Source organism: Clupea harengus, unplaced genomic scaffold (genome assembly GCF_900700415.2).
Source record: "Clupea harengus unplaced genomic scaffold, Ch_v2.0.2, whole genome shotgun sequence".
Lineage (NCBI taxonomy): Eukaryota > Metazoa > Chordata > Actinopteri > Clupeiformes > Clupeidae > Clupea > Clupea harengus.
The window spans coordinates 1-67,257 of NW_024879816.1; the positions used below are offsets into that span (position 1 = coordinate 1).

Below are 67,257 nucleotides of genomic sequence, written 5' to 3' on the forward strand. Positions count from 1 at the left end.
TAACCCCCATCCCACTCCACTCAACCTCCCAGTAGCAGCGTCCAGACACACCCTCTCTACACAGCACCTGACACCACCCATCAAATCTCTCTGGATGATCAGGATATGACTGGAGCTCAGCTCTCCATTCCACCCTCCTGTTCCCCTCAGACAGATGGAGCTTTCTTTGTGCTGTGCTTGGATCCAGTGTGAAGTGACAGGAGTCTGACGGAGGAGAAGACAGGACACACTTAGGTATTTACATGGATGTGTGTCTGTGTGTGTGTGTGTTGTTGTTATTTTATAATATGATTCTTTGCGTGTGGGGAATACAATTTATTTATGTGATTTCTTCTGTGAGGGAATGTTTCACATATAAGTGAGATTTGTTTTTGTGTGTGTGATTCTGTACATGTTTGTGCAGGTGTACATGTGTGAATGTCAAAGTTCAAAAGTGAGTATGGTTATGCCTGAGTGTGTGTGTGTGTGTGTGTGTGTGTGTGTGTGTGTGTGTGTGTGTATGAGAGAGAGAAAGACAGTGTGTGTGAGTATTTGGGTTTGTTTCATTTGATTCCTTTTGTGTGAGATGTGTGAAAGTGTTCCAGTGTCTTTGTATGTGAAAGTCCGTAGGTGTGATTGGTTGTATGGGTGTGTGTGAGAGACAGACAGAGAGAGGGAGAGAGAGAGAGAGAAATACAAATGTCTCTTTCTTCCTCTCCTAGTCTAGACTATCTTTGCTGTGGGATGCTGCTGTAGTCTCTCCACCTGATCTACTTGTAGAATCCCTCAGCCTACACCTACTCACCCCAACCACACTGTCATGCATTTGTGCTATCGTGTGAGATTCTCTACATGTTTGCATGGATGTTTGTCTACATTTGTGTGTATGTATGTGTGTGTTTGTGTGTGTATGTATGCGTATGCATGCGTGTGTGTTTGTGTGACTCGTTGATCTGATAGCTTTACAGATCCCACATTCATAGGACAAGTGCATATTTTATATCAGCTGGATATCAATGCCAGTTTATTGTCATCATTTTTGGCAGTTCATGACTCATGTTCCAAATGTGCCTAAGAGATGCACGCAGAAGAGTGTGTCTGGCCTGGTCTTTGGCCAAGACCTCAAACGCCTTGCAGAGTCAACTATGCTGACAGGAGTCATGTAGAATCCGTGCCTGCACCCCCCATTCTATACCAAGGGGAGACAGGTGGTGTAAGGGGATACAGGTGGTGTAAGGAGAGACAGGTGGTGTGAGGGGAGACAGGTGGTGTAAGGGGAGACAGGTGGTGTAAGGGGAGACAGGTGGTGTGAGGGGAGACAGGTGGTGTGAGGGGAGACAGGTGGTGTAAGGAGAGAGGTGGTGTGAGGGGAGACAGGTGGTGTGAGGGGAGACAGGTGGTGTGAGGGGAGACAGGTGGTGTAAGGGGAGACAGGTGGTGTGAGGGGAGACAGGTGGTGTAAGGAGAGACAGGTGGTGTAAGGGGAGACAGGTGGTGTAAGGGGAGGTGGTGGGTTGAGAGCGAGTGCCAAAGCAAGTGCTGCAGCTGATGAGGAGAACTGAGTTCAAATGAGGTGTGTGTGTATGTATGTGTGTGTTCGTGTGTGTGTGTGTGTGTGTGTGTGTGTGTGTGTGTGTGTGTGTGTGTGTGTGTGTGTTGATGAGGAGAACTGAGTTTAAATGCAGAGTGGGTGATTGAAGTGAGAGGGGTGTTGCAAATTTGTTACATTTCCTCCCGCACTTCCGTTTAGAACGCCATTTTGGGAAAATGGAAAAACACACTGGAAAAGACACTGTTTCCTCTACCCATGAACTATAACAGCCATAATGAAATGTTGAACTGCTGAATCATGTAGGACCATGTGATTGCTACTGAAACTTGACTTGTGATTTAGAATAAAGTAAACTGAATAAAATGTGTTTGTGTCAAACTCACATTGTAGGAAATCCTCTCTGGTTGTAGGTTCAGGAAGCAAAATAGCCTGGACTTCAGTCACTATTGAGAGACAAAGAATCATATTAGAAATAACACTGACGGGTGTAAATGTCAACATTGCATCAACCTTCTGTTTTTATGATGGCAGTACATTTGTGTTCTCTTGTTGAGGGACATTATGAGTCTCCAGCTTCTTCAACCTTAAAGACCCTCTTAAAGACAAGTAAACATGGAGACACCTGTAGAGTATCTCAGCTTCACCGACATACAAAGGATATGTTACAAATATGTGATATTGAGAAATACAGGTTCCTGAAGTTCACCATCACATTTAGCTTATTAGTACAATCCAGAGGGAAAGTATAGTAAGTCATTACATGTAAACATATGTGAGTAATGTGATTAACCTGATGCAGATATCTTCATGACTTCCTCCTTGCAGAAATTCTCCAGCTGTGTCTTTAGTGAGGAGACAGATTTCTTCACAGCCTCAAAAGAGAGGCCTTGGTTCACAGAGATGCAGGATAAGTCTTTAGAATCAGGTGTCTCACTGACTGACTGGAAAGTCTAAATAAATACACACAGAGATAAAGAGAACGAGAGAGGAGGAAGAGATGACAGAGAGAGAATAGCTACATTCTTAAAATAAATCATCCACGTATAAGTAAGTTGTAAGTTTAAATGTACAATCTGTATTTGATGATAAGTAAATTCAGTTGATACAGTTGAAATGGAAACATTTTTGTTAACTATAACTAGAAGCTTCAACTATTAGAGTGCACACGAGACTCTTAAGTTAGATATTATCTTCTGATGTTTGAGATGTGAACTAAATGTAACATTATGAGTATCTGGGTGCAGCCTAAGCCTAACCTGGATGTCATCCTTTGATGTGTGTGTGCAGCATCTGGATGTGGCTTCCAAATGTTTTTGTTACCAAGGAGAGTCTTGACAGCTAAGATGCGTTGTCTAGGGGTTAGTCTGATGATAGCTGTGTCCCTCCTCACAAAGTAAACTAAAGCAAAGCCTCACTTACGTACTACACACTATCCCTACATGATGTAAATTCATGATAGTGGGATCCTACCTTGTGTGAATGAGTGTGTGTGTGTGTGTGTGTGTATATGTTTGAGTGTGTGTGTGTCTGTGAGCACTTCCTGCCATGCAGCTCTCTCAATCTGGCTAACTGCTAGCGGGGTAAGCCCATGTGGTGATTCCTTAAGTTCAAGTTTTTTGGTTGATGTTAAGAATCCCAAATTAATTCAACACAAATGGTTGTCCAAATGCCATTGGTTTGCCTTGACTTACATGTGGCCTGACCAAAGAGGCAGAGTGGCAGGCACCTGTGCACCTCAAGTGCCTCCAAACAAACTGTGAGCCATGATGTCAGGGCAGATGTGCTTTTATCAATTAACCACAGGTAGTGACATCACTCAAGCCCCGCCTGTCAGTCAGTGTTCTTCCTACCATGTGACCTTACCTGTCCTAACAATTGCCATAATGATTTTGAGTAGTTTTCTGAAGAATGAAATTGTCTTGATCATGTTAAAATGTTTTGGTTGATGACAGTTTTGGTTGATGAACCCCTAATTGCTCCTGATGTGCAGTGTGCCATCAGTGTAAATGTAAAATGTGTATACATTGTAAGTCGCACATATGTAAGTTGCTTTGGATAAAAGCGTCTGCTAAATGAGTAAATGTAAATGTGAATACTAAAAAGTCTTTAAAGACAATAAAACTGCATGGGTTAAGGTATCTGTTCAAAGTGCTATAGACTTTATTATGATCAGGAGAAAAAGGATCAATCTGAATGTGTAGAGATCCTCGAAGGAAATTCAACAATATCTAAATTGAATTAAACAATTTCCACGTAGGAATATATTCAACATAAAACAGTGCCCTCCAACATTCTGTGCACTAATAATCCATCATCAACAGTTACCTTGAGGAAATGGATGTCATCCTCTGTGTGTGAAAGCTGCTCCAGCTCAGCATCTCTCCTCTTCAGCTCAGCAATCTCCTGCTCCAGTCGCTTCAGGAGTCCTTCAGCCTGACTCACCTCAGCCTTCTCCTGAGCTCTGATCAGCTCTTTCACTTCAGAGCACCTTCTCTCAATGGAGCGGATCATCTCAGTAAAGATCCTCTCACTGTCCTCCACTGCTGTCTGTGCAGAGCTCTGTTAGGAGACACACAAAGAGGAGGGGTCCATCTAAAGCAGCCCACTCACTCAGCTCCTCCACACAGCCTGGTACCCACAGTGTGGCTCAGAGGAGCTGGAAAGTGGCTCAGCATTACAGACTCCTGTCTGGCTGACTGGAGGAGAGCCCTGATTGAGCCTGAAATGGCTCCTCCAGCAGCCAGCTGTTGTCCTCCTCTCCTCTGGTCAGTACTCACCTTGAGAGTCTCAACAGCCTTCTTCAGCTCCTGCAGCTCCTTCTCTCTCTCCTGGATTCTCTGCTGGATTTGATTCTGGGTCTCCCCGAAGTGTGTCTATGTTGAAGGAATACATCACATCCACAACAAACAGTGGCATCATAATAGTATTATTGTCTGATAGCATTCCTGAAAGAACAAGTTGTTTAAGCTACTGACGCTGACTGAGAGGTGATCTGTAGTGTTGCTGAATAGCCTATTGGTGAGACGCTGTTTCATTACAAGGCTTGAGAAAAACACAACATAAGTTTTGTCTTTGGGGAGCAAAACCGTGAACCATACATGAAGTAAATATTCATTTAATTGATAGTTTCTCTTGTGGAGTTGATAAAAAATGTCCAACACTATACCCTCACTGAGTGACCTGTGACCTCTAGGCAGTTGATAACCATGTAATGTCATTTAGTCATAGTGTCAACCACCCAGGACCCTACAAAATGCCATTTCTGCCCCCTAATCACTGGGCTCATCTGAGAGGACTGTGCAGCAATATTGCAGGCAGAAAGCATGATGTGCCCATCTTAATATAAATGACTGTAAAATAAGAAAAGTATTACAAAATGCCCACAAAAATATTACATTAAATGGTAATTTAGGCTTTTCATGTTTATTATTTACAGTTCGTATGTAACTGGAGGGTACATTGTTATTCTGTCTCTGTCTTACTCTATAATAACCTAAAGAGGATGAGTCTATAGTCTGCCTTCCAGTTGGAAACCCAATAGCCATGTCCAACCACACAAGTCCAATCTATCACCAAGAGAACTCCTGCCCTTACCTGTTTCTCTCTCCTCCCTGCAGAGGCTGACACAGTGTCATGGCCTTTGTGTTCATCCACCAGACAGAGCCAACAAACACAACTTTGGTCCGTACGACAAAATATCTCCAGAGGCTTCTCATGTTGGGTGCAGATCCTCTCTTGTAGCTGGCCGGTGGCATCAGTCACCTTGTGTTTTCGCCCAGGATTAAGTTCATTGTGAGCTTTGTAGTGAGTTTCACAGTATGAAACCAGACATTCCAGACAGGACTTCACAGCTTTGAGTTTTCTCCCAGTGCAGACATCACACTCCACATCTCCAGGTCCAGCAGTACACGGAACAGGAGCAGCAGCTTGGATTCTGGTCTTCTTGATCTGTTCCACCAGCTCAGCAAAAATATGATTTTTGCTTAAAACGGGTCTTGGGGTGAACGTCTGTCTGCACTGGGGGCAGCTGTAGACTCCCTTCTGATATTCCTGATCCCAAAAGCTCGTAATGCAGCCCATACAGTAACTGTGTCCACAATTAGTAGTCACTGGATCCCTAAGAAGATCCAAACAAATCGAACATGTAATAAGTTCGTGGTTACTTGGAGCTGCTTCTGCCATTCTTCGTTTGTGCTGTGTAACGCCTCACAGGTTTTCACGTAGTTTCGTTTCGCCTGAAATCGCTGCAACTTTGAAACGTCTTCCTGGTTGGGTGGGCGTGTTCGTGTAAACAGCCTCCTGTCATTGATAAGGACAAGGCCTTTGAGTCAGTTAAGAACAAAGTTCTTTGCAAACGCTGACATGTAGAGAATACTGTAATTCATTTTTCACCATTCATGAACTGAATAAACCGCCAAAAAGCAGCTTACTGTCACTTTACAAAAACTGAATATCCGCAACAGAAATTAAAAGGAAATTGTACTAAAGCTTTGCTTGCAGCAAGAATGTCGCCATCTGGTGGACATTTCAAGTCATATGAAAGAAAATAAGGCCAGGAGATAATGATGCCATATGTGGGCGGCCGGGGAGCTGTGTTGAATCTAGTGACACTCAGGAATCTCAAATGCTGCAAGAAGTGTTACTCAAATCATTGATGTTACCTGGAGGAAATATATGTGATCCTCTGTGTGTGAAAGCTGCTCCATCTCAGCCTCTTTCACAAACACCCTCACAGTCACAAATACTGGTCTCAGAAACTACTGCTCTATCCCTCTTCATACCTGGTCCCTGACTCTCTGTTGCAGCTGATTCTATCACATGGTCTTAGTGTCCTTCTATAGAGTGTTCCAGCTACAAGTTTGTTCCAACTGAGAGTGTTTTAGCTTTGAGAGAGTTCTAACTGTGAGAGTGTTCCAGCTCTGAGTATTAATGTAACAGCTATAAATGTGTTCTCACTATGATATTGTTCTAGCTGTTAGTGTTCTAGTTCCAAGGCGGTCTCGGAGTGAAGGTGTGCACCTAACCATTGCAGTAACTGCAACGCATGGCGTCATAGTCGCTGGATCCCTTAGCAGATCAAGAGAAACTGCACAGCTGCAGAGAGTGTGTGAGAGAGAGGGGGGTGGGGGAGAGAGAGAGGGAAAGAGATAAGGGCTGACTCAGTGCTGAATTAGGTGAACTTCACTGATAATTTAATGTACTGACTGACTTATTATAACTTTTTATTCACCTTTCTTCAAGAGAAACATTTTGAAACATACTGGTCTCATGATAATGGCATTAATAAAGAAATACAGAAACACATTTCATTGGGTGTCAATTGTTTGGATGAATACTCTCAATAAGATTTACTGCCATAGTACATAATATTGTGGTTGTCATAAAACCAGGTATCAGAACATGTATGCAATAACAGAGGGACTAAACACTTGGGAGTGTGAGGTTATGCAACACAGAGTTCATAACATCTTTCACACACAATGGCTTATTTCTGCTGTGGTGACACTGCATGTGTTACAGCAGAGGTCTAGAGGTACAGATATTGTAATAGCTGGGGTCCAGAGATGGGGGAATGGCTTCAGTCTGTGGTTGTCCAAAGATTCTCAGGCCCAGCTGCTAGATCCTTACGTGTCAGTAATGTGTTAAATGATGTGATGTGTAAGATGTATGTGCTAACAGCATCTAGATATGTCAGTCACAGCAGCTTCACTGATGATCCAGTATCTAGCCCAAACCCAAGGTAGAGCGTGTGAGTGAATGTGGTCTGGACTCTGTGCAGGAGGGTCATTGTGTCAGAGATGCTGTAGAAGGCCAGAGTTCCTGCCCTGTGATCCACATACACTCCTATTCTGGAGCTGGCCCCTAGAGGGAGTTTAGTCTCTTTATTATTGTGCCAGAAAGAGGAGCTGGTGCGGTTGATGGTCAGTCTCCAGGATTGATCATTACGTCCAAACCAACAGTCATTAACCTGTCCTCTCCTGCTGATGCTTTTATATGAGACTGATATATTAACCCACTCCCCACTCCACTCAACCTCCCAGTAGCAGCGTCCAGACACACCCTCTCTACACAGCACCTGATAACACCACTCATCAAATCTCTCTGGATGATCAGAATATGACTGGACCTTATTTTTTCTCTTCACCCTCCTGTTCCCCGTAGACAGATGGAAGTTTCTGTTTGCTGTGTTTGGATCCAGTGTGAAATGACAGGAGTCTGATGGAGGAGAAGACGGGACAAACTTATATGTGTTAGGTATGTGTGTGTGGTTGTTGCTATTTTATATGATTCTTTGCGTGAGGGGGATGAAAATGTGATTTCTACTGAAACTTGACTTGTGATTTGGAATAAAGTAAACTGTATAAAATGTGAGAGTGTCAAACTCACATTGTAGGAAATCCTCTCTTGTTGTCAGTTCAGGAGGCATAATGGCCTGGACTTTAGTCACTATTGAGAGAGAAAGAATCATATTAGAAACAAGACTTACAGGTGTAAATGTCAACATTGCATCAACCTTCTGTTTTTATGATGGCAGTACATTTGTGTTCTCTTGTTGAGGGACATTATGAGTCTCCAGCTTCTTCAACCTTAAAGACCCTCTTAAGACAAATAAACATGGAGACACCTGTAGAGTATCTCAGCTTCACTGACATACAAAGGATATGTTACAAATATGTGATATTGAAAAAATACAGGTTCCTGAAGTTCACCATCACATTTAGCTTATTAGTGCAATCCAGAGGGAAAATATAGTAAGTCATTACATGTAATATATGTGAGTAATGTGATTAACCTGATGCAGATATCTTCATGACTTCCTCCTTGCAGAAATTCTCCAGCTGTGTCTTTAGTGAGGAGACAGATTTCTTCACAGCCTCATAAGAGAAGCCTTGGTTCACAGAGATGCAGGATAAGTCTTTAGACTCAGGTGTCTCACTGACCGACTGGAAAGTCTAAATAAAGAAACACAGAGATAGAGAGAAAAAGAGAGAGAGAGAAAGAGCATCTAGATGTGTGAGCACTCCCTGCTAGGCAGCTCTCTCAATCTGGTTAACTGCTAGCAGGGTAAGCCCATGTGGTGATTCCTTAAGTTCAAGTTTTTTGGTTGATGTTATGAATCCCAAATGAATTCAATGCAAATTGTTGTCCAAATGCCACTGGTTTGCCTTGACCTACATGTGGCCTGACCAAAGAGGCAGAGTGGCAGGCACCTCAAGTGCCTCCAAACAAACTGTGAGCCATGATGTCAGGGCAGATGTGCTTTTATCAATTAACCACAGGTAGTGACATCACTCAAGCCCCGCCTTTTTCCTACCATGTGACCTTGCCTGTCCTAACAATTGACATAATCATTTTTGGCAGTTTTCTGAAGAATGTTATTGTCTTCATCATACTCAAATGTTTTCATTGATAAATACAAAAACTTTCTTCACAGGCACTGAAACTGCATGGGGTAAGGTATCAGTTCAAAGTACTGTGGAGTGTATTATAATATGAAGAATGAGGATCTATCAGGAAATGTAGAGATCCTTGAAGGAAATTCAACCATATCTAAATTGAATTATTAGTTTTCCACCTAGGAATATATTCAACATAAATCAGTGCCCTCAAACATTCTGTGCACTAACAATCCATCATCAACAATTACCTTGAGGAAATGGATGTCATCCTCTGTGTGTGAAAGCTGCTCCATCTTAGCATCTCTCCTCTTCAGCTCAGCAATCTCCTGCTCCAGTCGCTTCAGGAGTCCTTCAGCCCGACTCACCTCAGCCTTCTCCTGAGCTCTGATCTGCTCTTTCACCTCAGAGCGCCTTCTCTCAATGGAGCGGATCATCTCAGTAAAGATCCTCTCACTGTCCTCCACTGATGTCTGTGCAGAGCTCTGTTAGGAGACACACAAAGAGGAGGGGTCCATCTAAAGCAGCCCACTCACTCAGCTCCTCCACACAGCCTGGTACCCACAGTGTGGATCAGAGGAGCTGGAAAGTGGCTCAGCATTACAGACTCCTGTCTGGCTGACTGGAGGAGAGCCCTGATTGAGCCTGAAATGGCTCCTCCAGCATCGAGCTGTTGTCCTCCTCTCCTCTGGTCAGTACTCACCTTGAGAGTCTTCACAGCCTTCCTCAGCTCCTTCAGCTCCTCCTCTCTCTCCTGGATTCTCTGCTGGGATCTCCTCTGGGTCTGCCCCAACTGCCTCTGTTTAAAAATGATTGTTATAATTATAATCGGATGGATTGTTTACAACAATGAGGATCAAAGCTTACACAAGACAACGGAACACTCATAAGCAAAAACCTTTAAGTACATTTTAGTCTTTTCAAGAGATTTAATGACACATTGAAGCAGTCGCTATCATCTTCAAGTGAAAATCATGATAAAGCCATTAGCTAAGTTCAAGAGGAGCTCTGGTATTTAACAGCAAAAACACCTGTGGCAAAGCTGTCTCACAACATTTAGAAAACAACAGAACAGAATATTATTTTGCGAGGTAAGATTATGTTCACTTTGATGCCAACAGGTTAATGTTTCACTGTTTTTACTCAACACTGGACCTTGCACCTGATAATCATTTCCTGATTCTTCCTTTCTCTAATGGGCAAAGTCATTGCGGAAAAAGCCAGACTTAAAGACTGGTGAGATAGTATTCTTGTAGATATAGTATTCTTGTAGATACAGTATTACATTCACAGTTAAGAGCCCTCATATAAATTTTGGACACACGTGTAGCTCCAGTACTGACCTGTTTGTTTGTCCGTTCTGCTGCAGCAGTGACTGTGTCATGGCCTTTATGTTTGTCCATCGTGCACAGATAGCAGATACAACTCTGATCGGTTCGACAAAATATTTCAAAAACCTTCTTATGACGAGAGCAGATCCTCTCCTGTAGATAGCCTGTGGCATCAATCACTGAGTGTTTTCGTCCAGGATTAAGTTCATTGTGAACTTTGTAGTGCGTTTCACAGTACGACACCAGACATTCCAGACAGGACTTCACAGCTTTGAGTTTTCTCCCAGTGCAGACGTCACACTCCACATCTCCAGGTCCAGCAGAATAGTGAGCAGGAACATCAGTTTGGATTCTGGTCTTCCTAAATTCCTCCACCATTTCGGCAATCAGAATGTTTCTACCGAGAATAGGTCTTGGCCTAAATGTCTGTCTGCACTGGGGGCAGCTGTAGATGCCTTTACCATCTTCCTGATCCCAGCAACCTTTAATACAGACCAGACAATAAGTGTGCCCACATGGAACGGTAACTGGATCCTTTATCAGATCCAGACAAACTGGACAAGTGAAAGAATCCTGTCTTTGGGTCGAAGATTCTGCCATTTCTCAGAGCCACGATCACACACAGGGAGATAACAGTGTGAGAGTTCAGTTTCTGTTTCATGTGTTTTATTCTAAGGAGGAGTGGCAGAGATGTTGTTGCCACACTGTTGAGGAGGAGTCAGTCAGATTATTTGAGAAGGTGTCTCTGTGTGTGTTTGTGTGAGTGTGTGTGCGTGTATGTGTGAGAGAGAGAGAGAGAGAGAGAGAGAGCGAGAGAGGTAGAAGGAGAGAGAGGAAGGACAAAGAGAGAAAGGACAGGAGAGGGAGAAGGAGAGAGAGAAGGAGAGAGAGGAATGACAAAGGGAGAGTGAGGGAGAAGGAGAGAGAGAGGGAGAGAACAATTGAAATGGAGTCTGATGGGAGAGTGTGTAGCTGGTATACCTGAGGAATCAACACAGTGCTTGGTGTGACATGGTGTTCATGAGAGAACTTCATCTGCATTGGGCCTGAGAACTGGCTGTTTGGATGTATGTGCAGTTGTATCTTTAAATCCTTTAACAGCTTGCTAGTTTTAGACAAACTATGAGATGGGTTAATCAGGAATAAGGAAAATGTGCTCTTCATTAAATAAAGTCCACTGAAGTACCTGTTGTTTGCCATTATTGTGTGGTGAACATCACTCTGCCCAGGCTTGTTTACTTTGTCTCTTCACCTCAATGGCAAATCTGACAGATTTTTAAAGGCTTCTCACGACAAATTGATATATGCAATTAATTTAGATCAATTAATCACAAAGCATGTAATGTATTGGGTTTTTTTTTATCGCTTGGCTGCACTTATCTAAACCAAACGTTGTTTTCAGACATCACAGAAAAGCCATCAAGTACACATACACTACAGAGTAGCCAATACACTCTGGTGAGATCAATTCAAAACACTCCTGTAAGAACCTGTTACTGCAATGAGTAATGGCGCTTATGGTTTCCCCCCAGAACAACCTCTTCACATGATGAACACAATATAAAGACACAACACATAGATACATTTTCAGAAGTTTTAATTTCTAAATGTACTGTAGTAAAATAAATTGAAATTCAGAGAAAGTGTAAATGTACTATAAATATACTACAGATATTTACAGTTTTTCTCGATTGATTACATTCAAAAACCGGAACTTATGGCACAATGACCACAACCTGTAACTCATGTGCCAACTCCCTAAACCAATTCTGCTAAACTATAAGCACAATTATGTGTTTTAGACACAGATTTCAATTGTTAACCGCACTTTCTTCAACTCACAACACACAATTATCTGCTTTAGACACAAATTTCAATTGTTAACCACACTTTCTTCAAACCACTAAACACCATCCTCTCTACTTTGCACACTTCATCAATGCCAAAACCTCCTTGTGTTCAGACAGAACACACTGCTATTCAATTGGCAAAACTTCCATTTCCAAGGCTGTTGTGCAATTTGAAATCAAAGCTTTAGCAATATGATGGCCACAGGTTAGCTCCTGGTTTGGAGAACAATTGATGGCAACATTGAAGTGAGAGGTGATCAGAAAGGCAGAGGAGTGAGAGTAAGAGGAGGAGGAGGAGGAGGAAGAGGATGAAGAGAAAGAGCAAGAAGGAGAGCCATTATCTCTGATGAGATTCGGGCCACTGTGGTCAACCCTGTGGTCAACCATGGTTTGACCATGCAGGAGGCTGGCCAGAGGGTTCAACCAAATATAAGCCGCTTCTCAGTTGCATCCATTCTCTGGACATTCAGAAGAGGGAATAGGTAAGAAACACTACTATGACAGGAAAACACTAGTTTGAATGCCTTATCAGGAGCATAGTATTCTTGTATTTTCCATTGTACTGTATCTGTAAAATTACGTAAACAAATACAAAGTGCAACCATTGATGACCAAGACTAATTCCTAAACATCAATACAGTGAGCCTAGCCACAGTGGACTGTGTTCTAAGGCGGAACACCTTGAGAATAAAGCAGGTGTACAGGGTGCCTTTTGTCAGAAACTCCGACAGTCAAACAGTTATGCTATGACTATGTGCAAGTCATATACATTTCCACAACTGATTGCGTCCTATCAGCACTGACACATTACTCTACTGTATTGCAATCCAATCCAATGTTACAGTTTTTCTCGATTGCTTACACACATGAAGCATGCCTCGTTTTCTCAAAACTCTAAACACAAATCCCTAAACCACTCACACAAAATGCAACAACATTCACAACACTGTGTAGGTATATTTCTGATAGCACATTGTCAATATTGTCTTGAGCTAGAACAGGATGCAGTAGTTTTTTGTCCTTTTTTATTTTACATTTTTCTTTCTTTTTTTTTTTGACTGTACTGGCCTATATCCTATTGTTTGTTCTGTGCAAATCATTTACACATTCATTTGTGTTTGCTGTGATGTATAGGCTACAGCACTTTTGGAAAAAATAAAGAAATATTTTAGTTGTTACTGTATATTTGTGTGTTGTTTTATATTTGCGTAAAAACATTATACAGTTATATTTTACTACAGGAGTAAGCGTATAGTAACATAATGTTCCTGATAAGGCCTTCATACTGGTGTTTTCCCATTTCATAGTAGTGTTTTCCATTGAGCACATCAGTGTTCAATCGATGCTTAGAATGTCTACTCATATAATGGGCTGTGTTTGTCATTAGAAAACAAAGTACCCTTTTGAGGTGACATAACACTGTTTTGAAAGCAAAGTTGCCTTTTGCAGGATGTATAAAGGGTTTTGCATTTTGTGTGAGTGGTTTTGGGATTTGTGTTTAGAGTTTTGAGGAAACGAGGCATGCTTTCAAAAAATGTGTGTTAGCAATTGAGAAAAACTGTAAAGAATATTGAATACAGGAAATCATTTTCATGTATTTACCAATATAAACCAATGGAAAACAGTTTGTACTTTGTGGTCTTTGTGGATCTATTGTTCCAACACAAGTAAAGTGACCCATGGCCCATTAATCTACCTACCCTGAGGTTCTGATTGGTGTACGACCACTTTTGACTCTTAGTGTTTCCACCTGGGGAATTGTGTGATAGTTGGGTTTGAGCTGTGATGACTTCAGTTAATTAAATTGAATGCCAGTGCTTACTATATGAGCACATGGTGCAGCCAGTGATATATGAAGGGATTTGTGTGTAGAGTTTTGCACAAAAAGTTCAACAAATCTGAATCATGTGTGAAAACAGGGTGATAGTGTTTATAGTTTTGGGAAATTAGTCTGTCTTTTGGTAGATGGCATCATGGTTTGGGATGTTTAGTTGAGAGGCCCAGTTATAGTGTGTAAGCTATCGCGAAAAACTGTAATCAAGATAATCTAATACAAAAAAGGTAATTTAACAAATAGTTTCTTTCTGTTTTTATTTGCATTTTATTCATCGTGGGTTGTAATAAATTCTAAGTTTGGCCTCCGATGTCATCTGCAAAGCATTGTTTTCTTCCCAGACTACGACCACACCAGTGCGGTACACCTGCCAATACGTGGGGTCACCACAGCGCTCCACCCCAGAGTCACAACAGCTTCACTGGTGATCTAATGTCTAACCCTAAACCCAGGTTAGAGAGGCTGGGTGAATGTAGTCTGGATTCAGCATCTGTACATCTCAGTGACAACAGCTTCACTGATGATCCAGAACTCCAACACATAAACCCAGGGTAGAGTGTGTGAGTGAAAGTGGTCTGGACTCTGTGCAGGAGGGTCATTGTGTCAGAGATGCTGTAGAAGGCCAGAGTTCCTGCCCTGTGATCCACATACACTCCTATTCTGGAGCTGACCACTAGAGGGAGTTTAGTCTCTTTATCATTGTGCCTGAAAAGGGAGCTGCTGGGGGAGAGGAACAGACTCCAGGACTGATGATTACGTCCAAACTCACACTCATCACCTCTCCTGCTGATGCTTTTATATGAAACTGATATATTAACCAACCCCCCACTCCACTCAACCTCCCAGTAGCAGCGTCCAGACACACCCTCTCTACACAGCACCTGATAAGACCACTCATCAAATCTCTCTGGATGATCAGGATATGACTGGACCTTAATACTCCTTTCCACCCTCCTGTTCCCCTCAGACAGATGGAGCTTTCTGTGTGTTGTTTTTGGATCCAGTGTGAAGTGACAGGAGTCTGATGGAGGAGAAGACAGGACAAACTTAGGTATTTATATGCGTCAGGTGTGTGTGTTAGGTTTGTGTGTGTGTGTGGTCATTGTTGTTATTTTTTTTATGATTATTTCTTATTGGGAATGAGATTAATTTCTGTGAAGGAATGTTTCACATATAAGTGAGATTTGTCTGTGTGTGTGATTCTGCACATGTTTGTGCAGGTGTATATGTGTGAGTGTCTGTATTCAAAAGTGTGTGTGTGTGTGTGTGTGTGTGTGTGTGTGTGTGTGTGTGTGTTGATGCGGAGAACTGAGTTTAAATTAAGTGTGGGTGATTGATATGACGGGGGTGTGGCACATTTGTTACATCTCATACCGTTTAGAACGCTATTTTAGGAAAATGGAAAAAGACACTGGAAAATACACTCTTTCCTCTACCCATGAACAATAACAGCCATAAAGAAATGTTGAACTGCTTAAACATGATTTTGAATAAAGTAAACTGTATAAAATGTGTTTGTGTCAAACTCACAGTGTAGGAAATCCTCTCTGGTTGTAGGTTCAGGAGGCAAAACAGCCTGGACTTTAGTCACTATTGAGAGAGAAAGAAAGAAAACACTGACTGGTGTAAATGTCAACATTGCATCAACCTTCTGTTTTTATGATGGCAGTAAATTTGTGGTTTCTTGTTGAGGGACATTATGAGTCCCCAGCTTCTTTAATCTTAAAGACCCTCTTAAGACAAGTAAACATGGAGACACCTGTAGAGTATCTCAGCTTCACTGACATACAAAGGATATGTTACAAATATGTGATATTGAAAAAATACAGGTTCCTGAAGTTCACCATCACATTTAGCTTATTAGTACAATCCAGAGGGAAAATATAGTAAGTCATTACATGTAAACATATGTGAGTAATGTGATTAACCTGTGTGTGTGAGTCCTTTGTATGAATGACTGATGTTGAGTGGTTGTAAGTATTTGGGTTTCTTTGAATATAGGAGTGTGAAAGTGTTCCAGTGTCTTTGTATGTGAAAGTCCGTAGGTGTGATTGGTTGTATGGGTGTGTGTGAGAGACAGAGACAGAGAGTGGGAGAGAGAGAGAGAAATACAGAATAATACAAATGTCTCTTTCCTTCTCTCCTAGTCTAGACTATCTTTGCTGTGCGATGCTGCTGTAGTCTCTCTACCTGATCTACTTGTAGATTCCCTCAGCCTACACCTACTCACCCCAACCACACTGTCATGCATTTGTGTTGTGTGAGATTCTCTACATGTTTGCATGGATGTCTGTCTACATTTGTGTGTGTATGTGTCTGTTTTTGTGTGACTCGTTGATCTGAGAGCTTTACAGATCCCACAAACATAGGACAAGTGCATATTTTATATCAGCTGGATATCAATTCCAATTTATTGTCCTAGTTTTTGGCAGTTCATGACTTCATGTCACATGAGACACTGAGTGTGTGTGTGTTCAGGTGTGTCTCTATTCAAACGTTCAAAAGCATGAATGTTTAAATGTGTTTGCATCTTCTTCTACATAAAATTATGCTAATACTGATAAAGTGGCCATATTACTGTTAATTGTTTACCTAAATGTATCTCTCTATCTGTATAAATGTATCTTTACAAACCAAATGGTCTCACTTTCATAGCATGACCTTTGCTCGCAACTACTGATGGCTGTGGAAACATTGTTCCTTATCACCATATCCATTCAGTACGTACATATACGCATATTGGCAGGTGAACTCTACGAACTAGACTATCTTTGCTGTGGGATGCTGCTGTAGTCTCTCCACCTGATCTACTTGTAGAATCCCTCAGCCTACCTCTACCCACCCCAACCACACTGTCATGCACTTATTCTACCCCACACTCTGTGCTAGCATTTACCTGCAATGTAAATAATTGCCACTATTGACATAGTTTTCTGATCAATTACTCTACTTACCCTTGTAATAGTAACCTTACGAGCACATTGTATTACCACTAAGCTGTCCTACAATACTTGAATGCTCTCTCCCAACCTTATCCTCTATCAATTTTATATGTATTTTGTATATACCATGTTATGTTTGTATGTATGTATTGTGTACATTTACCACATGTATGCTAGGATGCTCATCCTGATACGTGTATGATTTCATCTGCCATGTTTCTGATTGCTTCCCCTCCACTTCTCCCTCCCCTTCTGCCACAAGCTCCCCCCCCCCCTCCCCCCCTTCTATCTCTACCCGGCCGGCTCCAAGCAGATGTGCACCCGTGTGTGTGTGTGTGTGTGTGTGTGTGTCTATGTGTGTGTGTGTGTGTGTGTGTGTGTGTGTGTGTGTGTGTGTGTCTGTGTGTCTATGTGTGTGTGTGTGCATGGTTGTGTGTTTACATGTTTACATGGATGTAAGTTTGAATTTGTATATGGGTTTGCTACAATGATCATGATTCTATGCACGTGAGTGTATCCCTGTGTGTGCAGGTGTGTGTACGTTTTGTGTATGTGTGTGATAGCTTGCATGTCTTTATGTCCAACTTACACGGTGAGAACTCCTCTCTGGTCGCTGGTTCAGGAAAAACAGCCTGGACTTCAGACACTGAGACAGAAAACATCACATTACAGCCCATTAAACTTAGTGGGAAGGGAAATCATAAACATCACAGCAAGCTCATTTTTCAATCACATCATATATAAAGAATGCTGACTCTCCTGTTGTGTTCATATTTTTCTTAGACTCAGGGTGTTCACAGGTCTGTTGGATCCACAACATTATTGTTTGACATTATTAAGAAAAAAACACTACAATCATGCTCTCAATGGCATGAACACTTCTTCAAAACACTAAACACATTCACCATATCAGTATGTGAACTAAACTGTGGATACTTTTGCATTGCTTTGATACACAATGTATTCAATGACCATTTCTTCTGAAATTCATGTAAACCTGTCACAGTCAATGTTCACCACAATGTCCAGAACCGTTCACTTCAAAACTGGACAAAATGTAGATCCACTGTTGATGGAAAAATGCAGTATTTGACAGACAAATGAACTTGCACTTTTAGTAAGACTCAGGGCCGGCGATTGCTATAGGCGAACTAGGCGACTGCCTAGGGCGACAAATGGGTTGGGGGCGCCCTCTAGCGTCGCCCTTGGACCTACTTCCCATTAATCATAGTTAGAATAACAAGCAAATAAAAACATGTTTATTAATCATGATCATCCGAGGGCGCCCCTTCAGCCCTACGTTTACTTCAACCTGATTTTTAGATTGAATTGATGGTTATTGTCGATAGGGGGGGCGGTTGCGTTAAGTTACGTTACGTTAGTTATGTGAGGGCTCCTACACATTGCCAGGGTGGGGTGAGCCGTGAGCGTGTCAGCTACATGACATTCGCAAAAATGAAGCGGTCAATACCATCTGGAGCACAGGGACGAAAACGAAGAAAGGAAGAAGATGAAAAGAAAGCCAAGTATAGAGGCAAGTCTTCTCATCTCAGCCATTACGGTGTCAAACGAAATACATGTAGTATTGTGCATCAGCTAATATTGGACGTTTCATTGCTGTCACTTAGGCTAGCTATAGCTAGCTAGCGACTGTTACTTTGCTAATTTGCTACGTAGGCTATTACTAGCAAACGTAACTTCACTGATAACCTACATGGATGTAAATGTCAAAAGACCAGTATCTGGATAACGTATGCTAGTAATGAAAAGTACAGTTGCTGTCTACATTAATTATAAATGGCATAAGTTCTGTTTAGTGACTGTTCACAACTAGCAGGTGCACACACAGTAACCATTTTGGGGATAGTGGTGGTGTTCACCTTTCTGTACAGTTCCTCCCCAGGAATATACTAAACATTTTGTTTATTTTTGTTTTAAATTGGCCAGATGCACTCAGGCAATTTTTGCAGAGGCCGCTGTAGAAAGGACGCCTGATTCGCCTCCCTCTGAACTTTGTAAGTAGCCCACACAACTAGTACTACTGTTGCTGTTTTTGTTATTGTTGTTATTATTAGCAATTATTACTTTAATAATCACATCACATTAATACTACTAATTGTAATCAGTAGCCTAGTATTATTTAGCCTTGTGGCAGTAATTGTAATATATCTACTACAAGTTACATGGTCAGATAAAATGTATTTGTACAATGCAACTATGTGGTAGGATGATAGAAATGACCAAATGCAACTGTGTAACGAACAGCATGGATGAACTCTGTGTTTAAATACAGCTGCAGGAGAAGGGACATCCAGTAGTACTCAAGGGGCCAGTAACACACAGGCCAGGAACACACAGCCTGCATCAGGTGAGTCTATTTAATAGTATTTATTCAAGCCACATCCATACTTTAAAGTACAATAGAAACATGTTAGCATGTATTAAATACAATAGCTTGTTTTCTTAAAGAAGTTCAACCACATTCATGATCATTTCACTTATTATATTAAACACTGCTTGTCTGGCTATACAATATGCTTGAATACAGGTGAAGGTGAAGGGACATCCAGGACCACATCAAGCACTCTGGGCACCAGTGAAACTACACTGCCGCCTGCAGACACCTCACCCTCCACAATTCCTGCTATCCAGGGAGAACCTATAGATCCTGCTGACTGGCCAGCTGTGATCCGGTAAGGACAGAGTTAGTTTGCAGAGGACCATACCAGACCAGTCCAGACTTTACATTTCCAAAAAGAGATGATGGGAGAAGCTGCCACCACAACCACTTCTACAGGAAATTAGTAAATGGGGAGAAAATCAAGAGAAGCTGGCTTGTATATTCAAGGAAAAACAATACTCTGTATTGCTTCTGCTGCAAGCTCTTTTCACAGAAAAATGACCAACTCATTAGGAGTGGCCTAAATGACTGGAAGAATTGTAGTGAGGTATTTGAGATATTTTGTAGAGGTATGTACCGTATCCATAAAAGCACTTTTGTTTGTAGAGGGTATAGTTAGGGTATAGAGGGTCATAATTTGCTTAAATGTCCTTACAGGTGCTTAAGAGTGTTTTGCACAGTTTATGGAGTTAACTTAATCCTAACTTTGAGTGTGTAATAAATTATTTAAACTAATAAAAAAGAAAATGTTCTGAAACTATTCTGGTGTTTGTTGTCCATGCAACAACTGCTATGCAAAGTTAAGTGATGTTAAGTATTGTGTGTGGGGGGGGGGGGGGGGGGCGCAAAACTCAATCTCGCCTAGGGCAACCAAAGGGCTAGAGCCGGCCCTGAGTAAGACAGATTATTCTCATTGTTTGCAGAAAATGTGTTTTGGTTTGTTTTGTTTGTTTGCAGCCTTGTTCCCAACTATACAAAAGTGGTACAGAACAGCATTTGCATTGAAATGTCCATATGTGATGTAGTTGTCGCTGAAGACTTTTTCCCATTACAGTTTTTTTACAATCACAAATAATTTGAAGCATTGCAAAATGGATATGTTATGTGTTGCTGTATCCTCAATGTTTTACATAGTTTAGTGTTGCATTGCAAAGGAAAAGAAACATTTATGACACCTCTTAGTACATGTTGTAATACAAAACAAATACAGTCAAATAGGAAATTCAGCTATATGCTTCAAGACAACTCTATGCTAAATGTTCTGTGGTAAACTATAGTACCAAGAAAAGTGTACAGACACGTTTCATTCCCACTACAGTAAGTGAAACAGCAGCACATGAGTCTACCACTAGAAGTGTCCTTCAGCCTTAATGCTGATCTGTGAGTTTACCACTAGAAGTGTCCTTCAGCCTTAATGCTGATACTTGGTGTTCTCTGAATTCAGTGTGAAGTTTTTATGAACTTCACATTTACAGTACCACAACATTCTCCCTTGGCAAATCTGATCCAACCCTAAAATCCCCCATATTCCACAAATAGGCAAACAAGGCAAGTGTGTTTTGTGGGTCGCATTCTCTCAATGAGTGCCCATGACTTACCTAAGCAACAGTAATAGTAGGAAAATGTCTTCAGCAACAACTACATCTATATTGTTCATTCATACATGCACATTTCAGTGCAAATGCTGTTTTACCACTTTTGAATAGTTGGTAACAAGGCTGCAAACAAACAAAAAAAAGCAGAAAAACGGAATACATTCTCCACAAAAATCTGAACAAGCTGTCTCATTTCAAGTATATAGTTTCATTACTCTATCAAAGTTACTACATATTTTGAACAGAGTATCTAAATGTCTGCATAATTGCTGTAGTTTTTTTAGTGTTTTTAAAGGGGGACATGGTGATGGAACCGCATATTGATGTTTTCCTGGCCTGATTTTGTTGTTGCATGGTGGTTCTTGTGTGAGCATATAAATGCTAATGTAGGGGACTGATGGAACTGCAAAATAGCTATTCTACTGTTGTTCTGTATCATTTGTATCTTTAACATATATTGATGTTTCCTGCTCTGATTGGCTGTTGCATGGTGGTTATTGTGTGAGCATATAAATGCTCATATAGGGGACTGATGGAACTGGAAATATTGCTATTCTGTTGTTGTAAGACATTAACTCCTTATGTTGTATCTGCAACTCATTTTGGATGTGTACTCTGTCTGTTTCACTGAGACCTGAACAAGTGGCTTGTGAACCCTTCCCCCCCCAGATAGGCTCCTTCCTGCTAAGACCCTTTGTGCCATGGTATCACCCCCTCCCCCCATATGTGAACCCCTCACCCCACTGTCTCCCCCTTCCTCTCACCTAAAGGGTGTGGTCATCCCCTCTCCTATTGTATTCTACCTGACTGAAATGTATAAATGCCTACACATTCTGCTATCAGGTAGGCCTTGCTCTGAGCACCAAACTGAGAGGGGGTCTCCACGCCGAAAATAAACTACAGAAACCTGACTTCAACTCTCCGGTCCCTTCTTCAACTTAAGCGTGCTTATCGATTCCGTCAATGGTATTGAGACAAGGGTGAAAATGATGGTAAAAAACTGTATTACTACTGTATATGTAAGTCATGAAAGACAAAGTAACCAAACCATGCAACTACAACACACACTTTAATCCAAAGTGACCAAAACATACAACTACAACACACTTTCATCCAAAGTGACTTCCAATAGCATCTTGCATTGCCCAAGAATTGAGCCCAGGTCAGCTACTTGTTAGTTCACAACACTAACCAGTAACCGCTGTACCACTGATCAGACATGGCCAATTGACCACACACACACCAAACTGTACCGTACTGTCACAATACTGTACTATATCTACAGTACTCTGACAGGCAAACCAATGGATCATTACATTTTGTCCTTGGTGTCATGACAACTGCTTGCCTTGAAAAATTTGTGGAATATGGGTGATTTAAGGGCTGGACAAGTATGTTAAAGAATTTTTTTCTAAAGATTCAAGCCAAGGGAGAATGTTCATAAAGAAAATCACCATAGATCAGCATTAGGGCAGCAGGACACCTAGTGGTAGTCTCATGTATTGTTGTTTCTCTTACTGTACTGGGAATGAAAAGTGTCTACATGCTGTACTATATAATACAACTGGAGATTTAGCACAGAGCTGTCTTGAGGCATTTATCTGAATTTCGTATTTACTGTATTTGATTTGTATTACAATATGTACTGTAAGAGATGTCATATGTTTTTCTTTTCTTTTGCAATGCAACACTACACTATACAAAATAAATAGAGGATACAGCAACCCATATTTTATACATTTTGCAATGCTTCAAGTTGTTAGTGTCTTTTAGTTAATTGTACACTGAGTGATAACGTAGTTTAATGGGAGAGAGCATATGCTATAGTTATGGCAGCGAGATTCACCTTTGTTCACCCAAAGGTGAATCTCACTGCCATAACTATATGGGAGGGGGTATACAGTATGAACTCAATCAGAATTAGTTTAACATGTTCTTTTAAAAACAAATGATCCAAAGCTATTGAGTTTGAGGTTGAAGAAATGCTTTGATCTATTTTTTTTGTAGTTAACATTGGCAATGGGTCCCACAGACCCAAAAACCACATGAGGGTTAAGTGACATTAGGAGCGTCCAGTTGCTTTAGTCTTAACAGAGGGTCCCCAGAGGCCTCCAACCTCCCACTGACATGACATTCACTCATTCAAGAACCATTCGTCTTCATTAGGGTGGTAAGGGCATTTAAAAGTCCTTCTGTTCTTAAACTATTTAATTGATTCATGAACACATCCTAATTGCAGACATAGTGGGAAAAACAAGTTGAGAGTATGTGATCTGGAATGTCTTTAGCCTCTTTCAGATATGAACTCTGGACAATATCCCCAAATAGGATCCGGAGTTTGCCTGGGCGCAGCCATTCACTCTCACAACTGCAACTTGGAATGCCGTGTCCCAAATATGCTGCTGCTTTAATGTCATTCCCAGAGTTATGCTAGAAAACTTGAGAGACGTTTACAGGGAAAGTCCAATCACAGCCCTTCTCATGAAAAATGGGGCAACTCGTTTTCATTGCATTTATAGTGTAATAGAAAAGTGAATCACTAGTTTGTGGGATAGATTTCAGTGTCAATGGTGCGGACATGACCCTGCCAGCCCCCTAGTACAGTACCAGGGCAACGCCCAGATGAGCTCATGTGTGAACAGGGGCAGGAAACTGTCCAGACCATTTGTGCTGTTTTTTATGAGAACAAATGTTTGTATGCAGAAATGTTTGTTTCTGAACCTGAAATTTAACTCCGTCTCTGACCTCCATTGGCTTCTGTTTTTGTCCGTGGTTTCCCTGATCATTGTGATGCCAATCGAGAGATAAATAAAAAAAAAAATAGTAATTATGCTTTATCTCTCCTAATCTCTGGATTAATAAAGTTTAGGGCATTTTTACACATGATTATTATCAAGGCCTTTATTTCGAACTCTGGAGCCCAACCACACCTCAATGCCTCCTACGTCTTGCAGCTTAAAGAGGGTTTTATTGAGATCAGATTATATCAGTGATGAGATACATTGAAACTATTATTTCTGTTCTAGACCCCTGATGTAAAGGCTTAGAGGCTGTTAGAATCAGTCAGTATTACTGTTTGGTGGCAGCTTCTCATTACTGTCTGTTCTTCTGACTGGGAGCTCAGGATCAGCACCTGGGATCCCAACACAGAGAAACTCATTCACCCAGGATCTGAAGACCAGACTCACACACTTATATTCAGACACTGATTAAGCCCATATTTTTTTAACTGGCTTCTTCTTCGGTGTTTTGTTTTCTTTAATTTAGTTTTTAGCAACTGTGACAGATCCGTGAAAAGCTGTGAAAGCAAATGTTATTTCTTAGGCAACTACCTTTTCCTTTACCAAGGGTAATTCAGCTTTACAGTGCTTCGATATTACATAAAACTGTCACTGGTGTCCAGGGATGTAACCTAAACCCTGTTCACAACATGTTTACTGATCTGTCTAATGCTTCAACCCAAACTAAAATCAATTTCAAATGCTGTTAAAACTCATAGTGCAAATGCTAATACAGACACATGAAATGACAAACTAGAACTCAGAGGGCTACAAACCTGACCAGTGTAATAACTATTGATACTGTGTTTGAGTGTGTGTGTGTGTGTGTGTGTGTGTGTGTGTGTGTGTGTGTGTGTGTGTGTGTGTGTGTGTGTGTGTGTGTGTGTGTGTGTGTGTGTGACAGAGAGATAAAGCGAGAGAGAGAGAGAGAGAGAGAGAGACAGAGACAGAGGGACAGAGAGAGACTCACATTCTAAAAACTGGATGATCTGGATATCCGTTACTGTTGAGAGATTCAGAAAAATACATCAAAATGAAGTGGGATCCTTGTCTTCTCAAACTTTTAAATAAGTAATTCATCATTGAGTCAATTCTACATTTGTATCCACCTGCTGCAGATATCCTGACTACTTCCTTCCTGAAGATGTCCTCCAGCTGCACCTTCAATCCAGAGAAAGATTCCTTCACAGCCTCAAAAGAGAAGCTTTGGTAGAAGGTCATGCTGGGCGAGGAGCGAGGAGAGTCTCTGATTGATGGGAATTTCTGCAGAGAGAAATACATAAACGTTGAGGCAGACCTCCTGAATATTCAGTCAGGTTTGTGTTTCCCCAAAGGCTGCAGACATGATGGGTGAATTCAGTTGGTTTAGTGTATATGCACTCATGTGTTTAGGTATGTGATTATATTAAACAGATGTAAAACATTACAAACATTACATTCATTACATTTTTCCTCTCCTAAACCCACATGGACGCTTTATTTGAAATTCTGTTACCTTCAGGAAATGGATGTGATCCTCTGTGTGTGAAAGCTGCTCCAGCTCAGCATCTCTCCTCTTCAGCTCAGCAATCTCCTCCTCCAGTCGCTTCAAGAGTCCTTCAGCCCGACTCACCTCAGCCTTCTCCTGAGCTCTGATCAGGTTTGTCACCTCAATGCGCCTTCTCACAATGGAGTGGATCATCTCAGTAAAGATCCTCTCACTGTCCTCCACTGCTGTCTGTGCAGAGCTCTGTTAGGAGACACACAAAGAGGAGGGTGGCAGGAGACCCACAGAGGTAAGTGAAGGAGCAAACTCACTTGTGGTGTGACTGGCTCTTCTTGATCAAATGACCAAGGGCAAATCCTACCAAACCATGTCTTTCTTTGATGGTCTGTATCATGTGGATGGCAGAATAACGGTGATAACACAATAACAAGCGATTGCTGAGCCAGTTGTTGTCTTATGTGGTCAGTACTCACCTTGAGAGTTTCCACAGCCTTCCTCAGCTCCTGCAGCTCCTTCTCTCTCAACTGGATTATCTGCTGGAATCTCCTCTGGGTCTGCCCCAACTGCCTCTGTTAAAAAAAAGAAAAAAGAAAAGCCATTCTATCTGTACTATCGGTGGATTGTTTACAACAATGTTGATAAAAAAATCACACATGACAACTGAACATTCATAAGCAAAAACCTTTAAGTACATTGAAGAGGATGCTATCATCTTCAAGTGAAAATCAGGATAAAGCCATGAGCTAAGTTCAAGAGATGTCATATGGGGAGGTTGGATAACGGTGTGTGGTCCTTGTTATGCATCACGTTTTGTTTGTTTCTACAGGAACATTTTATTTTGCTTGTATGTTTGGGTTGCCGTGTCTTTAATTAGGACCACTCATTTTTGTAACTCTCTGCCGGGCACCGGCCCCTTGTCTGTGCACCTAACCAATGGCTGACTGTGCGGTAAAAGGTGCTGGTAATTACCGCTATTATTGGCACCTTTTTAAAATGAACAGCGAACAGTCTGTGAGGTGCTGGACATCCCTTAGGATTCGTTAGAGTGCTATAAAGGCCAAGTCTGCTGCACAAGGTCACTGTTCTAAGTTTGCTGGCTGCTTCACTGCTGCCCTGAAGTTGGGGTCTTCCCCGGCCCCTGCTTCTGTGTCCGTAGGCTGCCAGTGAAAGTGCATTTGCTACTTGTGGAGATACTGGCGTTTCTCTTTCTCTTTCTCTCTCTCCCCCTCTCTGTGTGCGTGCGAGTGTGCATGCTTGGATAGGCCAACATAGAGTGGTTGTGATGCGGTGTAGTGGATGCTGACGGACTGAACAGGGATTCTGCTGTGGACGGTGCTCCATTCAGCTGGGCCACTGACTGTTGCACATGGACTTTGGATAGATCTGTATTATGGGGTACCTTTTGTTTTGGAAAGCAACGTTTGTAATAAATATTATATTTTTGTATTTGAACTCTGTTGTCTGGATGATTCTGTTGTGTTGCTCCCATCAAACCAAGAACCTGTACACATAGAGTCCCAGCTCTTTAAACTGGGTGGTGTAATCGGATCTACACTGTCTCTTTAAACTGGGTGGTATAGTCGGATCTACACTGCCTCTTAAACTGGGTGGCGTAGTCGGATCTACACTGCCTCTTTTTTTTTTTTTTTTTTAACATACTTTTTATTGGTTTAGACAAGGGATAACATTACAAAGCACATAACAACAATCCCCACCCTCCCCCACCCACAGCAGTCAGCAATCAACACAAACACAGAAGGGTTAAAAAAAAGGGTTTACAAAAAAGAAAATTGTCCACAAGATTATTTAAGAACGTATACAAAGTACTGTCTCCAGTCCACTACATGCACAAAGGTGTAAGGGAATATGAGTACATAATGAAATGTATCGGGGCTGTGAAGGAGGTCTGGTCTGACTCCAAAAAGTACCCAATTCCCCTCTCATAAGTAAGGACCTGAGGTCTTCTGGCAGGTAGTCTATGAAAGGGGACCAGATTTCCAAAAACAAACCCTCCTTTCCTTTTATAATAGCCACCAATTTTTCATGTGGGAGAATGTTAAAGATCTCTCTGTACCATAAAGTAATAGTTGGTGGGCACTCTTTAATCCAGTGAAGTAAGATGCATTTTCGGGCAGTTAAGAGGAGCTTCTCAAGGAGTGTGTATCTTGGAGAGGGGAGATGTAGCACCTTAGAGGGGAGACCAACAAGGAAGACACTTGGATCTCTCTTAATCTCAACTTCAAGGACCTCACTGATTACTTTGGCAACGTGCTTCAAGAATCTAGCTATAAATTTGCACTCCCAGAAACAATGAAAATAGGTCCCCCTTTCTGATTTGCACTTACTGCAGAGAGGACAGATGGAGCGATTTATTTTATGCAAACTAACTGGGGTGATATGCAGCCTATGAAGTATCTTATACTGAGTCTCCCTCAGTCTATTACAGGTAGATGCTGATCTGATCACATCTATTGCCTCCTTCCAATCATCCTCAATAAATTCAGTACCCAAGTTGCTTTCCCATTTGCGGGAGATATTGGGTAGCTCGTATGTGTCAAAGGAAAGTAGTAGAGAATAAAAAGCGGAAATGAAATGTTTCAAACTTTTGCGGTTCAGAAGAAATGTTTCTGGATCATCAAGATGAGAAGCAGTGGGAGAGAGGTTAGCAAGGGAGGATATAAATTGTCTTATTTGTAAATACCCAAAGAAATGTGACTTGGGAATATCAAACAACTCCTGTAGTTGTTGAAAAGACATGAGGGCATTGTCTTTAAATAAATGATCAAGTACATAAACACCTTATCTCGCCATGCAAAGAACACAGATGAGCTGACGCCTGCAGGGAAGTCAGGGTTTTGGATAATAGAGGACAATAGGGATTTCCTCTTTTCTCTCCCTAGGTATTTAGATATATCACGCCATACTCTGATGCTGCTGTAAATGACAGGGTTGTGCTTTATTTCAGGGTTAATATTATTAGCTTCACAAGTAACCAGACTCCATGGGGAGTGTGGGTAGCTAGCCCAAGAATCAACACACACCTTCCCCTTGGCAAAAGAATGTAACCCTGACCAAAGGTGGCGAGCATGGCAGGCCCAATTATAAAAAATTAAGTTGGGTAAAGACCGGCCTCGCATATCTGTAGGTAGCTGTAGTATTTTTAACCTCTGCCTGGGTTTTTTGCCAGTTCACGGTTGACCTTTTTAGTTAGGTACAGAGGAAGCATCTGCAAAGGGTATAGAAGTAGGGGAAGCACATTCATTACACTTCCTCTTTAAACTGGGTGGCGTAGTCGGACCTACACTGCCGCTCCCTGTTACAGGAGCACTGGCATTAAACAGCAAAAACTTGTCAAGCTGGTTTTTACTCAACACTGGATCTTACACCTGATAATCATTTCTTGATTCTTCCTTTTTCTAATGGGCAAAGTCATTGCGGAAACAGCCAGACTTAAATACTGGTGAGATAGTATTCTTGTAGTTATAGTATTACATTCACAGTTAGTACGTATAAGAGCCCTCATAGAATTTTTGGACACACGTGTAGCTCCAGTACTGACCTGTTTGTTTGTCCATTCTGCTGCAGCAGTGACTGTGTCATGGCCTTTATGTTCGTCCATTGTGCACAGATAGCAGATACAACTCTGATCGGTTCGACAAAATATTTCAAAAACCTTCTCATGATGAGAGCAGATCCTGTCCTGTAGCTGGCCTGTGGCATCAATCACCTTGTGTTTTCGTCCAGGAAAAAGTTCATTGTGAACTTTGTAGTGAGTTTCACAGTATGACACCAGACATTCCAGACAGGACTTCACAGCTTTGAGTTTTGTCCCAGTGCAGACGTCACACTCCACATCTCCAGGTCCAGCAAAACAGTGAGCAGGAACATCAGTTTGGATTCTGGTCTTCCTAAATTCCTCCACCATCTCAGCAATCAGAATGTTTCTACTGAGAACAGGTCTTGGGCTAAATGTCTGTCTGCACTGGGGGCAGCTGTAGATGCCTTTACCATCTTCCTGATCCCAGCAACCTTTAATACAGCCCAGACAATAAGTGTGTCCACATGGAATGGTAACTGGATCCTTTATTAGATCCAGACAAACTGGACAAGTGAAAGAATCCTGTCTTTGGGTCGAAGATTCTGCCATTTCTCAGAGCCACGATCACACACAGGAAGATAACAGTGTGAGAGTTCAGTTTCTGTTTCATGTGTTTTATTCTAAGGAGGAGTGGCAGAGATGTGGTTGCCACACTGTTGAGGAGGAGATTATTTGAGAAGGTGTGTCTGTGTGTGTGAGAGAGAGAAAGAGAGGTAGAAGGAGAGAGAGGAAGGACAGAGGGAGAGAGAGTGAAAAGGAGAGAGAAGGACAGCGGAAGAGAGTGGAAGGACAAAGGGAGAGTGAGGGAGAAGGAGAGAGAGAGAGAGGGAGAGATAAAAGTGAAATGGAGTCTGATGGGAGAGTGTGTAGCTGGTATACCTGAGGAATCAACACAGTGCTTGGTGTGACATGGTGTTAATGAGAGAACTTCATCTGCAGTGGGCCTGAGAACTGGCTGTTTGGATGTGTGTGCAGTTGTGTCTTTAAATCATTTAGCAGCTTTCTAGTTTTAGACAAACAATGAGTTGGGTTCATCAGGCTTGTTTACTTTGTCTCTTCACCTCAATGGCAAATCTGCCAGATTTTTAAATGGAGGAAGATGAGGAGGATGAGGAAGGGGGGGTAGTGTTCCTCTGTGGGTGGAGTTGTTTGTCGGAGAGACGCAGAGAGAGTCAAGGTAATGTTGAACCAATGGGGTGGGAGGTGAGGTACTGTTGAACCAATGGGGTGGGAGGTGAGGTACTGTTGAACCAATGGGGTGGGAGGTGAGGTAATGTTGAACCAATGGGGTAGGAGGTGAGATACTGTTGAACCAATGGGGTGGGAGGTGAGATAATGTTGAACCAATGAGGTGGGGGGTGAGGTAATGTTGAACCAATGGGGTGGGAGGTGAGGTAATGTTGAACCAATGGGGTGGGAGGTGAGGTAATGTTAAACCAATGGGGTGGGAGGTGAGGTACTGTGTTGGTGGTGTCTATCTGATGTTTATTTTTGGCCCAGTGAATTACCCATCACCACCGTCCAGCCTGACAGAAGGGGCACACTCAGCTCATCTGCATGTCTGACTAAGACCCTTCATGTCCAAACCTACACTCATCACAGAGTCTCAGGGGTGGACAGCAGTGGAATGATATCTGTGTCTGACTAAGACTCTTCACTCATCACAGAGTCTCAGGTGTGGACAGCAGTGGAATGATAGCTGTGTCTGACTAAGACTCTTCACTCATCACAGAGTCACAGGTGTGGACAGCAGTGGAATGATAGCTGTGTCTGACTAAGACTCTTCACTCATCACAGAGTCTCAGGTGTGGACAGCAGTGGAATGATAGCTGTGTTTGACCATCTGCTTATGCATAGATAAGATAAGTTGTCTACACTTCAGAAATAAAAAAGAGAAAAGTCTGCACTCCTACATTGTGGCGATTCTTCACATATTTCACGAAGAACAGCTGGTTGATTCTTGGTAAAATATGTAATTGTAATTCTGCAAACACAAAAGGTGGAGGTCAGAAACACTTTGTTTTTTTATTATAATTTTGAATATTGTTTTATTTTCAGAGAAAACCTATTTGCAAAAGATCCGTCATGAGTTTCTCCCTGGTTCCCCTCCAAGAGTGCTGAGTAAGACCTCTCACAGATGGAGGGCCCTTGGAGTGTCTTCCTCTGCTGGGCATTCCTATAGTCACGATCACGTGAGGCTTTCCTTGATTTACCGTAGCTGTGTGTGGTCTCAGAGGGGCTCTGCTCAGTGTGCCCGTGTCCGACCTGTCAATGCTGGGTGCAGTCAGTGAGTTCACTCAGTTCAGTTCAATTCAATTCTATTTTATTTACATAGCGCCAAAACAATACAATTGTCTTAAGACGCTCTACAGAGCCCAGGGCCCAGTGCTCAGTCTGCTCTGGGTTTGACACCTTACTACACCCCGTCCCCAAACTACACCTCGTCCCCTAACTACACCCCGTCCCGAAACTACACCTCGTCCCCAAACTACACCTCATCCCCAAATGGGCCCCAACCCTGGAGTGGATTTGGGCCGGATCAGCCTCTGTGTTGGCTGCAACACACACACACACACACACAAACGCGCGCACGCACACACTCACAGACACAGACACGCACACACACACACGCACAGACACAGATATATGCACGCAAGCACACAGACACGCACGCACACACACACATGCAAACACACAGACATACAAACACACACACACACAGCCATCTTCATCATCATATAAAGTGCAATACAGATGTTGTTTTTCAGAAACATGTACAGAAAGGGGTTTAGAGAACGAGTACAGTATGTCACATCGGCCCTACTAATTACTAATGTAAATAGCCTCTCAGAGATAACATTACAGCCTACAGGACCCATAGGGGCCGCAGCTAACTGTTGTCTGATTTACGATGTACATATAGAGGGAACACAGACGCATAGGCTAACAGGAGTTCTGATGTACATATAGAGGGAACACAGACGCATAGGCTAACAGTAGTTCATATAAAGGGAACACAGATGCATAGGCTAACAGTAGTTCTGAGTCTAGATGCGTCAGGTGTGTGTAGGAGAACATGACCCCGTCCAGCAGATGTGCTGTGTTTGTCCAAGATGACGGAGGTGTAACGGCTGTCTTTATCTTTTTACGGTCAGTGAAATTCAAATGACTGCTATTCCTGTAATGGATACAGCTCTGATCCGGGACACATCTGGGGTCAGAGGTCAAAGGTCAACGGTGTGTCACAGAGGTATGCAAAGTACAGTATGTGTGTATTTATGTGAAAAGCATTCACATACAGTGGGGAAAATAAGTATTTGAACCCCTGCCGATTTCGCAAGTTTGGCCACTTGCAAAGAAATGTGTGATCTATAATTGTAATAGTAGGTGTATTTTAACAGTGAGAAACAGAATATCAACAAAAAAATCCAGAAAACTGCCAAACCAAAAATTTTAAACGTCCAAAAGACTACATAAACAGAACGTAAAAATTGCTTTCTATTCCTTAAAAATAATACATAGGCTACCCATGAGTCTTCACGCGATCATTTGATCATAATGGCAACATATGCACTTTTAGCTACATTGAGCTATCTGGTGCCAAAAGACGTTACCTGCCATAACCATACAATTTGAAACAATCGGTTGTTTTGTAATTTCTCGGAACAAAAGCTCCACGTCAGACACCACTGATGGCGGTTCAGATGATCTACCTTCAGAGGATGCCAACACCCCTTCCATGAACAGCCAAAAGCGCAAACGGGAGAAGACACGTAAATATTCAGAGAATTATCTGAAGTTTGCCTTCACCTACAAAGAGACCGATGGTGAAGAATTAGCAGTGTGCGTGCTATCAAACGAAACTATAAAACCATCAAAGCTGCAACGACACTCAAAGGCAACCCATACTCATTTGAAAAAAAAAAACATTCAATATTTCCCGTTTAAAATCTTTCGAGGGCCAGCAGACCTTGATGAGACAATCAGCCAAAGTGTGTGAGCTAGCTTTAAAAGCCTCTTATCAAGTTGCATTAGGCTACGTGTCGCTCAGACCAAACAGCCATACATAATTGCGGAAAGTTTAATATTGCCAACAGTTAGTGATATGTGCAAAACAATGTTTGGGAAGGATGAGTACGTAAAAAAACCTGAAAAGCATCCCAATGCCCGCCCTATTGATGAATTGGCAGTTGATGTGAGGGCACTACTAGTCGCAAAACTCCCGAAGGCAGATTATTTTGCACTACAATTAGATGAATCCACCGATGTGTCAAACGACGCTCAGCTTTTAGCTTTTTTGTGATTTGTCGACCAAAATGAGATGCAGGAGGAATTTCTATTCTGTAAGCAGCTGCCTGGAGGTAAAAAAAGTTCAGAGATTTTCAAAGTGATCGACAATTTTTTCCGTGAACATGATATACCCTGGCCAAAATGTGTCGCAATGTGCTCAGACGGTGCAAGAGCCATGTATGACGCACTGCATGCTTCATAGGGAGAATGTTGTTGCGAAAGACATGAATGATGAATTCTCAAACGTCAGATCTCTCACTAGGTATGAGATATTTCATCCATACTTAAGCTTCTCGAGCTACTCAATTATTTGTCCCTCCCTAATTTAATACAGAGTGATGGCTAACTGTAAGGGAGAAAAAAATGTCAATAATAAACAGAATAAATTGAAACGAGTTGTGTGTCACAGATGATTTGTAATTCTGTTCAAACATGTGTAGGGGAGTGTGTGTGTGTGACTGACACTTAGTTCCAAATAAATTATATGAATATCAGGCCCAAATTTGGGGCGGCGGGGGTGAGGGTCCCTGCTCAGTGTCTCTCTCAGCCAAGGGGTCCTGGGGCTGAAAAAGGTTGAAGACCCCTGGTTTAAGCATTAGCTTTAATGAACGTTACCACCCTCGTGTCTACATTTCGGTATGCCATTCTGTAGCCTATGTAATTTATGAACGGGTATTTTACTCATCATGGCCCGTTATGTCACTCCTCATACAGACAAATTACCACACTAACGAAGAGATTCTTCTGAAGTTCATCTGAAACTATCCCATGAGATGACGATGCTGAGATCAGGGATTGATTCTCACACCAAAAACAGGTGACCTTTCATTTTTGGACTGTGAACAGGACAGCACAGATGAAGGTTATACAAAAACAGGTTAATGCTGCAACATTTTCGGACTTATCACTTCAAGATTTTCAGCTTTGAGGAGGAATCTTGTTCAAAAGTATCTAAACACATTTTTTTTCCATTGTTTTCTGTTGTCAAAACTGAAATGCCTTCAGGGAAGCACAGGAGTCGCACAAACACGTTTCTATCGAGCAGAGATAAGACAAGTTCTGCTTTCTTTCAATCAAACTTCTCTGAGCGTTGGGACAGTGACACTTTGGATTTGTGCATAGGCGGAGATCCCGGGGGGGACGGGGGGGACGACACAAGCGGTGCTAATTATAGACGGAAAACAATGTGTTTTTTAAGTGTTGGAAAATCATGTTCCCCTATTCCTCAAAGTGGGTTGGTTCAAACAGGCTGTTTCCAACGGGCAGGGCTACCGGCAGCTCCGTGTTTCAGTTAATCAGCCCAGTAGCCTACACGGTCAGATTGTCAGACTGTTTCCTCCTCTGTCCCCTGTCGCTGCCGCTATGATACACGATATGTAAAGAGATTTACCTCATTCTCGAACGCAGTAAGAACATGTAAAGAAGACGTTTTTTTCTAAACTTCATTTACGAAGTTCCAATCGATATGCACAAGTATACATAAGTTTATTAATGGATTGGCATGACAACGTGAAAGTTTGCCGATACACACGCATGTCGGTAATTAACACCGTTAAGATAGCTAGCTAGAAAGTCTAGGACACTGTCCTGCCAGGGGCAGGTTCATGCTAGTTAATAAACGTAGGTCTACATCTCAGTGCCTCTCCAGATTTGTTAAATTATCTGAAGGTAAACTAATGTCATCTTTTCCTGCGGTCCATTAACTATGCTGGTATTGCGACATGGGGTGGCAGTGGTACAGGGGGTAGATAAGTCGTATTATAATTAAGAGGTTCCTAGTTCGATACAGGCATGAAAACGGGTCAGGGGTGAAAAAGGTGAGAAGGATATTACCCCCTCTAGGGGGGTCCGGGGGCAAGCTCCCCCGTAAGAAAAATTGTAATATTACATATTTTAAAGCATCAATCTGATGCATTTTGAGATGCTTTTTTTGCCAACCTGGGGAGAGCTGGAGAAACTTAACTTCAGCCATGAGTCAAAAATTATTATGGCCTCCTTACTAAGTATTATGCACTGATTTCACTGGGTCTAACATACAGTATATGAGGCACAATGTGGTAAGGACACCACAAATGGCTTAATGCATAACCCCCACAAGAGATGGTGGACATGCTGTAACTTAACTTATCTACTCTTCCATCATGATTGACAGCCAATACAATGTTATGTAATTCAGATTTGAATTAGGGCTGTCAATAGATACAAACATTTTTACTAATTAATCTCACATTTTGAAATTCATTAATCTAGATTAATCGCGATTAAAAGTTTGTTTGACTTCTAAAGACTAAATCTTATAAATAATAGTAATCACTTTCAGACAGCGTGTATTTTAGACACTGTTGTTTAATTGTATTTTTTTTTTACACAAAACTACACGCATAACTGTGTTTTCAAAGAGGCTCAGGCCTATAACTCATAGGCTACCTATAAAGTGCCAGCCAGGTACAGACTGTGTGCCGCGCAGGGTAGATGGCAAAATGGAAGTAGCCTAGCGGCTGCCAACATAATACGGGCACTATCAGTGCCTAAAGTGGTCAGTTTGCCACTTATCTCCCATCTGTTTGAGACGTCGATGAATTCCTCTGCTGTAGCCTATGTCGCGCCTGTTTTTTTTTATTTCCAATGCAAAAGATCTCAATTTCTATACATTGTCAATAAAATGAGCTGTGACACCCAGGTAATTGTCATTGCTGACTGACGTCCAGTTGTCACCAGTAAGGGCGACGCTGGCAGCTTGTTCGAGGAGCTGAATTTGTCGTGCTCTCTCGCCGTCATACAAGGAATGTATGCGAGACACAATGGAGCCCCTCGACGGTAAATCGTAAGAATTGTCCCCTGAAGCAATTCAATCACATCAGACAGCGTTGGTAACCTTTTCACGGACTGGTCTAGTTATTTTCCTAGTGAAGTCGTGGAGTGTGGGTTGGCGACCATCTAACCTGGGACTGCTTTCTGTCGGTTTGCATTAAGTGATAACTTAAAGACGAGCTGCTTCTGTGATAGCTAAATTCAGTTTGACAAATGCTACATACAACTTTAGTTTTGTCGATTGTCCCGCCATTTTTACTCTTAACAGAAACTTTCCGCCCAACAATCCCTCTGCTCTGTGAGGGATTTTCATGCCTGGTTCGATACCCTGTCGAAGTGTCCGTGAGCTGTTTTATAACTTATTTTGAGCATCAAGTTCTCTTGAACTTTGGACATTATTTGTCTGTAAATAAATATTTCGTGTTAGTACATATAATGCTGTTTAGAGAATTCTAAAATGACTTCGAATTTCTGTTTGTAAATGTGATAAGAGAATTCGGTATTTAGCAGTTTATACTAGCTCTCGTGAAAGCAATTTTTTCATGCCCCCCCCCCCCCCCCCCGGAATTACTCTCTGAAATTTGACCATGTATTGTCCCCCCCTACAATGAAATGGGATCTCCGCCCCTGGATTTGTGCACATAATTCATTTTGTGGGCTTGGATGAATAATATGGCCTATAATTTTCAGTTCATGAAACATGGGACCAACACTTGATATAAAATAGGGGGATATTTGACTGAATCCTGTGCTAATCGCCACAGGTTTGTCGGGTTAGGACAATGATGTCAAAGTCCAGATGACAATGTAAAAACTGTATTTATTTACACATACACTCTCAAGCCATGAATGGCAGGATGATCATGAAGAAACCGTGTTTTTTTCTGAACGACGCACAGCAAGAATGATCGTGAATGTCTTTCTCTAATCTTGAATCGTCCAACGCAAATCCCGATGCTCTCCTCCAACTTCTATTGACCAACAAACTGGACAAAAGTGGGTTGGATTTATATACTAGTGATGAGGGGAGCTTTGAAACTAGCTTGGGGGGCTAGAAACTGTCAGTAGTTTTCCCTTGTGCATGCGCCCCCACGGAACTCTGGGAATACCCGATTGGGTGACCTCTCTGTGGTCCCCAAGTCTCGTGAGTGGCCTGCACAACAGGGTGCACAGCTGGATGCTGCTGATAGCAGCAGCCTTCTGAACACTTGACGTGTTGCGTTGATACTAATTAAAAGTACTTCACTTTTCTAATCTGATTATGTAATCTAGATTGCATGTTAGGTTACTTTCCTGCACTGTTAATAGACAGACTATTTGATTTAGATGCTCCTTTTCTGCAGATATACTAATAATCGAGGGCTAGTCATCTGAACTTGGACCATGTCACAGTAAAGTATTACTGCATTTTGGCATAATAAGGTTTGCTACAGTGATGTCTGCTGTATCTTTGTATTTTACATATCAAAGATCTGTACAGAGATAGAACACCGAAGTAACATAATTTTTTTATTTTTATTTATAGTGTATTAATCCCAAGGACAGATATGGAATTTACATAAATGTTGTTTAATGGAAGATGACAGGTACATATTAGGTCATCAGTTAGGCCTATGCATGTTTGTCCTAACCTAGAATAGTCTATCCTCTACTAGTCCCAACAGCAGGTTATTCAGCAATGTAACACAATGTTACTCTGACTGTCAAATTTAATTATATGTTTTGAAACTAAAGCATGACAAAAAAATCCAAGCCCATGCCTAATGAGTATGATTTCGACTTGCAACAGGATCGTGTGCGGCAACAGTTCCGCCTCTTGAATTCATGGTGCGGGCCCCCCAAGTCTATGATCTGGAGGAGAAGTATTGCAGTTATCCAACACAACCACAGGGGGCTGCGAGATCACAAAGGTCCTCATCTGGACTTCAGCCACTATGGGAAGACATGTCTACTAATGCACTACTTCTCTCTCACTAACAACTTGTGTGGTTTATATTTTTCCGATGATAGTTTGTGTGATATGCTACTACTACATCATACTTTTTAATGCGGCTGTTGCTCATTTAATATTATGTGATTCACAATGATCTTTAGGCTTCATCAATTGCCGTCTATACAGAGATTCCAAATGCTGAAGGTTTCAGTTTGTGATTTTATATTTTATTTTACATTGCCACCTTGTGGTCAGGCATGTATCATTCAAATTGAAGGTCTGCATTTGGATTTGAAACTGTTTAAAAATCAATGATGGTAAAAATATTAAAATGAAACATACAAGAAACAACATTTAAAAATGCAATTTATAATGACAATTCATTTTGTTTAATGCACCAACATGTCTGGCAACATAATTAAACGTAATTCATCAAAACTTTAACATGAATCCAATCCAACATGAATAAAGTTGGGCACATGCTGTGCTGTGTAAGAGGGCCATTACGCATGCCAGGTACAGCATGTGGCGTGTGTTGCGGCTCTGTTCTATCCCTATTTACCCGTAATGTAAATTGAAGCCACTGTTTACTGTTTTCATTGCTTTACTTACCCTTGTATCGATCTCGATCTTACAAGGGAGATATCTGAAATTGCAAATCTGACTAGTTTGAATGTATTTGTAGATATCTTCATCGTTCTGACAACTAAAAATACAATGTTGAACGATAAGCAATGCATGAACATGAATTGGATGGATGCGTGACCTTAATCATATGATGGAGGGCCTGTATATATAAGTTATTTACTTCTGTGATAGTCACACAGTTCCTCACATTCAAGAGGAAGACCCCTTACCTTAATTAGACTTGACTGGTGATAGTTTGGAGTACCTAAATTCTGATAAAACAGTAAAAAAAAAGCTGGAATACACTGACTGAATTGATATATGAAAAGGATTTGAAATATTAGAGCCACTCCTTAATATGTTTGCATGCTGTGTATTTTATTGATGTCCATCAAAAAATAAAACCTTTAACCTAAAAGGAACACTCATTTTGTCACCATTAAAATCAAGGGGTTGTCACTGGGTACCTATGTTTAGGGGGGTGAATTGTTGACAAGTCAACACTCGGAAAACAATATCTGAAGGGGAAAAATTCTGTTTATATTTCAAATCTTAGACTGGAAAATATACATTGTGTATTTCCTTTTATTTTCAGTCCATTTTACTTAATCTTTACACTTATACTACCCACAGTACTATATTTCAGATCATTTGTGGGGAGGTTGGGGATTTGTTTCATGACGTTTTTGAATGATGGAGTTTTATCATCTGAAAAGAAAGAGAGGAGGGGCTCAAACCTGCAAATGACTGCCGGGAGCTCACCCAAAACTGCTTTTTAAATTTCAATTCATAATTTATATGACAATATAAGAGGCTTATTTATATAATGGAAATTCTTATATATTTGAACTTTGAATGGGGCAGTGGTGCTTGATTTTTGAATGTTTGCAGAAAGGGGAAAGATTAAATAAAATTTTGAACAAAGATTCTTTGTATATCTGTAAAAGTCAGTTTGAGCTGGCTGGCGAGCAGAACTTAATTGAAGACCACTTCTCAAATAAAACAAGTTTGTTATGTTTGTGCATGACCAATACACGGGAGGACGGGGCATTAATGTAAATTAAAGGAAATTCTTGTGGACCTTTTGAGTTTCCTTTCAGTAAGGTTAAGTAAAAAATAATGAAAGAAAATAAAAATAAAATAAAATAACTAAAAATAGAATAAAAGAAACTAATCCATTACTCCTCTGGATGAAGTGCAGCTTGTGAAGCTGCGTCTAACCCCCTTGAATATGCGGTGAACTCTGCCCTTCTTCTTGGGTATCTTGTCTTTGCCTGGTGATCAAATGACACAATTATATTTGTGGGCCTTAGAGAGATTTTTGCTCTACTAATAACCGTCCATCACAAGCATATAAATCTCAGCTATTCCATACTGCCATTACTCATCCAGCCCTGGAAGGTTTTTAAAATTTTACTACCTATACTTTTTAACAAAGAAAATTACTCACCCATAGCAGATCCCAAAACAAAATCCTCTGTGAGGGTTGAGGAGTATTCATTGGTGTGGTACTTTATGGCCTGTAAATACAAAAATGCAATATCTGTGACCTATACAGAAATGGTACCATCCCCAATAGATACTGGAGAACATACCAAGAGGGTAATACATATATTCCTTACATAGAAAAAAACGTCTACCTCTGCTTGAATGGTTGCCATAGTCTTGGTCTGCTGTTTCTTTCCACACTCTGTTTGCTCCTTTGGTGTCCTGGGAACATCAGCGGAGACAGTAGCATTTGAGGAGCACACTGCTCTGGTTTCCTTCATTCCAGAGGGCTGTCTTGGGGGTGACTTTAAAATGCCTTCCACAATGAGTTTTGAAATGCAGGAATAAAACTCGGGGCACTTTGCAAATGTCAGGCTCTCAAGATGTTCTGGAGAACCATACATTTTGATTAACCGCTTGTAGACCATGAGGACAACCTGACAGACCTCAACAGAGTCCAGGCAAACAGTGGCCTTCCGTTTGTTCCTGGAAACACTCAAAAAGAGACTGGAAGAAAGTTCAGAGAAGATGGTGTCAAAGAGGCTGCAGTCAGCCAGGTTAAAGTCCTTTAAACCCATCGGTAACAGGTGTAACAGGAGTCTGCTGACAATATCCTTGACTGTCCCAAGGTGCACCATCATCATTAAAGGCTTGGTATCCATGGAAGATGCACATCTATGGTAGGGATTAGCCAAACAGTCAGGGTCGTTAGGGACGTCAGGTCTGATGACAGCAGTTAGTGGTCGCACGGCAGGTGCCAAGGTCGTAGCAGGTGCGCTTAACAGAGAGTCAGAGCTGGAAGTGGAGGCTATGTGACGAGCTACTGATTCTGAAAGGAGTGTAGAGACTTCCCTTGCAACGGCACTCGAGATGGCCTTGGTGACTTCTGTGCTTTCAGAGTTTAGAGCTCGCTTGAGGGAATCAGCGGAACCAATCTGTTCCTCAAGCTCCTTGCGAACACTGCTTACGATCCTACAACTGGGGGGCCTGCTGTATTTCACTTGAGAATGAAAGTGGTCAGGAGATGCTGGAATTGAAATCATCATAGGATCCTCTGATAGATCATCCAACACAGATACCACCATGTCAACTGCCATGTTCGTGAGATATGTCGGTGAGTTACTGGCAGACTCAATATCAGAGACCAGCTTAGTGATGACGTCTACGACGACATCTGTTTTGAATGGAAGGCTAGAGCAACCCTGTTTTGCAGCATCAGTCATGGCAGACTCAATGTCATACACAGCCTTTTTCAGAATATCAACAGATTCATCTGTCACTCCCTCACTGGCAATACCGTTGCCTTCTTGGGCACAGGTGTCCTCTTGAACAGAATGATTTGAGACGTCGGCACTTGCGTTTCCAGACCTTATCATTCCATCTTCGATAACTTGCACAGGTGATTGGCAAGCTGATTCACCTAAATCTGATGCAAATACAAGATTCCGTTTAAATTCATACAAAAACAAATAAATCAGCCAGTTAGAATTATGTAATATAGTTATAGTTAAGTAAATATAGCTGTGTAAAGGTTAAACAACAAAACTAAGTTGGAGTTAAAGTAATAGCCCACTTTGAAATGTATCTTCACACAGAAGATATTGCATGAGGCAGTCTGAAATCTGAATTGACAAACAAAATAAAATCCTACCATCAGGGCTGACGATTTCACTGGAAAGCGATTCCATAATGTCAGACACAAGCACAGGGCAGAGCCTAGAAATCAGTTGATGCTGAAACTCTGAAAGAGGTCCATTTGGAGAACAACATGATAACTGTTTGCAAGCAGCATCATTTGATGCCTCTGGGATGCTGAGACTGCGAACAGTCATTTTATTGACCAGTTTTTCTATAACTGCCAGTAAGAGGTTATTAGTTGGACTTGAGGGCCGAGAGAATCTCTCACTTTTGGACCTAGAGGCGGATGGGGTCTTCACCCTCTTTGAGTCGTTAGGAGGAATCATATTCTTCATGGCATCCATTGCACACAGGTCTTCAATGGCTATTTTGTGCACAACTGTGTCTTTATTGTTGACGTGGGGCATGAAGAAGAGTGTCTCTGAAGTTGGGTTTGTGATGAGCTGGATTGGGTCCTTGGTCGTTTTCAGACTCTGGGCTTTCTCTCCAAACATGTCTTTGAGGAGATTAACAGCAGACCCTGACAACTCTTTTAGTTCCGGTTCCTTGGTGGTCTCACACAAACTAGCATCACAGCTGATCCGAGAGCTGGAGTAATGTGTGGATTGTCTGGAGGATTCACTGTCACATATGTTGTGATACAAGACGGAAGCAACAGAATGAGCCAGTTGTGGAGTGTTTCTTGGTAATAGTTCCCTAGGTGTGTTAACACTATGCAGTTTATTATCCTGCAAGATACGATCCACTGATTTCCTAGGATGAGCCCAATCTAGGTGCGTTCCTGAAGCAGTTTCTTTGCATGTAATTTTAGGGTCACATTCAGAAAACACCCTCTCCTTTGATGTACTGGAAGAAGACTCACTTGATAGTACGTCTTGTGTGACAGCCTCAATTATCTGCCCTGTGTACAGGTCTATATCTTTCTCTTCATCAAGTATGTTATTGATAGCTTCATCCGTTGGCTTACCACCCAAAAGTTTGATCTCAGTGCCATGGTCATCAGTAGTAATACAGGGTCCGATAGACAAAAGGCGATCATCAAACTCTTCATTGGAGTGTCTATCCTGAGAGAGTAGTCCTTCTCTATCTAACACTCCTATTGCTCCGTCCAGGGTTGTGTCCACAACATCGTTGGACATGATGGTGAATCCAGCAAGAGTGTCAGAGTTGTTAATATCATTCTGAGATGTTTCAGAGAAAGTGATTGAATCATGTATTATCTCCAAAACAAAGCTTTCAGCTCTGAAAGCTTCAGACGAAGGTGTTATGGTTATTGGGCTCTCCTGGGCATTTACTGCACTGGAGGGAGTGACTGATCTCTTAACTGAAGTCTCATTACAAAGTTCCTCTGAAAAAGGAACTTCCGTGTAAAAAGTCAGTCCTAGGTATGATTCATAACTCCCACTTTCTTTGTCATGAAGAGAGGCAGGGGAAGAAGTGGTGGCACTTGACCTCGGACTGAACATCATTGTTATAGTGTTGTTGTTGCTAGAAGAAGAGTCAGTGGAAAGAAAAGAGGAGCTGCTAAGGCATCGGTCAGAGTTTTCACTGGAGGGCCTGCCACTTCCTGACGAGGAGCTTGATTCCTTCTTTCGAATTTTTTTCCTCAGAACTGGAAGGAGGTTTTTCCTGACTTCAGAGATGACATGAGTCTTGACATTGTGAAAAATTGCTTTCCTGTCTTCCGAAGAAAGCTTAACACAAAGAAACCAAAATATATATATATACTGTATATGAAGGAGTATAGCACTGACCATTGACATCAAAGAAAATCTGCATTTTGTTTGTAATCTTCAATAGAATCATAATGAACCATACAAATCATGTGCATAGCCTCTGCAGAATAAGGAGGATAAACAGCCATTTTGTGTTTTGTACAGCTCACCATCACATGTTGTTCCTCTGGGGTCTCCATGAACAATCTGTAATAATAATAATATATTTTTTAAAATATTAATACATATGACAAATAAGACTACTGTGGAAATGGCAATCTCTTTTAGTGGTGTATCAATTCGTAAAAACAACTTACGAGTCAAAAGAGTCAAAAGTCATAGAAGATGTGTAGAAACCGTCACTTGATGCTCCTGATGGGGAAGTGAAGTCACGTGGACCTGGTCCATAAGAGTTTGGAAATGGGACCCACTCCACAGTTTTCATAATCTGCAATGTGAAAGAGACGAAGGAAAGACATAGAGAATTTACGATTATTGTTATATTGACTTGAAGACTTACTCAGAGCTTTCCAAACCCTTACCTCGCTTCTGTGGGAGATTGGTATCTTGGAGGAACGCTCCAGACGTAGTTCCCGACACACCTCTCTCTCTATCTCCTCCAGCTTGAGCCGCCGATTCACTTCCCATGTCTGTGAGGAAGGGTTGGAAAAGATGAGGGCATTCATTGTGACCACAAAGCCATTAATGAAATTAATCAGTGAGACATTTAAAATGTTTCATCTTTTTATCTGTCCTAAATGGTTTCTCTGCCTAAATAATTATAAATATCTTACCAATTTAGCAAGGTGCAGATCCCGTCTGTTCCCTGACTGTTTCTGGAACCTTGGACAGTAACAAAATCCATTACACTTTACGCTCCAATGTAGTAGATGTTGTTCTACCGATTTCAAATCTACTCTTTGGACTGGAGCTCGATCCAAGAAATGCATTGGTTTACCACTCACACCCTTGCTAAGAGACAATTACACCCAGAGTGAGCTGATACACAACAAATAAATACTTACATCTTGTTGCACATGTCTGCACCTCTGTGGACAAGCCAGTCTCTCATATCTGACATGTGGATATTACAGGAAATGCCACCCTTCTCTTTCAAGGTCAGAAAGTCTTTCAGCAGCTTTTTCTGAGAAGCACATATTGTTATTGTATTAACAACCACTATAATAAGACAGAATAACAGGGACGTATCCCATTAACTATCTTTGCCATGAACTAGGATGATAATTACCTGCTGCTCATAATACAGCTTCTCCCAAGAGAGCTGAACCGTTTTGGTGTACCTGGTGTATTTATTGTATTCTTTAGGTGTACACAGCACCTGAAAAAGTGCCATAAAAAGTCTCACCAAAATGTCAGCAAAGGATAGATAATCGACAGTCTATTTGTATTAGAACTGATTATCTGCCTTTCTACATAGACATAATTATGATTCTATACAGTATCAATACCTAAGCAACCACCTTGACTACAATTGTAATAACCAAGCAGCTACCACAGAAACCACAGCTGTCATAGAAACATCTTGCAACAATCATAAGTACCATAGCAACAACCTAACAACAACTGCAGCAACCACCTCAATTACCATAGCAACACCCTAGCAACAATCTAAACTACCATAGAAACACCATTACAACCACCACAGCAATCAACTAAGCTTCCTTAGTAACACGCTGTTAACCAGATTGACTACTATAGCAATGCCCTAGCAACCACACCAACTACCATACCAACACCTAACCATCACAAGTACCATATCACCAATCTATCAACTACCACTACAAAAACAAAACCTTGTCAATTACGTACCTAACCTAAACAACCATATCAACACCCTAGTTACCAGCTTGACTATTATAGCAAAACCCAAGCAACCACCTACACTACCATAGCAACACCTTGGCAACCATCTAAACTATGATGCAATATATGATATGATGGCAAAACCTTAGCAACCAGCTTGACTAGTATAACAATGCCTTGGCAATCGCGTCGCCAATTACTATAGTGACCGGTTACCATGGCAACCAGTTACCATAGTATCCTAGTTCTCATTATGAGTGTTATGGCAAACTTCTAGCAACCACCATAACAAGCATTTCAACTACCATAGCAGCACCTTAGCAAACAAGTCAACATTAATGTATTCTTTACATTTTTTAACCAATCGTCTAAAAGACATCTCTTAAACCAACATTTACTGTTATATTTCATTTGAGTACCAATAGATAGTCTTTACAGTCACTAACCTTCTCATCAGTAGTAATTAAGCCATTCCGTAGAAGCTTTTTTTTTCTTTCTGGCTTTTTGAAAAATGTCTTTAAATGGACATCATGGAGGCAGTTGTAGGTGCCATCAATCAGTTGCATATTTGGATCGGATAGCTCAAATCCGGGAGACTCCTGGTATAGCTGAATAAAACAGTTTAAACACCAGTTTATTGCACACTTAAATTATTATTGATAACTATGAAGGGGGACACAAAAAAAATGTCAAATAGTGACGACAAATGTAAAATACCTAGGACCGCATCAATATAAAATAACAAGTAAGCCATACCGTCTCTCCCAAATGTGCCCTATTGCAGCATGCCGAATCACCCTCAGCAACAGTCAGTTTTGTTCCTTTAGGTTTCCTCAAATTGTAAGAGTCATCATCAGACTCCTGGAAGACCAGATCACACAAATGGAAAATCATTTGAATTATTTCCAACATTCATCCATGTAACGGTTCTTATCAGAATCAGAATCAGAATCATGTTTATTGGCCAAGTAAGTTTACACATACAAGGGATTTAGTGGCTCTCAATGTATTTATACAGAAATATACAACACAACAGTTTAGAATAAATTAAACAAATATAATATAATATAATAATTTGTAAACCCCTTATTCTTATGATAATTATTGAGATCCCCAGAGCAGAGCAAAACATGAATGAGAGCAATATTTAGAAATAAATAAAGATATATTGAAAAATATAGACTTGCAATAAATACAGTGTATGAAACGGCATTGTCGTAACCAGACACAACATTTGACATCCTTTTTGTCTTAACATGATGTCTTAGAGGATTATTCAATTAGTGATAGGCAACAATTTTCACAAACATACATTTTTAAAATGATAAAAATCTTACCTCATCGGTTACCTCATCCATTCGGCACAGTGGTGTATAACATCTACATTAGGCTACTGTACTTATCCGGACAATTACACAAGTTGGAATGAAAGGGGCTAGGAGGTAAGAGGTATACACCAATATACCTGCATTGTGACGTGTGGTACTACTGAGCCTCAGGTCACGTCACAGCTGCAGCCCTCAACTAGACATATCACCCGTGGCCACGGTTACACTAAAGTCAAGGGTTTCCGTTCCATTACTTGCTGACTTCAAGTTACAATTAATTAAGTGAACAGATTACTTGAATGATATGGAAGATGTGAATTAGAAACATAAAACCCGTTGCCAATGACAGCAGTCATTAATTTGCGGTGGCCCATTCAAATCAATGGAACTTTTTGGAACAGTCTGAGGAGCCGTATAATAAATACACTTATCTGCTGCGCGTCGGGGTCCTGTTCGTCCCGTCGGGATTTTTTCCCCGATAATGACCGCCGGACCATACATTATCCCCTACATAAAAGATGCATTAGTCTCTGGTTCGTACGGTTATGTCTTCCAACACGGTTCATCAAAGATCACATAACTTTATAATAGGCGGGGGAGTATTCTGAACTCTTTGTTCATAGAGCTCTGTGTTATAGAATATTTGCAATGTCCTTAGGTAGCTAGCAATAGATAGTAACATGTAACTGTGAGGGCAACTAGGAAAATGTCTCTCCCTTAGTGTGTGTGTAGCTATACCAATCCCAGTCCAGGAAGACAACAGAGCCAACTTCAGATTGTTCTATTCATCAAATGTATTAAAAATGATCAGTATGTTTAGATAGGTACAATAAATAGAATATATAGCAACTGGAATAAACAGCAACCAGAATTCGTATAAATACATATTCACCAGGATAAATAACAATGCGAATAAATAACAATCAGAATTCATATAAATACATATTCATTAGGATAAATAGCAACGCGAATAAATAGCCATCAGAATACATATAAATACATCAGTCAGCATAAATAACAATCAAATAGAACAAACGTCCATCAATAAGTTCAGGGCATTTAATGTGAAGAGCCTCGTTAAATAAACCGTTCTTTAGAGGGGGGAGTGTTCATCAAAGGCCGTTGGACCTCATCTGGATCGCCGTAGACTAGATCAAGACACAGTACCTTATCCAAAGATTACACCACTTGGTTAGTGGGGCCAGCAGCGGAGAGTGGTCACTGGTTGTGCAGGGACTCATCCGTAGCAAAAGAAAACTCCGTTGGGCTGGGCAAAGCTAGCTTAGCTTCCAAGCTAACACCTAACTCCCCACCGCTCCAACCAGGCTGTTGCTCCCTGTCTTAAGTTTCCTCTTTCGTCTCTCCTGCTCGCCAACGACGACTGACCTTTACTGTTTTCTCTACTGTTCATTGGCGATTATCCTATTTTATAATATTAGGATTTTCTAGCTCCGTAGTTTTCCGTGTTACTCTCTTCAGTTTTTCACTCTCTGACTCCCCTTGCTAGGTTACTTCCCCAAAAATAGTAAGCAAACTATATCGCGTGCCTAAAGGCACTTTTCTACCGTTACATACACACTGTGATTAGCTAGCTAGTTCGCTAGGAACTTCCCACTACTCACGTTCCGTTAGCTAGCTAAATATTAATAGAATAGTATAATAATAATAATAGAATATAAATAGCCATACTGAACCTGACGTATTTTGTATTTTATTTTACTTGTGCAGATGCTGCGTATGTCAACCGTTGTTTGTTTATATAACAGGTATGTTGCTCCAATGCCAAAATGTGTGTGTTATGTGTGCATTGTTGTTTTAATTGTTCGTACACTGGTTTGCTTTTGTGTGATTAATGTGTTGTTGTATATAGCCAGACAGAAGAGATATGCCTGTCAGCGATGCTGCGTATGTCAACCGTTGTTTGTTTATATAACAGAATAAAGTTGGAAAGCTGCAAATCCGTCTCCTTCCCTGACTGCAATAGAACCGTTACACTGGTGCCGTGACCCGTCGATCTCAAAGATCAGCCTGAAGGCCGATCGCCGTGGATGATGTGTGGAGATCCAACTCAAGGGTGCAAGATCAAGTGTGGTTCGAATTTATCTTGGTATATGGTTGTGCAGTGTAGGGCTATGTATATATTGTTCTAGTTTTAGAAAAAAAAAAAATATATATATAGTAATACAGTAATACAGGAATTTTTCTCTGATATAATTTTTTTTTCTTTCTACTTTATAGAAAAAAAAAATACACAACGCAGATACTTGCAATTATGGCTGAGAAACGAGTTTACAGTGATGTGGGAGATAATTTTGCTAGTCCAGTTCTACCAAAAGGGAGAGGTATGTTGGGTGCCTGGCAAGGTTTTGATAGTGGTGCTGTGGGACGTGGGTTGGTCAGTGGGGAGGCAGGTAATTCCCAGTCATTAGCTGACAGCGGTAGGGGTACAGGATTAAAACCCAGGTTGTACTCCTGTTGGCCAGTTCATGGGGGAGGGTCCTCTCACATCCACACCCAACAGCAGCGTTGATGCCGCCACTATTGACCATCTCACTGGTATGATGGGACAGTTGGGTGCTCAGATTGGCGAGTCCATTGTAGCCAGGTTGTTGTCTGCTGGTGTAGTTAATGTAGACAGTGTACACCAGAGTGGCGCACCTCTCAACACATCACCCGCACACACAGGCAGTGACTCCAGCACTGTTAGACAGAAAGACTCACACGTTACCGTGCATGTAAAATCAGACAAATAGCCTAAGTTATTCAGGGGTGACGATTCTGACAAATACCCTGTCCAGGACTGGATTGACATGACTAAAGCTTATCTCAGGAAGCAGAAGTGCCCTGTGGCAGAGCAGGCTGAAGAGATAATGGGGAAGCTGATGGGAAAAGCAAGAGATGTTGTGAAGGTTGCCCTACGTAGCGACAAAACTCTTGATGTGACTCTGAACCCCACCCGTATTTTTGATATTCTCCTTCAGTATTTCAGTGATGCGTCGTCATGTCTTCCATTAGCAGATTTTTACTCCACCCTGCCTCGACCTAGCGAGAGCCCAGTTGACTACTGGTTGAGGGAAAACAGAGCAGCTGATCTTGCTGACGAAGGCCTCCGTAGACAAGGTAGGCAGATGGATAGCTCAGATGAGGAGATAGCTCGCATGGTTGTCAAGCATTGCCCCGACCCTGAGCTTTCCTCTATCTTCAAGAGTAAGTATTCATGAGTGGAGTGCACGCGACATACAGTTGAGAATTGATGATTATCAAAGGGAGTTGAGAGCCTCCTGCAGAGCCCGTGGAGAGTGAAAGAGCCATACTGCCACCATGGCCAGCCAGTGTAGCCCGGCAGCATACAGTCAAACTTTGCCTGAGCAGTGTCACATTCAGTGCCCTGCCTTACCTCTGCCACAGCTACTAGCCCAGTGAGCCACACACAGTGTTCCCCCTCCATCACCGCCCTGAGTCAGAGCCATGCCTCACCTCAGACACCATGCCCTCCCTCTAACTCCTCTATGCAAGCAATCTTACAGAACACTCAAGAGGCTGAGGAAAGGATTGTCTCTCGCATGATGTCGATGTTAGAGCAGATGATGGGCAGAGTAGAGCAGCGTGGTATCGCTCCCCGTGGAGGAAGATTCCAGAGTGGTAATCGCGAGAAGGCCTGTTGTGTCTGTAATGACAGTAAGCACTCCACCGTCACCCACTGCATGTCAGAGAAGCTGTGTTTTGCCTGTCTAGCCCCGGGTCACACAAAGACAGTATGCCCCACCAAGTCTTCCTCTCAGTTTAAGGGAAACTAGTTGACTCATACTCAAGGGGAGAAAGTATGGTTCTTAATTCGTCCTCCCACTGTGAAGATATTTCAGATGCAGAGATCATCTATGCAACAAACAAGATTTCATGTAAGAACACTCAAGTTGTATTTCAGAACATACACAAAGTTGGTGGCAGTGACAGTCTTTTCTACACAACTGTGTCAATTGGTGATACAGTGACCTTGAATGCAATGCTAGACAGTGGCTCTATGGCTTGCACTCAGTGAGACTGCCGAAATTAAGCTTAGAGAAGCTGGTGTAATTAAATGTCGTCCTCATTGGCTGTAGTGGTCGCCGTGTCATGCCTAAGTCAGCTGTCTATTTGCAGATGGAGGTGTATGGCTGCAAGCTCACGGCTCAAGGCCAGCATGATGAGATGATATTGGGCACCAACGTCATCAAGCATATTCTTCGCCAGTATAAGCAATGTGACGCCTACTGGAAAGCTGTATCTGCCCCTTGTCCTGCTGGCGATCCAGAGTCTGAGCGGTTCCTCTCTATGCTTGCTGGTATGGACCGCTGGAGAGCTGAGGAGGTTCCATACAAGATAGGCACTGTCAGAAGCAACTCAGCTGTGTGCCTTGAACCTGGTCGTGAGTACCTGTTGTGGAGGAAGCTGCCCAAGTCTACTCCTGTGTCCCCTGGTAGTACTGTGATGACGGAGCTCACTTCTTGCCGCTCAGCTCCGAGAGGGATTCTGGTGGCAAGAACGGTGACGTCGTTGTGGGGCGACAGATGGATTCCATTAAAGCTCATTAACACCTCAGACAAGCCGGTCTTGGTGAGACGCAACGCTAAGTTAGTTGACGTTTTCCCCTGCATTGTTCTCGAAGACATGGACGACGCACACACTGCAGAGCTCCCATTAAACCGCTGTTCACTAGTGGACAGTCCCTCTGAGAACCAATCATATTCTGCTGAAGAAAGGCTCAAGTCAGTTGGACTGAGTGAGGTTGACATAAGCTTCGGTGATGTGTCTGGACAGTGTAAAGACAAGCTGACTGAACTGGTTGTGCACTAGTATAGTGACATCTTCTCACGTCATCATCTGGATTGCGGAGAGGCAAAGGGGTTCGTCCACCGTATACACCTCTCAGACAACAGGCCGTTCAGGCTACCGACGTGTGCCTCCCAGTCAATATCAGAAGCTGCGCCAAGTACTGAGTGAGATGGAGGAGAAAGAGATTATCAGGAAGTCCACCAGTGAGTATGCGTCTCCATTAGTTCTAGTATGGAAAAAGAATAGGGATCTTCGTGTCTGTACAGATGTTGTGGAGACTATGTTGTCTGGTAAGAAATGAGGCATTAATTAAATATGCACCCGCGATCATACAACGCATTTAAACATCAATGCCCTGTCTAACAAACACAGACTGATAATAGTATAAACTAAACATAACCAAGGAGCATTATAAATACTTACAGGTATCTGAACGCACACAATTCCAACACTCTCTCACTCTAATCTTTATACTTAAATCTCAACACCATACTGTATCTGTAACGCCAGTCCACTGCTCTGCTATTCCTGCCACTGGGTACCGTCAGTGCAAGCATCCCCAGACTGCACTCTGATTGGCTGTACAAGTGGAGCCATAAGGGGTGCATGCACTAACGGAATGACCCAGCAGCAGCGAAAGGGCTGTTCACGTGCTTGGAGGAAACTCACTTTTCAGTACAATGGACTTGACCTCTGGGTTCTACAACATGCCGTTGCACGAAGATGACAAAAAGTACTCTGCCTTCACCACTCCAACAGGCTTGTACGAGTACAATCGTTTGCCCCAAGGCCTCTGCAACAGCCCTGTTGTCAGGACAGAAACGTAAAAGTAAAGATAAACAGAAGCATAAACAAAGATCGCAAAGCAGGAAGTTAAGTGCGTCTGACTGGACCCCTGACATGGAACAGGCTTTCCAGAAGCTGAGATCGTCACCCGTCTTTTCATGCTGTCTGTCGATGCATCCCTTGACGGCATTGGCGCCGTTTTGTCACAGATCAGGGAGGGAGAAACCAGGGCAAGGCCCATTGCATTTGCCAGCAAGTCACTCTCTCAGTCTCAGAGAAATTACCCAGCACATCGTTTAAAATTTTTAGCCTTAAAATGGGCCATTTGCGAAAAGTTCAGCCATTGGTTGAAAGGCCATACATTCACGATGTGGACAGACAACAATCCGTTGACTCACATCATGACAAAGCCAAAGTTGGATTGCTGTGAGCAACGCTGGGTGGCCAAGTTAGCCGGCTACAACTTCGACATCAAGTACGTTCCAGGTCCACAGAATGTGCAGATGCTCTGAGCCGTGTGCCCTTTGTGAAGCAGTGAGTCGGTCTCATGCTACGTTTCCATTAGGACGTTATTCGTCCCGCTCTCATTGGGAATGAATGGAGACGATATCCCGTCTGTCGAGCAACGGAACGTCTCCGCCTCCCTTCCAAAGTTGACGATTCTTTAACTCTATGCAAATGCAGACCAGGCGGTAACCAATCAGTTTGACGTGTGTGAGAATTGGCAGCTGAAGTTGTGCAGATGGGCGGGAGTAATCAAAAAAATCAAAGCAAGATGGCGGAGTCCCGGGATTCTGTTACTGGGAAATATTTTATGTGAATAAAGGTGAATACAGGTGTTTACACGACTTTTATATGTCTACATCGACTCGGTTTGTTGTTTATATACTACACGAACACTGTCAGGGCAAACAGAATATTGTAGGTCTTATCTGAAGCTCGCGACCATTATTGTTAGCTTGCTGCTAACACTTTAATTGAAGATCAATGTAGAAGCTAGCTGGTTTGTAACCTGTAGCCTCATCGCTGCGTTTTGCCTCTGGTATGTGTGATAACGTGATTCAACTGGCTGATACAAATGAATCAGAGAAAACAAATGAATAAAGGAATACATTTAATGGATAAGTAAATGAATCAGAGCATGAGTGACAGCCGCAACATCTATCATATTTCCATGACTTCACAAGCTAATCTGCTATATTAGCGCTGCACTGCAACCGAACTTGCTACTTAACAGAGAAACTTTTTCTGACAATGCCCCCTAGACGGAATACAGCCTGCCGATAATTCGCCTGAATGGAAACGTAGAGTCAGACTTGTTCAAGAGCCTTTCAGAAGTCTTCTCTCTGAGGTCCAGGGTGTGACAAGTGACTCTGTTCAGGACACCTTCCGCTGCTCTGCTGCCCCTGATGGGTACCCACAACCAGACGGGTCTGAGAGTGTGCCCGCTGCTTTACAGGTCTACACTCAGTCCATTGGGATGGATGAGATATCTGCTGTTCTGCAGTCACACAATGAGTGAGAGACTGGGGCAAGAACTCGCGCTGTGCTCTGCACCATGTGCCACAGCTGATCCCAGGAGGTCAAGATTCACTCCCTGCTTATACAGAGAAGGAACTACGTGATGAACAGCTCAAAGACAGAGCCCTCTCTCTCGTCTTGTATTATGTAGAAAGACGTCATAGACCCTCGAGGAGAGAACGAGCTAGAGAATCAGTCACAGCATTAAGATACCTGAAGCACTGGGAGAAGCTTGTTTTGAGCAATGGAATACTCCAGAGTTTCAACAGACCTGACTAACAAGTCTAAACGTCATCAATACGTGGTTCCTGAGTCACTTAAAGCTGCTGTCCTGAGGGGTATCCACGACGGTTGCAGATCGCTGGGAATCAACTATGTATACCGTGATGGGCAGGAACACTGAAACACACACTTACAAGATACAGGATACGGTCACTAGACGGGAAAGAGTGGTCCACCGTAACCTCTTGATATTGGTGAATTTACTGCCTGTAGACGACACAAGTGTGTTCTCCGAGCCAGGTTCATCCCTGCCTTCCGTTCAAGTGTCCAAGTCAAGCGACGACTCTGTCTCAGTAAATGGACAAGACTTCCTTGCCGGATGGCATGGATGGACTCCGTGATGGTCGGGTTCCTAGCTCAGGATCTGAGCGAACGCAGAGGAAGACTGGTCAAGAGCCTGTGGATGCTGAGGGAAGAACTGTGGAGTGGGTCGTTCAATCTCCATTCCCCGAACCTTCTGAAGTTGAGTCAGTTGGAAATGGAGGAACAGAATCAGCCCCCCTTATCCCTCAGAACAATCCAGAGATGTCTGAAGGCCCCACAGACCATTCTGTCACCTCTGACCCGAGACTAATGACTGACACTGACGTTAGTACAGATGTTGTTAGACACACAGATGGACAGTCAGATAGTTGTGACTCAGACATGCTCACACATACACAGACTGATGGACAGACTGTTGTGACACAGACAGACAATGCTACCGACACACATAGTATTGACACTTTAGCTTCTGTCTCACAGTCTCAAAATCCCAGTTTATCCACACAGGTGAGATCTAGGTTTGGCCGCATTATCAAGCCAGTTGACAGACTGATCCAAACTATGTCAAGGCAAGACATTGTTCACACACACCCATCCATGCAGGCTGTTTGCAGGTCAGTCTTTCAGGTCTTTCATGACTAGTCAGTGTCGTTTGAAGTCATGTTCACACACATTTAGTAATGTGATGTAGTCCAAGTCTGATATAGTTTTGAGGAGATTGGTTTGGCTATTGGCTTTTAGTACACTGTAAATGGGTCTTGTGGGGTGTTTAAGGCACCCTGCTGCCAGTGGTTGGTTGGAGAGTTTATGCGCTCTTCCTCCACTTCATCTGTCTTGGATACCTTAGTGGTTGGCTGTCCTGTAATTCAGCTGTGTTCAAGCTGTGAGAGAGTTCTTACTGTGAGAGTGTTCCAGCTCTGAGTATTTTGAGCTGTCTTAATGTTCCATCTATTGTGTTCACACTATCATATTGTTCTAGCTGTTAGAGTGTTCTTGCTATGAGAGTGTTCTAGTTCCAAGCCGGTCTCGGAGTGAAGGTGTGCCCCTAACCATTGATTGCAGTAACTGCAACCGCATGGCGTCATCATGGTCGCTGGATCCCTTAGCAGATCTAGAGAAACTGCACAGCTGCAATGATGTGGTTCCCTTTAGAATGTGTCCATTTTGTTGCAGACACATTTACAAACACACACACCAAGAAAAAGTTTATAACTTTTTATTCACTATTTTGCACCAGAAACATTTTAAAACATACTGGTCTCGTTATAACGGTATTAATAAAGAAAGACATCAGTCATATAAAACCAGATATCAGAATGTGTATGCAATAACAAAGGGACTAAACACTTGAGTGAGGTTATGCAACACAGAACTCATCAAAACCTTTCACACACAATGGCTTATTTCTGCTGCGGTGATACTGCATGCGTTACAGCAGAGGTCTAGAGGTACAGACATTGTAATAGCTGGGGTCCAGAGATGGGGGAATGGCTTCAGTCTGTTGTTGTCCCCAAGATCAAAGATTCTCAAGCCCTGCTGCTAGATCCTTACATGTGAGTGACATGTTAAATTATGTGATGTGTGAGAGGTATGTGCTAACAGCATCTACACATGTCAGTCACAGCAGCTTCACTGATGATCCAGAACCTAAGACTATTAAGCTGTTCTACAATACTTTAATGCTCTCAACCCACCCTCAGTTTATATGTATCATGTATTTACAATGTTATGTTTGTATGCATTGGGTACATTTACCACTTGTATGTTTGTGCTAACAGCATCTAGATATGTCTGTCACAGGAGCTTCACTGATGATCTAGAACCTAGCCAAAACCCAGGGTAGAGTGTGTGAGTGAATGTGGTCTGGACTCTGTGCAGGAGGGTCATTGTGTCAGAGACGCTGTAGAAGGCCAGAGTTCCTGCCCTGTGATCCACATACACTCCTATTCTGGAGCCGCGCACTAGAGGTAGTTTAGTCTCTTTATTATTGTGACAGAAAGAGGAGCTGAGGCTGTAGAGTCTCAGACTCCAGGACTGATCATCGCATCCAAACCCACATTCATTCACTCCTTTCCTGCTGATGCTTTTATATGAGACTGCTATATAACCCCCCCACCCACTCCACTCAACCTCCCAGTAGCAGCGTCCAGACACACCCTCTCTACACAGCACCTGACACCACCCATCAAATCTCTCTGGATGATCAGGATATGACTGGAGCTCAGCTCCCCACTCCACCCTCCTGTTCCCCTCAGACAGATGGAGGAGTCTGTATGCTGTGTTTGGATCCAGTGTGAATTGGCATGAGTCTGATGGAAGAGAGGACAACACAAGGGTTTCTTAGGTTAACATCTCACTGAGTGACAGAATAAGTAAAGGTTAAAGTGAGTGTGTGTGTGAGTTTGTGTGTTTGTGTTTGCACTCCCCATGTATACTCAAGGATGTTGTGCACCCAGACACACACACTTGCAGGCACCCTGCCTTTGCCTACACTACATACTACTACACACTACACACACTATTTCAGCCAATCAACACATTGCTCCAGGACCACAAAGAGGAGGGGTGTAATCTGATTGGCTGGTGAGCTCAAATAACAACCTTTCACCAGAATTGTGCCTTTAAGGATCTATGTTACAGGACAGGAGTGAACCATCCATCTATACTGGAGGAGTTCTGACCCGAATAGACTTGTCCTGACCTGCAGTCAGTAAAACACTGGCAGCATCAGAACCACTGGACTGGGCCAAAGCTACTATCCATGTCACATGATGAATCCATTTGTTGTATTCTTGTTTACATGCTGTTTCAGTCACACTGACTTACTTATGTATGACTAAAGCATGTCTGGATAATTAATGTATCCATCAAAATTTGAGTCCTTTGGAATATTGTTCTTGAATTGTGGATTGTGGTGTGTTTGTGCTGATAAGGAGAACTGAGTTTAAATTAAGTGTAGGTGATTGATGTGAGAGGGGTGTAACATCTCCTCCCAAACTTCCGTTTAGAACGCCATTTTAGGACACGTACACAGGCTGGTGGCATAAAGACCTTGCCTTGGTGGGTGACACGAAACAAAGGCCAAACACGTGGAACTGCTCCTTATCAGTGGTTATAGGAAGCATGATGGTCTGGAAAAGACACTGTTTCCTCTACCCATGAACTATAATAGCCATAACAAAATGTTGCAATGCTTAAACATGTAGGGCCATTCTGAAAATGTGATTGCTACTGAAACTTGACTTGTGATTTGGAATAAAGTAAACTGTATAAAATGTGTTTGTGTCAAACTCACATTGTAGGAAATCCTCTCTGGTTGTAAGTTCAGGAGGCAAAACAGCCTGGACTTCAGTCACTATTGAGAGAGAAAGAATCATATTAGAAACAACACTGACTGGTGTAAATGTCAACATTGCATCAACTTTCTGTTTGTATGATGGGAGTACATTTGTGTTCTCTTCTTGAGGGACATTATGAGTCTCCAGCTTCTTCAACCTTAAAGACCCTCTTAAGACAAGTAAACATGGAGACACCTGTAGAGTATCTCAGCTTCACTGTCATACAAAGGATATGTTACAAATATGTGATATTGAGAAATACAGATTCCTGAAGTTCACCATCACATTTAGCTTATTAGTACAATCCAGAGGGAAAGTATAGTAAGTCATTACATGTAAACATATGTGAGTAATGTGATTAACCTGATGCAGATATCTTCATGACTTCCTCCTTGCAGAAATTCTCCAGCTGCGTCTTTAGTGAGGAGACAGATTTCTTCACAGCCTCAAAAGAGAGGCCTTGCTTCACAGAGATGCAGGATAAGTCTTTAGACTCAGGTGTCTCACTGACCGACTGGAAAGTCTAAATAAAGAAACACAGAGATAGAGAGAAAGAGAGAGAGGAGGAAGAGATGACAAAGATAGAGAGGAAGAGAGAGAGAGAGAGAGGAAATAGCTAAATTCTCAAAAATAAAGCATCCACGTATAAGTAAGTTGTAAGTTTAAGGGTACAATCTGTATTCTGTAACTTTTTTGTTAACTGTAACTATAAGTTTCAACCATTACAGTGCACACACATCTCTTAAGTTAGATATTATCCTGTAATGTTTGAGATGTGAACAAAATGTAACATTATGAGTATCTGGGTGCAGCCTAAGCCTAACCTGGATATCATCCTTTGATGTGTGTGTGCAGCATCTGGATGTGGCTTCCAAATGATTGTGTTACCAAGGACAGTCTTGGCAGCTAAGATGCGTTGTCTAGACACCTACGTACTACACACTATCCCTACATGATTTAAATTCATGATAGTGGGATCCTACCTTGAGTGGGTGAGTGTGTGCGTGCTTGCGTGTGTGTGTGTGTGCGTGCGTGCGTGCGTGTGTGTAAGCACTCCCTGCCAGGCAGCTCTCTCAAACTGGCTAACTGCTAGTGGGGTAAGCCCATGTGGTGATTCTTTAAGTTCAAGTTTGTTGGTTGATGTTATGAATCCCAAATGAATCCAACTTAAATGGTTGTCCAAATGCCGCTGGTTTGCCTTGACCTACATGTGGCCTGACCAAAGAGGCAGAGTGGCAGGCACCTGTGCACCTCAAGTGCCTCCAAACAAACTGTGAGCCATGATGTCAGGGCAGATGTGCTTTGATCGATTAACCACAGGTAATGACATCACTCAAGCCCCGCATGTCAGTAAGGGTTCTTGCTACCATGTGACCTAACCTGTCCTAACAATTGCCATAATGATTTTGAGCAGTTTTCTGAAGAATGAAATTGTCTTCATCGTGCTCAAATGTTTTGAGTGATGAATTCAAAAACATTCTTTATAGACACCGAAAATGCATGGGGTAAGGTATCTGTTCAAAGTACTGTCTGTGGACTGTGTTATAATATGAATAAAAGAATGAGGATCTATCTGGAAATGTAAAGATCCTTGAAGGAAATTCAACAATATCTAAATGTATCTAAATTTTGTATCAACAAATGTCCACCTAGGAATATATTCAACATAAATCAGTGCCCTCAAACATTCTGTGCACTAACAATCCATCATCAACAATTACCTTGAGGAAATGGATGTCATCCTCTGTGTGTGAAAGCTGCTCCAGCTCAGCATCTCTCCTCTTCAGCTCAGCAATCTCCTGCTCCAGTTGCTTCAGAAGTGCTTTAGCCCGACTCACCTCAGCCTTCTCTTGATCTCTGATCAGCTCTTTCACCTCAGAGCACCTTTTCTCAATAGAGCGGATCATCTCAGTAAAGATCCTCTCACTGTCCTCCACTGCTGTCTTTGCAGAACTCTGTTAGGAGACACACAAAGAGGAGGGATCCATTTAAAGCAGCCCACTCACTCAGCTCCTCCACACAGCCTGGTACCCACAGTGTGGCTCAGAGGAGCTGGAAAGTGGCTCAGCATTACAGACTCCTGTCTGGCTGACTGGAGGAGAGCCCTGATTGAGCCTGAAATGGCTCCTCCAGCAGCCAGCTTTTGACCTCCTCTCCTCTGGTCAGTACTCACCTTGAGAGTCTCCACAACCTTCCTCAGTTCCTTCAGCTCCATCTCTCTCTCATGGATTCTCTGCTGGATTTTACTCTGGGTCTCCCCCAAGTGTGTCTATGTTGAAGGAATACATCACATCCACAACAAACAGTTATGGTGGCATCAACATATTATTATTGTCTGATAGCATTCCTGAAAGAACAAGCTGTTTAAGCTACTGACGCTGACTGAGAGGTGATCTGTAGTGTAGCTGAATAGCCTATTGGTGAGACGCAGTTTCATTGCAAGGCTTGAGAAAAACACAAAATAAGTCTTGTCTTTGTGGAGCAAAAGAGAGAACCAGCAGGAACACTGATTGACTGAGCTTACATCCAGTGAATCTTTATTTAATCGTATTTATAGTATGTATTATTCAACACACCCTTACAGCAACAGTGAACCATACATGCAATAAATCTTTATTTAATCATATTGATAGTTTCTCTTGTGGAGTTAATAAAAATGTCCAACACACCCTTACTGCAACTATACCCTCACTGAGTGACCTGTGACCTCTAGGCAGTTGATAACCATGTAATGTCATTTAGTCATAGTGTCAACCACCCAGGACCCTACAAAATGCCATTTTAGCACCCTAATCACTGGGCTCATCTGAGAGGACTGTGCAGCAATATTGCAGGCAGAAAGCATGATGTGCCCATCTTAATATAAATTACTGTTAAATAAAGAAAAGTATTACAAATGCCCTCAAACATAATACATTAAAGGGTAATTTAGGCTTTTTATGTTATATTATTTAGGTACAGTTCACATCTCTTTTTTAAAATGTTATAGCTCTTAAATTGAATTAGGCTATGTTTTTTTTTTATTTCTGTATGAGTATGCTGACAGTCTAAAACCATCTGGTTTTACAACTTCATTAGACAGACATATTTTTATGACATTGTTATTCTCTCTCTGCCTCACCCTATAATAACCTAAAGAGGATGAGTCTATAGCCTGCCTTCCAGTTGGAAACCCAATAGCCATGTCCTACCACACAAGTCCAATCTATCACCAAGATAACTCCTGTCCTTACCTGCTTCTCTCTCCTCCCTGCAGAGGCTGACACAGTGTCATGGCCTTTGTGTTCATCCACCAGACAGAGCAAACAAACACAACTTTGGTCCGTACGACAAAATATCTCCAGAGGCTTCTCATGTTTGCTGCAGATCCTCTTTTGCAGCTGGCCTGTGGCATCAGTCACATTGTGTTTTTGCCCAGGGTGTGTGTCATTGTGAGCTTTGTAATGAGTTTCACAATATGACACCAGACATTCCAGACAGGACTTCACAGCTTTGAGTTTTGGCCCAGTGCAGACGTCACACTCCACATCTCCAGGTCCAGCAGTACATGGAACAGAAGCAGCAGCTTGGATTGTGGTCTTCTTGATCTTTTCCACGAGTTCAGCAAAAATATTATTTTTGTTTAAAACGGGTCTTGGGGTGAACGTCTGTCTGCACTGGGGGCAGCTGTAGACTCCCTTCTGATCTTCCTGATCCCAGCAGCTCGTAATGCAGCCCATACAGTAACTGTGTCCACAATGAATAGTCACTGGATCACTAAGAAGATCCAAACAAATCGGACATGTAAAAAGTTCGTGGTTACTTGGAGCCGCTTCTGCCATTCTTCGTTTGTGCTGTGTAACGCTTCACAGGTTTTCACGTAGTTTCGTTTCGCCTGAAATCGCTGCAACTTTGAAACTACTTCCTTGTTGGATGGGCGTGTTCATGCAAAAAGCCTCCTGTCATTGAGAAGGACAAGGCCTTTGAGTCAGTTAAGAACAAAGTTCTTTGCAAACGCTGACATTTAGAGAATACTGTCATTTATTTTCCACCATTTATGAACTGAATAAACCGCCAGAAAGCAGTTTACTGTCTCTTTACAAAAACTGAATATCCGCAACCGAAATTCAAAGGAAATTGTAGTAAAGCTAGGCTTGCAGCAATAATGTCGCCATCTAGTGGATATTTCAAGTCATATGATAGAAAACAAGGACAGGAGATAATGATGCAATAGAAGTTGAAAGTGTGTGCGGGGCGGGGAGCTGCATTGAATCTAGTGACACTCAGCAATCTCAAATCTCAAAACTGTTACTGTGTGTTACTCAAATCAGTGTTGTTACCTGGAGGAAATATCCTCTGTGTGTGAAATCTGCTCCATCTCTCCATCTCTCCAACACACTCACACAGTCACTAATGCTGGTCTCAGAAACGATTGCTTTATCTCTCTTCTTTCCGAACAGAGCCCCGGTCCCTGACTGTGTGTTGCAGCTGATTCTATCACATGGCCTTGGTGTCCTTCTCAGAGCTGCCAACTTTTCCAAAAACCTTGGAGTGAGATTTTGACGCGGGTGACCAAAATTTTGCCCTGATAGTAGCCACACAAGTTGGTGGCTCAAATATCAGGGAATTGGAATTAATTTGGCGTTGTAACCATGTTGTGCCCTGCATCCTGGTGGTTTGTGGGGCCCAAAGACGTTGATAGGGGCGGCCTACTGGAGATGGACAACTTTGGTTACATTCTGTGAAGCCAAGACATAGCTGAATTTTGGTTTAAGGTGATGTTATTTCCTGCATTCTAGTGGATTTTTGGGTGGTATGCTAAAGATGTGCAATACCTGAATTTATTCTGATTCATGTTCATCTGATCATGACTTGTAGGGCCTTCTAGACTGAGCTGAACATTCAACCAGAAAACTATTGTTGTGCCTCAATGACTGTCTATGTACCACAATATAGCCTAATTAATAGACCTGTGTTTAAGATTTGACCAAGGTAGGTTGATTGACATTTTGATTACAATGGTATTCAACTAATTCTTAACTGAAACCTAACCTATATTGTTAATAATTGTATTCTAAAGAAGAGCACTTAATGATTTATGTTCAGCAAAAAATTACACAACATTAGTTAGGGAGAAATATTTTTCATTATTCAAAGCCTCCAACCACACGTTCCATCAAACAAAAAAGTGCAACAAATAAAGTGCTTATACAGTAGCCTTTTTAAGCAATACAATGGATCAACACATGACAAAAATAACTAAAAATGAGGTATCAGATGCAGATCAGAAGCTGGTTAGTCATTTTCTAAGATCTGTGGGCAAGGTTGTACTGGCCTGTGGCCTTCTTGGAGGCCCTGATGACCTCTGAGGGGGGCTCCCATCTGAAACAGGGCTCCAGGTCGGCCATCTTTATGGCCATTATTGAGGACAGGGTGCCGACCAATCCAAGGCTATTTCTTTCCCACAACTGAAAACACCCTCTCAGCATCTGCATGTGAATGGGGCAACACCAGGACCAGCTTGGCGACGGCAGCGAGCCTCTCAAATTCTTTGGCTCCTGTCACCTATGGAAAATGAACCAAGAACAAAATGGAAAAACATACCATATTTTGTTTTGATTAACACTGTAAGTATACTGTAACAAAGTTCAGATACAACATGCATAGTTTGCATCATGTATGACACAATATATGCATGCATCAATAAAAGCAACATATGTAGCCAAGCCACACCTGCCAAAAAGAAAGACAAAAAAAATGTATACCTTATGTTTCCGTGTTGCCATTCCAGCCCAGAAGCTTTCCATCTCAGTTTCGTCCTGAAGGGAGGTTGTTGGCATGGTCTGATAATTCAGAAACTCCTCACCCAGGTGGTCATGCTCCTCTGGCCCATGGTATGGGAGGAGATGGGGAAACCTATTTATGAAAGTAGAGTTGCAGGTGGTTAAGTTATAGGTATATTGTCATCAACCAGCCGCAGTTCATACACATCTTTGAGGAAAAGCCATATAAGAATAACTCATGTGCAGTTTAGGAGTGAACATACCTCATCATAAGCATTTTAGCTAAGATGATAGACAATAATTAAAGAAAAAAACTAACCTTTCAACAAAGTACAGGACATCTTCAATGCCACTTTCAGCCCTCTGCCACACATCTACAAATTATGCGTGTTTGATCAGTGGTTCTTCCATTGGCAGCTTCTTAAGTGCATAGCCCACAGCACTTGTTAGGAAACACATCTTCATGGAATGAATCCACCTGCCGTGGTGTGATGTCACCCTCATCAAGATATCTGTTAAGTTTAGCCCTGGTTGTGAACCTAATGTTCAACTTTTTCCCTGTACAGATACAGCATATCAGGTTAACATAAATGGTTTAACATACTGGTGCAGCAATATCAGCTTGACACATAGGGCAAGAAATCAGAACTGCCAACTGAGTTCAGAACTGCCAACTCTCACGGTTTCGCCGTAAGACACACGCTTTTGCATGTTTTCACACGCACTCACGCCACACATCCAATTTCTCACGGCAAAAAAAAATCTGATTTTGGGCCGAGACGCGTTCTGTAACCCTTAAACCCTTGAAAATAATTACAATAGCCATTACACCGTGTGTGACTTAAAAGCATTTAACATCTCCTTTGTATTATTACTAATAGAAATGCATCACCAAGCCTTTATTGAAATGGTTCATGATATCTCATTAAACTATAATATAGGAAATATATGTTATGTTATGGCAAATATGATTAAACTCAGTTTACCTTAATGTGCAAATGCTCTTCTTTGATATCGTCCATCATATATCCATTTTCTTTGGTCTTTTTCATTATTCTAATTATTCTATTTCTTCTAATCTTTGGTGGCAGTGCTACTCATTCTCTGAGCATTGTGGGAAAGAGTTTAATTGTGCCTCTTTTATGTACACATCTCTTGTTTTTAGTCTGACACAAACTTAGACAGCATAAAAATTGCACATGATATGGACATGCAAATTATGTAGTTTCAACTAATGGCCACATGGAGGCACGAAATGCCTCTGTGTCAAACGTGTAACACTTTTAACGTTCCCCCTTATCAGTTACGTGAGAAAGAGTGATTCCGTTTACCTCTCAACATGTCGGGCGGTAGAAAGCCCCGTTCGGTCGCGAACCCTTTGGAATCAGCTATAACTACACCAAGCGAAAGAATTTTGAAACAATGTCACAATTTATATATCGACAACGACAACGGTAAAGACTCAACTACTATATTTCTAACACGATTGGGCCAGTAACATAAGCTTGACAGAACTGTAGTAGTCTATGTTATGCAACAAAGTAGCACGCTTCACACCGAAGTTAGAGTAAGGATAGACAATTCTTATTTCTGAATATTCGTATGTGGATATAAATGTCACTTTAACTGATTCAGCTGACTGATGTTACTGCACCCAGAAATAGAGTGAAGTGACGGTCAGGTTTATATTTCCGATACCGCCTTGAACATTCTTAGCTTTACAAACAACCTTATCCATTCAATACTTAACGGCTGTTGGTGTGCTTACATGTTTTGATGACAAGAACAAGCATAAGAACAAGAACAATTTGCGTGTCTTTTGTCACTCTTTTGTTACCTTGCCATTCAGTTGCGTTTAGGAACCTACCCAATGTCACTTGTGCGAAAGTAAAGTTTCATGATGTCATTCAGATTAATCAACAAAAGCCACAGTTGTTTAGCAACACACGTCTGAATGAAGCATCAATTAGGATTAGGCCAAACCTTGGATTACAAGATTTACACTTGACAAGTGTTGCATTTTTCTGCTGTATAGTTGTTGTATAGCCTGAATATTCTATTGGAACTTTCGCCTAAAATCCCAAATACACTGAGGTTATAAAGAATGGTGGATTCATTTACCATAATAAGAGTCTTTGACAGCGTTATGCTAAGGGTACAACAGGCTAGGTTCTTAAACACACTGATCGGAGTGCTTCATGGTGATTTTGCATACTTAAGGAGTACCCTCTATAAATTAGGCAATCCCTGTTTTAATCAGAGTTCAATGTCTCCATTGATCTGTAATGTGTGCCAGAAGTACCCTTGAAGACAGAAATGTCACTCAGGCTTAATATCGCTTGATATGATATTATGCTCTGATATTTTATTTAAAATCCAAACTATGTCATTATCATGGGATATATTAGTACAGCTAAAACCGTAATACTCTGGGGCACCAGAATGTATCTTCAACGGCCATATATTCCTCTATTTACATCTATCTCTTGAACCTTGTGAAGCCACACTGTAATGGCTTTAGGGTATTTCCATATAGCCTTATCTTATTACAGTAATACTTTATACACAGCATTATGTTGAGAGTTGTGGTGTGTTGATTGTAATGGTTGATTGCCCGCAACACTTACAAGGAGCCTGAACACATGTTGAGTGGCGCTACTACTTGTCTGAAGAATAGGGCATTGTCACAGATTAGCTTGTTATTTGTAGTTCATTGGATCACCTTGGTGTGAGTAGAAGGACGGTTCACTTAAGCGGCTTTAATGCCACCGCTGCAATGGAGTCCTCACTGTCTGCTCTCTAAGTATAGTTTCTTAATCAGACCTAATCAGATAGTTTCTCTTACAGTCTAAGTCAGCTTGCGCGGAGCACTGTCTGACCCAATCAGCTTGCGCGGAGCACTGTCTGACCCAATCCACTGTCGCCTAAGGCCAAGTGAGCCAGCTCCGCTCACAAATGGACATATTGAAAGCCTGAGAGAATTGAAAAATGATGTTGGAGGATGTTTTACAGGAGCCTATTTTTCAAGTCATATGGTGCCTATTGTTGGGAACACATTTACATTTGTTTTTTATTGACATTTAGTGTGCCTGAAACAATTTGCAACTGTGTAAAAAAGTTATCTGACAAGCTTTAGCCTACATAAACATGCGAGAACACAATATCAATTTTTGTTACATTTCTTTGGTTTCTGGTCTGATCATGGAGTGTCTGTGTTTATGGCTGTACTGATTTGTGATTGGTGGTTCTTCAGGGCTGGTGAAAATTGCAGGCGGCCTGGGTCTCCTGCTGCTGCCCCCGCGGAAGAAGATCATCGTGATGATAATGGGGAACCACTCAGCAGGGAAGAGCTCCTTTATCAACTGGTAAGGACCCTTTAGAACCCTCTCGTCTGCCTAGAGCACGCCTTCTGTTGCAGGGGACGGGGCAGGCCAAAGGGAGGCCCTTTTCCATGCTTGTCTCTTAAGTTTTCAGAAGCAGGCGAAGAGACCCTAGACCCTAATCCTAGTGACCCCCCCCCCCCCCCCCCCCAACCCATGGCTGTGTTCCGGTGGTCCTGTGTTCTTTTACCATCAACATGCTAACTAGGTTTAACAACAATATGTGGATTGCTAAGAAACACCCCATGCCTGTAGACTGCATACTATGCAAATGATGTGTGTACATATGATGCAGCCTTCTGTTCCGTTCTTAGTGAATAATGCCACCATGAACACTATTTTATTGTTTAGATTAGGATGTTTCATTCAGTTTAGTGGCTTTCTAATAGACAGTTTAAATAAAGTTCACCAATAGTGGACTATGAAGACATATTTGAATAATAATCTGCAGTAAATGAGTTGTGGGTCAGTTGAATACAAAGTGCTCATAAAGATGTTGGTGCAAGCTGGGCCAACCATGGCTGCCATCTGTGTGGTGCTTCACTGACGCATGCAGACTGCTGCATGGCTCCCTATCTGCTGCATGGCTCCCTATCTGTGTGGTGCTTCACTGACGCATGCAGACTGCTGCATGGCTCCCTATCTGTGTGGTGCTTCACTGACGCATGCAGACTGCTGCATGGCTCCCTATCTGCTGCATGGCTGGCTTTCTC

The 67,257-nt window shown here is 42.0% G+C and overlaps 4 protein-coding genes and 1 long non-coding RNA gene across 5 annotated transcripts; all 5 read right to left on the reverse strand.

Annotated features, from left to right (window-relative positions):
- Positions 1-2,161: 2,161 nt before the first annotated feature.
- On the reverse strand, positions 2,162-5,941 carry LOC122130437 (E3 ubiquitin-protein ligase TRIM47-like). The gene is made up of 4 exons (XM_042705171.1): positions 5,126-5,941; positions 4,309-4,404; positions 3,857-4,090; positions 2,162-2,481 (listed from the first exon to the last, which is right to left on the reverse strand). The coding sequence occupies exons 1-4, from the start codon at positions 5,711-5,713 to the stop codon at positions 2,317-2,319; spliced, it is 1,083 nt and encodes a 360-aa protein (XP_042561105.1). The 5' UTR covers positions 5,714-5,941; the 3' UTR covers positions 2,162-2,316.
- A 760-nt stretch (positions 5,942-6,701) lies between these two features.
- LOC122130439 (tripartite motif-containing protein 16-like) lies at positions 6,702-10,965 on the reverse strand. The gene is made up of 6 exons (XM_042705173.1): positions 10,272-10,965; positions 9,632-9,727; positions 9,180-9,413; positions 8,325-8,484; positions 7,919-7,978; positions 6,702-7,747 (listed from the first exon to the last, which is right to left on the reverse strand). The coding sequence occupies exons 1-6, from the start codon at positions 10,857-10,859 to the stop codon at positions 7,227-7,229; spliced, it is 1,659 nt and encodes a 552-aa protein (XP_042561107.1). The 5' UTR covers positions 10,860-10,965; the 3' UTR covers positions 6,702-7,226.
- A 2,764-nt stretch (positions 10,966-13,729) lies between these two features.
- LOC122130441 (tripartite motif-containing protein 16-like) lies at positions 13,730-29,315 on the reverse strand. Its single transcript, XM_042705174.1, has 5 exons — positions 28,707-29,315; positions 25,621-25,716; positions 25,157-25,390; positions 24,793-24,924; positions 13,730-14,944 (listed from the first exon to the last, which is right to left on the reverse strand). The coding sequence occupies exons 1-5, from the start codon at positions 29,292-29,294 to the stop codon at positions 14,351-14,353; spliced, it is 1,644 nt and encodes a 547-aa protein (XP_042561108.1). The 5' UTR covers positions 29,295-29,315; the 3' UTR covers positions 13,730-14,350.
- Positions 29,316-42,978: 13,663 nt separating this feature from the next.
- On the reverse strand, positions 42,979-43,676 carry LOC122130440. Its single transcript, XR_006151882.1, has 3 exons — positions 43,565-43,676; positions 43,418-43,454; positions 42,979-43,226 (listed from the first exon to the last, which is right to left on the reverse strand). It is a non-coding gene; the product is annotated as an uncharacterized LOC122130440 (long non-coding RNA).
- A 13,942-nt stretch (positions 43,677-57,618) lies between these two features.
- On the reverse strand, positions 57,619-61,437 carry LOC122130438 (E3 ubiquitin-protein ligase TRIM47-like). The gene is made up of 4 exons (XM_042705172.1): positions 60,636-61,437; positions 59,576-59,671; positions 59,124-59,357; positions 57,619-57,925 (listed from the first exon to the last, which is right to left on the reverse strand). Exons 1-4 carry the CDS (start codon positions 61,221-61,223, stop codon positions 57,761-57,763), a joined length of 1,083 nt encoding a protein of 360 aa, XP_042561106.1. The 5' UTR covers positions 61,224-61,437; the 3' UTR covers positions 57,619-57,760.
- Positions 61,438-67,257: the final 5,820 nt, after the last annotated feature.

Bases quoted from the DNA above. Each gene is read 5' to 3' on its own strand.
- LOC122130437 (XM_042705171.1), bottom strand. From the start codon at position 5,713: ATGGCAGAAGCAGCTCCAAGTAACCACGAACTTATTACATGTTCGATT. The intron at 4,091-4,308 runs GTGAGTACTGAC...GTCTCCTAACAG, and splicing joins AGGCTGTTGAGACTCTCAAG to AGCTCTGCACAGACAGCAGT. The intron at 2,482-3,856 runs GTAACTGTTGAT...GTATTTATTTAG, and splicing joins ATGACATCCATTTCCTCAAG to ACTTTCCAGTCAGTCAGTGA.
- LOC122130439 (XM_042705173.1), bottom strand. From the start codon at position 10,859: ATGGCAGAATCTTCGACCCAAAGACAGGATTCTTTCACTTGTCCAGTT. The intron at 9,414-9,631 runs GTGAGTACTGAC...GTCTCCTAACAG, and splicing joins AGGCTGTGAAGACTCTCAAG to AGCTCTGCACAGACATCAGT. The intron at 8,485-9,179 runs GTAATTGTTGAT...TTCTTTATTTAG, and splicing joins ATGACATCCATTTCCTCAAG to ACTTTCCAGTCGGTCAGTGA.
- LOC122130441 (XM_042705174.1), bottom strand. From the start codon at position 29,294: ATGGCAGAATCTTCGACCCAAAGACAGGATTCTTTCACTTGTCCAGTT. The intron at 25,391-25,620 runs GTGAGTACTGAC...GTCTCCTAACAG, and splicing joins AGGCTGTGGAAACTCTCAAG to AGCTCTGCACAGACAGCAGT. The intron at 24,925-25,156 runs GTAACAGAATTT...TTCTCTCTGCAG, and splicing joins ATCACATCCATTTCCTGAAG to AAATTCCCATCAATCAGAGA.
- LOC122130438 (XM_042705172.1), bottom strand. From the start codon at position 61,223: ATGGCAGAAGCGGCTCCAAGTAACCACGAACTTTTTACATGTCCGATT. The intron at 59,672-60,635 runs GTAAGGACAGGA...CCTTCAACATAG, and splicing joins CAGGGAGGAGAGAGAAGCAG to ACACACTTGGGGGAGACCCA. The intron at 57,926-59,123 runs GTAATTGTTGAT...TTCTTTATTTAG, and splicing joins ATGACATCCATTTCCTCAAG to ACTTTCCAGTCGGTCAGTGA.